The following is a 72089-nucleotide window of genomic DNA, read 5'->3' as shown; positions in this document are numbered from 1 at the left end:
GCCATTCCTATGCCTCCCTTGGGAGGCTTAGGATTCTGACTCATTCCCAGTTTTACAAAATGTCATAAGTCTGGGAATGGATCACACTTCATGGATGTTGTGTGGGAACACCCAAAACAACACCCATGGAACGCCCCTTTCACGCAGAATAATGCATGAAAGGGGCCCATATTTACAAGGCTATGAAAAGTCACATAGGGTGACTTTACATGGTCTTGAAAACATGGGCAAACAGCTTGCGCCACCAGTGCATCAAAAAAAGTGATGCACCAGTGGCACAATGGGCTTTTAAATAAGACTCCTACTTTCCAGTTTTTCCAGGTAGTGCACGTCTCTGTCTCCCTTACCACGCGGACCAGACATCACGTCGATCTCAGCTTTGGTCCGTTTCTGGAGATCTCTCCCCTTGTCTCCAAGTGTCGGCCCCATGGCCGCCTTCCACAACATTTCTATGCGCCGTTCAGCAAGCACCGATGCCAGATCAATAAATCCTGGCATGTTCATGTTTTTCCAAACAGGCCATTAATCCCAACAGGCACAGCGAGGCATCTCTAGGTATCAGCCCTCCCATGAGGCCTGTTATATATTGCAGGACTGCGGCCCATAATCCCACTATCAATAATCAGACCAATCAGTGGTCAAAGTGCATTAATAAAAGTAAGGGAACTGTGATGCTGCGTGGGGGTGGGGTGAGGGAGTGTGGGGGCGAAGTCCAAGGAATGGCTAAAAAAGCTAAATATTCTGTAATATTTTTTCGGTCTTTCACGACATACAAAAAAAACACCTCAAATGAAAAATAACTTAAGTGCAAATCAAGTTAATTAGTGGGAAATGCACAATTGGACATTATGAAACATTTATTAGTTAATGCACTGCAGAGGTCAGTGATGTAACATGAGCCCCCGCTGTGCTGGGGAGCCTGAGATCCAGCGGGCCCCCGCCGGCACTGTACTGAGAGCTCCTGACTGGGCCCAGAGTGTGGGGGGCCCTCTCCATGAACTTTGTAGGGGGGCCTCAAGTTTCATCACACCACTGGCAGAGGTCTGTGTCTGTAACCAGAGGGCCACAGAATTGAACATTGGCTGATAATAGTGACTTTTGTATTATTAGTGCTACGAGGTCCTCTCTGTGACAGAAAGCATTGTGAATATGAAAGTCATTATTTTTAACTTGCATTACAGTAAGTATAAGATAGGCCGCTACGAAATGCGCAAAAAAGTTTAAGATAAAGTGCTTCCAAAATATAGATTTTAATAATACCCAGACTGTACGTAGTGCCATTTATTTTATAAATGTCCTTTAAAAGCACGCACATTACACCTCAGCTGGTAACTCTCTTTTAATTTATCATTTTTTTTTATTTATCAAAAAGACTTTTGCACCTTTGTTAGTGACTTTTTGCACCTTGATACATGGGTGACTTTTGCACCCTTGTTGGTGACTGTTTGCACCTTGAACTATGGGTGACTTTTGCACCCTGATCTAGGAACTTTGTCCTCTTTTTGATAAATAGATTTATATTTGGAGCATGGACACTGGACCTTTATAGCTCCTTGGTCCCCCTTCTTTGTTTAACATATTTTGCATGGCTGATTGTCTGTGGGACCTAATTCCATTACTTGTAATTCTTTTACTTTCTGGCAGGCACACAAGGCTGGTCCTTGGGGTTTGTAGGAGTTGACTTCACAGTATGCCCAGCTTTATTAATTATTGTAATGTCCCTTTCTGACTATTTCCCTGTAGTGACAGAGTTAAGGACATACACCTTAGTCCCCCTATTTAGGGGATCCAACTCCCTATCCTGGTAGCGTAATCGTCTGACCCGGGATATGGAGGGTTTAGGACTTAGGTACATTGACTCTGAGTTATGGTACTGTTACACTAGGTGTGACACAGGAATGAATTTGGGACATTGGCCATAACTGTGATACTCGAGACGGTGAAGGGTGTCAGACCGGTGAATGTCTTTTAGTGTTGCTGGCTACTGCACATCATTACTGGCAACGACATCCTTCTACCTTCATCAAGCGAGTGCGCATGAGCGACGGAATAGCATGCCCCAGTGATACACATGCGCGGTGGCGCCGCCATGCTGCACATGCGCATTGAGTTACAACGCTGTGAGGTTTCACCGGTTATTTAAACCGCCCTTCACCTGACCCGAACTTTTAATTGCTGCGGTTTGCCGCCTGTATTTTCTTTCGGCAAGCGTCTGGTCGAGTCAGGGGTAGGTGCACAAGCGGTAGCACCCGAATACAATTGTAATTACATTTTAGATACTTGTTTAAAGCCAACAGCCTATACCTATTGACCATATGGGGCCCTTGTGTTTTATATCCTGTTATATGTCCTGGCTTATTTCCATAGCCCGACCATACGTGGGTGTCCTTTTGACTTAACGATCGGAGGAGCACTTGTAACGAGTCCTTGGTAAGGCTACCAATTCTACATGTAGATAGTGCTGCCGACTTGAGTACGTTACATTATGTTACACTGTTGCCATCCGCTATATAAAACCCTAAGCTCAGTCTAGGTTCCGTACTTTACCACTAAAAATGTTAATCCAGCTTAGGGCCTTTATGAACAGCGGCCCCCGCCCCTCGGTGGACTGGTCCCGTGTGTCTGCTTAAATTTTCTGTTTGGAAGGATGTGTGCATAAAAATGGCACTCTGTGAAGCTTAAGATGTCATTGCTGCGCACTTGTGGTTTACTATGTTTTTCCTTTTCCTAGGTGTTACCCAGGAGCGGCTTGTTTATGAATATTTTCATTTTCACCTTGTGGAAGATCTGGCAATGAACCACAGTTGAAGATTTAATGATTTTCTCACTCATCTAAATGTCAAGAATCAGAAAAGTACACCTCTCTGGCCACAGGAAAATGGTGTGGTCGAGAGATTATGAGCACCCTCAAGAAGACTGCTCAGCACACTGGAAAAGCTTGAACTCAAAGCAGCTTTTTAGTCTATGCTTTATGCATACAGGTCAACTGCGCATTCTACCACAGGTGAAAGCCCTGACACCTTAATGTTTTGGAGAGCCATAGGCGCCACGTTTCCACAATGGACCAATTAGAGATCTATTGCCATTTATATACTTCGCACTACTGACTCATCACACAAATACCAAATGAAGACTTATAAGGACAGACGCCGCAGTGCTCGGAGCACTGTGTTCAAAAGAGGATGCCAAGTTATTGTCAGGCAGAAACGGAAACATAAGTCTGATGCTCCTTTTGATGGTGACTCACTGAGGGCTATGACTTGTAAGATAAGGGACACATGGTGACTGCTCACCATCCTGGAAAGTCCATTACACAAGATTCTTTGCATTTTAAGCACCTGCCTTGACCTTCTCCAGCTCCCAATGTCAGAAGTGAGATATGTCCACCTGAAAGTCTGGACAGCCCAGTGACTGTACCAGGGTTTCTGTCACAAGTGCCAGTCATGGACACTTTTCCTATAACTCTGCAACCTCACATGACCAAATCCGGATGATTGATTCGAACACCAAAACAACGTATTAAAAGTTTTGATATATATAGGTATTACTGGTACTAACAAAGGGGGAGATGTGGTGTCTTGTGAGTTAGAGATGACAGGACCCTTTTGGTTCCTGATTGACTCTGTAGAATAGTGACATAAGTGTGTGGGTTATAGAATTCTTAACATAGAATATTCAGTTAATGGTTCCACACTGATGAATAAAGCTGTGTAATACCAAGCTCCGTGTGTGGAGTGATCATTTGCATGTACCCGGGCTGGGGTAGGATGCTAGAGGCCTTAGGTATCTCATTGGGCTGGGTGCACCCTAAGTAAAAGGTAGGATATGTTTTGCACATCCTGGCAGTGAAAAGCACCTAGATTTGTTTTCACTACTGTGAGGCCAACTACTCTCATAGGTTAACATTGGGAATTCCTTAATACACTTTAATCTGTAATTCCTGATTAGAAAGGAGCATGTTTTATATGTTTGAAATGGTAATGACAAATCCTCTTTACTGGTATAGTTGGACTAACATCGCTATTTTAGAAATGCCACATTTAGAAATTGGACCTTTCTCTGCTCGTACAGCTCTGTATGCCTGTAGCCTGTCACCAATGTACGTCTGGGGTGGGTGACAGCTTCACTTTGTACATCCCTTCGCACACACACGAATGTTAGGTGGGTCTGAATACTCATCTGCATTCTGATGGCTCTTCCTGAGTAGGAAGGGAGGGAGGAACTGCCACTTACACCTGTGTAGGCAGTGTCCTGACCTCACACAAAGGGCTGATTACCCCTATAACTAGTCTGGAGACAGGGCTGAGAAATAAGGGCTTGTGTGCACTTTAAAGACACTTCTTTGAAGTCACACCCACTTCAAAGACACAACTGGGTAAAAGTACTGAGTATCTGATCCCACCCAATCAGGCACTTCTGGACCTGTAACCAAGGTGTTTCAGAAGAACTGCTGTGCTGAATCAAGTACTGACACTCTGCTGGACTGCTGCTCTGGATGAACTGCTTTTCTGCTATGCTGCCCTGTTGTGTTGCCTGCTGTTTTCTGACCCCACTGACAGAGAGATGGACTCTGCTGGCAACCAAATATTCTCCAACGGTTTGTTAGCTTGCCTCCTGTTGCGTAAGACTCAGGGCTATAAAGGTCTCTACTTATCCACCTGTGCCTTGTTCACTGGAAGTGGACCCAGATACTTGCACCAGAGAAATCGGCACATCTCTAGTCTGCCTGTAGCAGACCTGTTGCATCAACCCTGTTGCAGCAGTAAAATTGTTGCTTCACTCTGTAAACCAATGCATCGCCTTGAGAGCCTGACGCATCGGAACAGTGCATCACCAATGCAGCAGTGTGGAGAGATAGACACATCCCTTCGACTACATGGAGAAACCTGGTGTACCACACTTCTGAACTAACACATCTAAGCGATGCGCTTCATCTTCAGAATTGATTCCTCTCCACCACTGCGTGGAGAAAATTGGCGCATTGTGGAGAAAGTTGATGCATCACCTCGACTTTGGGATCAACATCAACACATTGCTTGTCTGCACTTGCATCTCACTGTTACAACCAGGATCAAGGTATTCTATTTACCATGCCTGCATGGCTTCTGACCCCAGGCTGTGCTCCATTGCAGACAGTCTCAACTGTTGACTTTGCCCTGGTCCAACATCACCAGATAACACCCATTGGTGCATATTGCTTCTGTGAATTATAACTTTTTTTTTCTTTAAAAAATCATGACTCATCTTCTACTTACTAGATTTTTGTCATTCTAGTCTTGATTTATTTAAAAACATATTGTCTGTTTTTCAAAACCACATTGGAGTCTTTTGTGGTGTTTTTATTGTGTTACTATGTGTGTGTGTGTGTGTGTGTGTGTTGGTAACTAATACTTTACACATTGCCTCTTTAGTTTAGCCTGTCAGCTCTGTGCCAAGCTACCAGAGAGTGAGTACAGGTAAATGTTTAATGTGTATCTTACTTACCCTGACCAGGATTGTGGTACCTATTTGGACAGGGTGCATACCTCTGCCAACCAGAAACCCAATTCCTAACACTTATGCACTGCGGTATTTATTTCATGTAATGTATTCCTCCAAGGCATACAAAAATTCAGTACATGCGCAAATCATGTTTGTGCTGCACAGCACTGTCCTATCCCTGTACTGTATGGTTCACAGGTCCACATATATCCTGTGCCAAATCACCACTCCTGCGTTGTACTGCGCAGCACTCTAGATCCACCCTGATGTAGGCCAAAGCTAAGTTAAACACACAGCATCTGAACTTTAAAAAAGGTTAGTGAGCCTTTATTAGGTCTCACTTTGTTGACACAGGGTAAAACAGGCCTGTTCACTCCTACCGATCAGTCACCAGTATGCTGCCACCACTATTTTCATGCTGCTAAACTCTTGGTGAAGGAAGTAGCTTTCCACCACTATGAGGTTAGTGCTTTTGGCACCCTACCTGGTCCAATCAGCCCGCAATCCATGAGACTGGCCTATGTCATGATGCACACAAGTGATCTGTTTGCCTGTGTCACCCAAAGTTTGCATTATGGATTCAGACTGCAGTACAGTCTGCACTCAGGACAGCGGTCTATATGTTACCACAGAGGACTTTTCAGTCACCACAGATGTGCTCCCAATCAGTTGGTGCAAATCATGTGAATACTCAAGTTAAAATATTACATTAATCTCACTTACTACAGCTGGGCAATGAATGTGATTGAATTAAAAAATCAGTATTAGTAGGGCTCGGATATTTATATAAAATCAGGGGTTAAGGTTTTAGGCCTAAGGGTAGTGGAAAGAGTTGGGGTAGTTTTTGGGACAGCACTGGGGTGGTAAGTGTATGTTGAGGGATAGGGACAGAGTGGGCATGGGAAAGAGTTGGGGTAGTCTATGCTAAGGTGCAGGGTTTTAAGTCTAAGGGCAGGTTGAGGAGAATGAGTAGTTTTCAGGTTTTGGGCCTCAGGGCGGGGAGGCTGGTAGGGGGTTTGTAGCTTAGGACAAGAGAAGGGGGTCAGAGTAGTGGCGACCTTAGCTATGCATACCGCTTTACCATTCATGCCTTAACAACAAAATCGCATGGTAAAGGCAAGCATGGTAAAGGAATGCATGGTTAAGACGCATTTGTGGTTCGGGCTGCGTGGTAGAGGCACGCCTACTTTAGCCATTCATGCCTCTTCATACAACCGGTCTGTGTTTGCCTGTTTTACCAAAAATAAGCATTAGGGATCCAGACTACAGTACAGTTCTGCACTAAGGACAGGGGTTTATATATAGAGGACTTTTCCATCTCAACAGATGTGCTCCCAATCAGTTGGTGCAAATCGTGTGAATGCTCAAGTTAAAATAGTGAATTAATCTCACTTACTACAGCTGGGCAATGAATGTGATTGAATTAAAAAAAAATTATACCAGACAATATTTTGATATGGTATTTTGGCAGTATGTGTTTTTCTCTTCCTATCTTTCGGGTCTATGATCACCTTAATCCTCTATATTTAAAGCCTAAGTAAAACTGTCAGTTATTTTAGGAGTTAGGTTTTTAGTTGTCCTCAGAGCTCTTCTATGATCTTACCTGAAAACAAAGTGAGTTGCATCTAAAGGGAATGACATTCTCGCATGATTTTAATTTGGCAAAATAGTTCCCATACCTTTTATTCAAACTTGAAAAAAGCCTATGAATGGTTAATGTTGACCTTCAGTAGCCAAGGGTCCAACAGGAAGGGCAGAGGTCTGCTCTACTGTGAAGCTGAGAGAGGGACAGAGAACTAAAGAAGACAACAAGTCCTCAGTCTGGAGTACCTACTATCTCAAAAAAATGTAAAAGTGTTATTGTTATGCCTAAATCTGCAACTAAGAGTAGATTGATCCCCCAGGCCGATCCCTGAAGATGAAAGTGACATCGGGCACAAATCTACTCACAGACTGTGGTGGCATGGATGAGGAACTTTGTGACTCGTTGAACTGCTATATTACTAGAATGCATATGCATGTATTCAGGTCTCAGGCATTCAATATTTCATTTTCCGGTTGTCTCAATAATTTTTTCTGGCTTGGTAAACTAAATTTCCCAGCGGCAACAGACCTCCATTTGAATCAAGCAAGGAAGTGACCATGATACAACATGAGGAATGCCAAGCCTGAAATAAGGATGGGGGTAACCGGAAAATGAAATATTGTACGCCTGAGATGGCCCTGATATGGACGCCGTAAAAGTCGATCTTCAGAGGAGTAGAAATGTACCTGCCCACATGAAACATGAAGGGTTATCCAGAAATGCAGTAATTGATCCTGTACATTCATAAGATGCAGAGGTGACTAAGCACAATTACACCATGCAGAGTATTTTATAGTCCCAAAAAATAAATATGGCGTTCCCAGGTATCACAAAATATATGGGGCCTTATTTATGAAAAGTGACGCATCGCTGCGTGAAAACAGCGATGCGTCACTTTTCACTGCGCACTCCTTGCGACACCAATGATGCGTCATATTTAATGTATGACGCATCATGTCGCAAGGAGTTACAGATACATCAGTATTTCTGACTTATCTGTAAACGCAAAAGTGACGCATTGCTGGAGTGTGTCACAAAAGTGACGCAACTCCAGCAATGCGTCCTTTCACATTGGGAAACCCCGATGTGAAAGGGCTTGCTTCAGTCTTACGCCTGCTGTGAAGCCGGCGCAAGATTTTGACGCAACAGCGCCCTAAAAGTGACGCAGTGAAATCTCAAAGATTTCATTGGGTCACTATTACGAGGCTTTTTGTGGGGGAACGCCCCCTCTGCATACATTATACCTGACGCAGGTATAATGTGGCGCAGGGGTTTAAAAAGTGACGCATCTACCTAGATGCGTCACTTTTTAAATATGGCGCAACAAGGGGCATGTTTTACGCCGCAGATGCGTCACAAAAAGTGACGCATCAGCAGCGCAAAACTGACGCAAGGCCTCATAAATGAGGCCCATGTGTTCCATACATGTACATACCTAGCCCTGAGGAAGACTTTCCCAAAAAAACTCTAGGCCCAAACAGAAAGTATGAAACCGTTGGTATACAAAAGGTGTCCAGGAGATAGTATTCCCAAAGAAAAGGAGAAGAGAGAAGCACTGGAAGGTCAAGGAGGACATTGATACCTCCACGACCAACAAATTAACTCTGACCCAAAGGGCCATATGGTACTCTATGACCAAATCTCTGAGTGAAACAAAATATCCTGGGCTTATTGAACTATTTAGCCTTTAGTAGGTATGTTGGACACTATTTCACAAATATTATAATATGTAATTATATATGTTGGATGCATATACGTTTGAGTAAATAACAAGTAATTTGTCATAGTATGTAGAAATGTTGATTTGAATGTATGTCTCACATTTTTAAATGTAAGACATACACTTAAATGTGCGCCACACCGCGCCCTAGCCGCGGTGGCGCCGCGGCTAAAGGGGGACTGACTCCGGAATCCGGGGATCATGGTTCGATCCCCGGCACCGGCGGCAGGTTAGCCCTGCACCATGTGACTCTGGGCAATAGCTTGCTTAATCTTCCCGACGGCCCCCAGCGCCTAGAGACCCTTGTGGGTGATTGTGAGCCTTTCAAATGTGGATTTATTATTATTATTATTATGTATATTTGTCATTAATGTGCTTTGTATGTTTGTCTCAAATCGCATGATGATCATGTGGTGGCTTCTGAAGTAAAGAGGCCTAGTAAAAAGTCAAGAGGTTTTGATGTTGTTTAATCTATATAATGTATGACTGTTTGCGTCTATATACATGCCATTTCACAATATGGAAGTTGATAAATCATTGGGTCCCACAAAGGCTCAATGATATAGGTGTGTAAGGAGGATTGTATTTATACTTGATTTGGCCCAGCCATCACACTAGTCTTATGTGTGCACCGAAGCCTACACCAGTTTCTGACAATGGAAGATCCAGGGCTTATCATGTGACCTGGATGGGCACACCAAGCCACCATCATTGTGTGGAAGACTATTTTTCCTGTCCTCGGTGTAGCATACAACGAAGTGGTGAGAATGGGCTGCTTTTTGTGAATCCTTGGGATGATCAGACTATCTATGTCAATGAGTGTGACCTACAGACCCCTCGTGTAAGTGTTGTGTACCAGAGGAGCTTGTACTGGCAGTTCGTGTGTCTGTCAGGTAAGTGTATCGAGTGAATGTAGTACATATGCAATATTGAGAGAGAGAGAGAGAGAGAGAGAGAGAGAGAGAGAGTGTGTGTGTGTGCAGGTGTGTGTGTGTGTGTGTGAGGGTCGGTAGGTGTGTGTTGGGGGGCGGGGGGGGGGGGGTTATAATCTGACTACTGAAACCAGTGGGATCCATTATTGATGCCCCTGGTTTTGATGGCAGAAGATGAAGAGGAAGGTCAACTTACCTAGACATTGGAGGTTTAATGCCTACATTCATGTGGTTGGATGGTGGAGATCCAGGGTTAAAAGTGAGGAGCATGGACACAGAACTACATGTAGAAATTCATTAAGACTTTAATTTAAAAAAAGGGCTGCAAATAATTCTTCCTGAGCACTGTCATTTGCCACATTGTAGAAGTGCAGGGTGGCACAGCAGGTTCTCTTGTTCAAGGTGAAACATTTATATGCCAGGTCTGACCCTTTGTCTCCGGTTACTGCTGTAGAAAGGCTGATGACCGCTGGGTGCATAGAGATCTCTCTTCATTGTGCCCATATGGCGAGTGCTTCAGTTTGGACACAATCCCTCGGCTACCTGATTTGAGATGCATCATTTTATAAAAAGGCTTTTCCCAGAGAATGGCTTAAAAAGGACACTTAAAAGTCGAATTAACCTTAATTGGTACTGATGTGTGACAGTGGCTCATCCTGTTTGGACAAATGTGTCTAAGTGTGGAATTCAAACCACCCCACTTTGTTCCAGGCCCAAGCTTTTACTGGACAAGGAAGGTGGTGCTCTGTAAATTACTTTAAGAGCTATAGTGCAACCAGTGCAATGCATAATGTGTGTCTGACAACCAGTCTCCCAGAGGCATGGTGACTAAACCTGAAGTCTGCATTTTCTGCTAGAGGAGCTGCCTGGTACCTAGAGGCCTGTATACTTGCTAAGAAAGGAAAGGAGTGTGCCCAGCCATCTGTAGGAGAAGGTATCATAGAGAAAAAAAACAGAGGGTTCCTGGTGTGTGAAGCACTTTGAGAAAGCAACCGAGAGCAAAGCCCATATTGTGAGTGGGTCCTCTGCTCCCTTCTTCATGGTTCCTACATTCAAGCTGCCCCAAAGGCCTCTCCGAATCAAGCATAGCCATCGTCACTACAGGCTGTGAACATGGTCAGCCACCCATGATAGCAGAAAAACAATAAGACCCCTCACCACTTTGAGCCTGATCAGCCTGGGAGGCCACAACTGCTGGGGCATCTGTGCTGTGGTCCCAGCCCAGCTGTGCTTCGGTTCCAGACCAGCTGTGCTGCCTTCATTCTGAAACGTCCACACAAAAGAGGCTATTGTGAAGACAGAGCCTGCATGTTGGCACACAATGTGACAGTGATGATCTGTACTTTTAACAAATTCGTGTCTCTGATTCCAGATACTGGGTACTGTAATTCCTCGGGTTACCTGGGTGGAGAAAAGATACTAAAGTAGAAGTGTAGTGCCTTCTGTAGGACGGAATTAAGGATACAGCCCTGTATTCCCTTAGAAAAAACTGCATTCTGTAGTATTTAGTTCTGTTGGTCGATTACATTTAATAAAGTACTACTTTTTCTAAAAGACCCAGTCCTATTGTGTCTGTTAGTTGATGGAGTTTAGAGTGCCTGCTCCCAACACAATCTCCTTGAGTAGCCTATGATTGCATACCCCACTGCCTGTAGAGTCAAAGGTGGGAAGGCTTGTATTTAGCCCAGTTTGCAGAGCCATAGTTGGGAAGGCCCCTGGACACCAGTGGAGAAGCTCTCAACGACCTGAGTTGGGGCTCACAGGTCCCTGTTTGCCTTGTACCCTCCTCTCCCTTGAAGGGGGTCCACCAGCACAGGCTTATCATTTGGGAATCATTACAATGCGGCTGTTACCACGCATGCGTTACAGCGCATAAACCTTCACCACACATATCCTTAACCACACATTTTTTTACAATGCATATGCCTTTACCACGCCTGTCTTTACAACGACTTAATGCTGTGAAGGTATGCATATTAAGGACATATGCATGACACTGGTGGCAAGGGCCTATGGCCCACATGCATCATTGTTTCATTTTGCACTTCCTAATTTGCGATTTTTAGGGAATCGCAAATTAGGAAATGCAAAATGGGATGCATGTACATTTTCGCAAAATATTTGAGAATCTGTAAAAATCGCAATTTTTACCGATTCTCAAATAATATGCAATTAGCAAAGTGCGAATTCGCAATTCCCATTCATTCCTATGGGCTAAAATGCCCATAGGAATGAATGAGAATTGCGAATTCGCACTAAGAAAATCGCAAATCCTGATTGCATTTCAAGGGTGGAGAGGGGGGTTCAAATGACCCCCCCCTGCACCCATGAAATGTTGTTTTCGCATCATGTTGCACACACACATGTCCTAGGGACATGTGTGTCCGTAACATGAATGTGTAAAAAAATGCGTTTGCAGCGTTTTTAACACTTTTTGCAAATTTACCGAGTGGTTCAACCACTCGGTAAATTTGACACCCTAATTGCGAATTTGCAATTATAAAAGTAATCATGCATTGCTTTTAAGAAATCGCAAATTTGCGATTTCTTAAAAGCAATCGCATTTTTAGAAATCGCAAAAATGTTGCGATTTCTAAAAATGCTTGATGCATTCCAAAAAGCATTTTTGGAATCGCAAACGGCCGATTTTAAGGAATCGCACCATTTGCGACTCCAAAAATGCTTGATGCATGTGGGCCTATGTGTGTAAAAGTGCTGGCGTGTGGTAAGGCCATACGTGTGGTAAAGCTGCCGGCATGCTTAAAGCTATCGGCGTCGTTAGAGAAAACGGAGAGACCCTTCTCCTTCCTCTTCACAACCTGTGCAGTGCCTGAAGAGATGCCTCATTGTAAGTGAGGTAAAGGGTACTGGGCCTGGGGCGGAGGTGGGGTTGGTTTTAGGGATTTTCGGGCCAGGAACATGGCTAAAAAGAACATTCTGCAACTACGCTGATGGCATTACACCTTCAGGTAAATACATATACGTTATATAGCCTTATAGCCCGCCGTAGCGGGCTATACCGGCTATTAAAGGCCCGAGCCGAAGGCGAGGGACTTTAACGAGACAGCGGGACTTTAATTGCCGGTATAGCCCTGCTACGAAGGGCTATAAGGCTATTAGAACATTCTGCCACTAGAGGGCAGAATGTTCAAACAAATTAAACAAAGGGTTCTCGAAGCTCGAGGGGATATAAAGCCCCTGGAGCTTCGAGAAGCTTTTGTAGAACATTGGAATGTTGCTCTGCGGACCTTTACCGGCCTGTAGAAGCAGGGAGCACTCCATCGTCTGCAATGGAGCTCCCAACATTCCAATGTTCTAATAATGCACACACCATCAATGAAAAATAAATGTCGATTAAAGTAACTGGTGGGAAAGGCATTCCAGTTCAATTTCAGTTGGTTAATGTGGAGACTGCAGAGATCTGTATGTTTAGCCAGATATCCACAGAACTAAATCCTGGTAGGTACACTTGAGAACAGCACATGTATGAGTTCCCAGCCTGTGACAGAAAGCACTGAAAATGCAAGTCATTGTTTTTAAATTTTAGTTCACATTAGAAAATAGGCTGCAGCGAAATTTCCAGAGAGTAAGGGCCATTATTTATACTTTGGTGGATGGGACACCCTGTCAAAACATGACTGATCCCATCTGCTGTATTGCTATAATGCACCTGTATTATGACGTAAAGGGCATCTGTCACATTTGTGACAAAGTACCCTGTGCACCAAGATCTAAGTACGGCCCTTAGGGGCATATTTAGAATGCACCTGCGCCACTGGCGCATCACTTTTTACGACACTCCGGTGGCGCGGTGCCCTGCTCCATATTTACTAGGCAGCGCTAAGTCACTTTGCGTGGCTTAACGCGGCCTTGTAAATATCTCCCTTATGACGCTGTTTTCTGCATTAAAAGAGCAGGCAATGGGTGTTGCTGTGGGCATTACCAGCAACACCCATGGCTTTTCGACACTGCCCCAGATTTCCAACTGATCGTGAGCCTCCCCAGAGGAGGCGTAAGGGTGGCGCGACCAGCACAAATACTTTGATTTCTCCTCATTTTTTGCTCTTTCTTTGTGTTCTACATTCTGTAATACAAATAGAAGTAGCAAAACAACATTACTTATTGTTTTTATGTGGGAAGGTGTCCCTTCTGCACAACAACAATCCTCCCTGCAACGCAAGGGTGTCTGCGTTGGTGCATGGCTACTGTTTCGGTGCCGGTGTACTGGTGAATACAAGAGTGCGCCATATTCTTGTAAATACAGCGCATTCCTGCACTTGGAAAATGATGGAGCTTGGCGCAGCAAAATTGCTGGTGGCACTGCGCTGCGCCATTGTCTCGCAAATGATGCCCTCAGTGTTAAGATAAAACAAGTATTTTAAAAATAAGCATTATTAGTAATATGGAATCACACTGTACCTAAAGTAGACCTTTATCTGTATGTTTTCATATGAAGGACGCACTCCAGAATATCCAGCAGATAACACATTTACATTACCTCTCACATAGAATCAAACTAATGGACAGCCTAAGGTGATCCACTGCAGTTACCAATTAGTTCCCCTAATGTCACACTGCTATGTTGCCCATCTCCTTGGATTCGCTGTCCCAAACCCATACTGCTAAAAGATTACAATATGGAGAGGCAACAAAGAATGAAAGTCTCTTCAATCCAAAAACACAAGAAATCCCGAAATCTTTAGAATTATTATTTATTGTTCTTCTGATAAATGGCATAAAACACAGAAAAGCAGCCAACACGTTTCACCCTTAAATCGCAAGCTTCATCAGGGCTTAAGTCCTTTAGGCAAAATTCAAAGCTCATACATTTTCTTTTTCGGTATGTTGTTACACTCGATATTTTGCAATGAACACCAGATATCGTTACATATTTGTACCATGTTCAGTGTTAAGGTACTGACAACCCAGGTTCCATCGGCCAAAACCATCCATTACAGCCATATACTGGTTCTGAACAGCTTTTCCTGATTAATCAGTTGCACACATTTACAGTTCTCTCAAGTAGCAGGCACCCTGGCAAGAAAGCATATGTTTTATTTTTCTGCCTCCCGAGGCAGGTGAAGGCCAGCATTATTCTTTTAGGATTTTTTTTTTCAAAATGTATGAAAACTGTAAAAGATTGGGAACATGGTACCCAATAGAACTTACTCACTGAGGTCACTGAAAAAGCCATTTAGCGGTAGGAGGCACTATGTTTTTTGTCATTGTTTCTAGTGCCTTATGGTGTCGTGATCCCCCTGCCTTTCCATCCCACTTGTAAAGTGTAAATAAAAGACTTGGGCCTCAATTAGGAAATGTGCAGACTGGAATTCAGTTCTGAATAATAGGAACTCCGGTGAACCTACATGCAAATTTACTAGGTTTTGGCAACAACAAATTCAGTTTTACTAGCTGGAATCCAGCAGGTAAAATCAGTGTGGGAAAGGCTACAATTTAGCTCGGACCCCTTCCATAACCCCTGTCTGAACATTAGCTTCCCCTCATACCTTCAACCTCCTCAACCCCTCCCTTCACCTCTGGCTTAAAACAGCCTACTTTCACTAGTGTAACTTGTACACTTTTACCACCAGATCAGAGAAGGTGGTAAATGTGTATGATAAACCCATGGAAAAGGGAATACCATGCAGAATACCACCTCGTACGTCTGGGTCCTATTTAGTGGGGATTCATTTCAAAAGATAAAGGTTGCTAGATTCCATCAGAATGTAATAGAGAGACAGTGATACTGTGTTGTATTATCATCTGCAAAACACTTTCTTAACCCTCGAGAAGCATAACCACAAAAAATGTCTTTTGATTTTGCTTTATGTTTTGAACCCATTCATATCAGGCACTAATTAAACAGAAACTGAAGAAAATAATGATATATTCTATCAGCAGCATTTTTTATAGCACCACCCTGTTTAATACATTATAACAAACATCAGAAGGAACAAACAGGGAGAGAGTAGCCAACTACACATTTTTTTATCAATGCAAATGGGACATTAGGTCCATCAAAGATAAACACATTTGACTGGCCCTGTGTTCTCTCTAAGCTGTGTAGCCTGTACCTTCTCTTTGAGCAGTAAGTAATTAGATGCACACATTTCGCAGGACACTCCTCCACAGCACTAGCTGATATTTTTTTTATTAATTATTTGTATTTAAATATAAATGGCACAGTTAAGTCATGTGGTTACATCGCAAATATTGTACATCTACATTCTCATATAATATTCATCGTTCGTTTATGCTATTATGACATTGCTCGTATCCTGCTTCGCATTTGCACATCCGCTCATGTGCTGGTTTCTATCACCTTAATGCATTTCTAGGACATTAGTAATGCACATATTCCTTCCCTGTAGGTGTTCCAGCCTCCCCACAGTCTTATCCACTTTTTTGGACATCCTCTACGTACATATACTTTCTGTTCCGCCACCATGGCCATATCCATATCTTTGCACCATTTCGTGTGTGTGGGGGTGGTGGCTACCCCCCAGTGTTTGGCTGTGTTTCTTTTTGCCAGCATCATTCCCAGTGTCGCCCATGTCTGTGCCGTCTATCAGCAGGTTTGATCAAAGACCAATGCCTTCGTCCTCCAAAGCCTGTACACTTTCCTGATCCCAGGAAATTGTTGAATAAAGTGCATTATGGGTGATGTAGTCCCTGTTGTACTGCATTGTAATTTTCTTCTGACAGATTTCAGCAGAAAAAGCCTCTCTGGCGCATAACCTAAGGGCACACTGAGGTATATCTCAGGTACATGAAGTCTGACCATAGAATTTATGTCTAACTAGAGACATGCTTCTGCTGCCTAAAGCAAACCCCTCTACGGTCAGTTTCTCAGGGTGCATTGTAAGAACGCTGTAGAATATGTTTTGATGCTTCCTTGTGCATTTTTCTCCTGGATGGTATCTATATCTAGAAAGGAAACCGGCACTACACTTGTGCAGTAAATGCATGCCTGTGTCCTGCCTCGTTAAAGTATAGTTTTGCAGCAAAATACTTGTGAAAAACCTTATGCTGCTTTTGACGAATATGCATCCTTATTCCGCTGTCTTTTACCCCACAGGGAATCGCAAAGCGGTTGTTACAACGACCAGGGGAGTAACACAGGCCCCTGTAGCCCCCGCGGTGCGGGGGCCCTCACCCTCCAGGGGGCCCCGTCAGCACCGCACTTCGGCTGAGGAACTCCAGATTGAGTCCAGAGGGGGCCCCTTCACGTACCCTGCAGGGGGGCCCCCTCAAGGTTCATTACACCACTGACAACGACCGCGTTGTGATTCCGCATACCATTACTCCGCAAGTCGGAACAACGACTTGCGGAGGGGGGTTGCTGGATGTTGGAATAGTATAATTTACTACTCCAACTCCAGTCTGTGCGGACACTAGGGAAGGTGTTGATTCCCTGCGTACTAAAAGTTTCGTCATAAACGTTCTTTACCACTTGTGGCGGCTCCAGGTTTAGATTGACACAGAATAAGGGCCTGGTTACAATCTTGGCAGATGAAATACTCGATCATTAAATTGACGAATTTTCCGACCGCCGTATTACAACTTCCATAGGATATAATGATATTGTAATACGCGGACGGGAAATCCGATATATTTGTGACGGAGTAGCGCTGTCGCCAAGACCTAATCATGCCCGAAGTCTGATATCGGGTGTGATAGGTGGCTGATGCAAAAGCTGCATTGATTGAAGTGTTAGTTGTACCTCATCGCTCTCTACTTCACCAATCACTAATTTCTCACCTCTCTAGCTCCCCCCTCCCACCGTTCCCCCCACAGACTACGTTTCTCACTTCAACCACCCTTAAACCCACTTATTTTACCTCAGTTATCTCTGGCAGGTCTCTCACTATACTTCACTTCAGAACCTTTTCACTCTCTCTACACCTCCATGTGTCTACCACCATTTCTTTTTTTTCCCTCACTTGTCCGAATACACCTCTTTCCCACTGGTCTCACAGTCTCCCCCTTACTAGCATGTGCCCAGCTCTACATTTTGTCCCCTGTCCTGCTCGCTCTTCCTCAACTCTCCAATTTGCCCCACAATTAGACTTTAACATGCAGAAAAGGAGTTATACGTTTAAAACTGTTCTGAACACGGTGCCCTTAAGTTTCTCTTGCTCATGACCCTTTAAAATGACACTGGGGCCAGCACCTAACCGCAGGCACTTGTGAATGGCGTGGTTCACTACGACAAAGACCCTTACATTTATGAAAAACTGCAGGGGGTCCGCTGTGATAGCATCCATTTCCAGCTTCGGTTCCTAGCGCTTCGAAGCAGCACAATACTCGCCCTAATTACTGAGGATTACAACAATAAACGATAGTCGATAAATCACTCACCTTACTGTCTCCACCCTCCCCTGCACACGCGCCCAAACCCGTCGATCTACTTACAGCTCCTGGAAGGAAATCATGGCCAAAGTGATCGAGAAGGCGCTTTTCACCCTGGCCCTGGGACCCCACCAGGGTGATGGAGATGGAGTCCAGGGTCCTGGCATGGAGGGCCATGCCTGTCACCACTTGTATTTTGTAGGCAGCCATGTCCTCGGGAGCAGCTCTTCGGTACTGGGTGAGAGGGGCTGAATTCCTTGCCTGTGTGAAGAATGCAGCTGCGCTGTCGTCTTTATACACACCCGGCCCCTATCCACCCAAGGAGGCCGGATAAAGATCTCTCAGGTAGATGTGGGCGCGGCTGTAAATGAACAGGCAGAGCCGAGCCGAAGGCCGGGTGTGGCTCCAAGAGCCCGACGGAGGGGCTGAGCCTGAAAAACGTTTGCATGTAAATCATGCAACAAACGTGAAAATATCATAGACTTTTCAAAGTTCAATAAAGTGTTTTTCTAAAAGACATGGAAGAGTTTACCCTTAGTACGTACAATGATATCAGTGCAGTGAAAAGTATTTATTAAAACGAATGGTTTTTTAACATGGACATTGTTTTGCATATCTTTTTTATTGAAGTTTGTGTAACATCAACAAACAAAGCGGTAGGGTCACTCGGCGACAAGTGCATGCACATCCGGGTCGGTCCGGTTCGGTCTACAGCGAAAATCTGTAAGTATCACTAGCAGAGCTTGTATTATGTATGTCTGCATACTAACCGCGGGAGTGACCAGCTGTAACACTAACCAATGACACTTCGAGTCACTGCGGAGTAGGAGGGATTGAATGAGTGTGAGAAGACCAGTGACACTTAAGCATGGAGCCAATAACCCCCGCACTGTGCCCACTCCAAAGTACATGCTATATTTCCCCACTGTATTCCTTAGAATGAACGAGCCAACATGCATTTGTGTTTGTTGTGGTCATTTGTTGGCCGCAGTTTTATTAGGAATACCTGGATACACTTTGGCATTATTTGCATGCCCTGGACATAAATCATCGTCATAGAACTGCCATATTTGCGTCATAAATCATATGCATTTGTCATCCGTAATATCTGTCATAAATCATATGTACATCACCAATTAGCAAATTGGACTGACAGTTCGTTGGTTAGCTCATTTGGATGATTGTCTTGTTTTTTGTCCCTTCTTGGTCATCTCTTTGTACGGTTGGATTTGCACACTCTTTGCGCGGGGGTAGCTTCTGTCCCTGGAGTTAGGCAACGCCTCGCTACCATGTTGGACTCTTTTGTGCCCTGCCATCCGGCAGGGGCTGGGCTGCGAGCGCCGTCTCCGTTTGCTACCCCCTTTTTGTAGGCCAACTCGCCCAGCCGTGAGGCATCCCAAAGTGAGCGGTCCTACACACCGCCCTGAGGCCAACTCACCCAGCCGTGAGGCATCTGAAGGTGAGTGGTCCTATTCCGGCACACCGCCCTTCGGTGTGCCTCCATACCAACCAGTATCCCTGTAGCTCTCCGCCAATTGCCTTGCCTGCTTCTCAGCACTGCGACATCGCTGATTCTTAGGCGTGGGTGGGTGGGACAAAATTCTTGTTGCGCCGCCGCTGCTTCCCCGCTCCACAAAGATAGGAGCTACCTGGGGGGAGCGGTGCTTATATCCCCCTGTGTCTTTCCCGCCTAGCTGGCAGACTCGCCCCATTTGGGGGTTTGTACCCCGCTCGTCTCCTCATTGGCCATGGGGGTGGCGCCTTCCTTGCGGCTGTTGCGGGGGCACGGGAGCTTCTCCCACCTCTGAGCACCCCCGCCGCCAAGAACCAGTTTTTTCTGGGGCTCAGCTTCGGTTATGGCGCCAGCCCTCTAGCCCGCGTTGGGGGCGGCCTCTGCGAACACCATGTCATGGTGCTGCATAGTGCCAGCCTCCCTCGTGCTAAGGACCCCATCTGGGGACCCACCATCCTCTCCTGCACATTTGCATGTCTGATCTGCCACTACTTTACAGCTACTGCTCAGGGAGGGTGTGTGTCCTATCAAGGGCCTCATCTACAAGAAAATGACGCAGTGTTGCACTGCAAGCCGTTTAGCTGTGCTGTGCTGCGTCTTTTTTTAAAGGACAGGGATGCATTGTCTTAACAACAATATGATACATCTCTGTGCAGGCGCATAATTGGCTGCACCGTTGTGCGTCATTTTGCAAAGGAGCGCATTAGGGTCGAAACGTCGCTCACCACTGGTCCAGACACTTCAGGAGCTTGTACATTTACCCCCTGTCTCCTTGGAGTACAAATTCAACACTCTGGCCATCCTATTCCCTTATGTATAATTTGTATATACGTGTCACTGAATTTATTGCACTGATCACTTTGTTCACCAACAGTCACCTTCTTTACATGTTTTCCTAACGGTTTTATCATTTATTGAAACCTGTGGCATCACAGAATGAAGTAATTCTGATGTATTGTGATTGCTTTTTTACCAATCTAAAAATTTTATTTTTAGGTTCTTGTTTTCTAGTATTCCCACTCCAGTGAGTGCAACAGTAGGGAACGTGTTGGATGGCGGAGGGATAAAAAATACTATTACCACTCTGAGTGCAAGAGTAGGGAAAGTGTTAGATAGCGGAGAGGTAAAAATTACCATACCCACTCCAGTCAGTGCAACAGTAGGGAAAGTGTTGGATAGCGGAGGGACACAATGTATCATTTGCACTCCAGTTAGTGCAGCTGTAGGGAAAGTATTGGATAGCCGAGACGTAAAAATTATTATTCCCACTCAAGTCAGTGCAGCAGTAGGTTAAGTGTTCGATAGCGGAGGGCTAACATTTACTATTCCTACTCCAGTCAGTGCAACAGGAGGGAAAGTGAAGGATTACAAAGGGGTAAATATTTCTATTCCCACTCTAGTGAGTGGAACAGTAGGGATAGAGTTGCATAGCGGAAGGGTAAAAAATACTATTCCCACTCCAATGAGTGCAGCAGCATAGAAAGTGTTGGATAGCTGAGGGGTAAAAATTACTATTCCCACTCCAGTCTTTGCAGCAGTAGGTTAAGCGTTGGATAGCGGAGAGATCAAAATTACTTTACCCACTCCAGTCAGTGCAACAGTAGTAAAAGTGTTGGATACCGAAGGGGTAAATATTTCTACTCCCACTCTAGTGAGTGCAACAGTAGGAAAAGTGTTGGATAGCGGAAGGGTAAAAATTACTATTTCCACTCCAGTCAGTGCAACAGTTGGGAAAGTTTTTGAGAGAGGAGGAATAAAATGTATTATTCCCACTCCAGTTAGTGAAACAGAAGGGAAAGTGTTAGATAGCAGAATGTTAAACATTGCTATTCCCACTCCAATGAGTGCAACAGTAGGAAAATGTATTTGCATAATTAATATAATTAATTCTCAATTAAACAAATATGAATAATTAAAAAACAAATTACAACACATAAAATTCCATTAACTTCCCACCCTTTACACCAATAAGCCCCACAACCCACACCTAAAATTAAACTGTAAAAAATGAATTACACAATTAAACGTTTTCAATTAAATAACTAATAGTATTTAACAACTAATAATAAAGTAAGTATATTACGTTACTCCCCACCTTTCACCCCTATAAACCCAAACCCTACACAAAAAATATTTACACTAATTAATTATCAATTAATTCATTAATATTAATTATCAACTAATCAATAATTAATTAAAAATATATTACTTTCCACCCTTCACCCTGAGAAAAAGCCCCACAACCTGCACCTAAAATTAATTACACAATTATCATAATTAATTGTCAATTAATTAATTCATATTTTTAACAGCTAATTAATAATTAATTGAAAATAAATAAATCACCCTTTACCCCGATAAACTCCACAACCCACACCTAAAATTATTTACACAATTGCCATAACTAATTGTCAAATAATTAATTAATATTCATTAACTAATAATTAATTAAAAATACATTACTTCCCTCTCTGTACCACTATAATCCATACAACCCAAACCTACATTAAAAACAAAATTAACAGTATAAAATCTCAATTAGAAAAATATTAATAAATAAATATATTCATTCTTGTGTAAAAAATAAATTACTTCTCACTCTATTCCCCTATAAACCCGCAACCCGCTACAGATATAAAAAACACAAAATTTAATTAAAATAAAATTAATAATTCCTGCAAATGTAACACGTATATTAAAAAAACATTAACAATACTTATACAGAAAATACATCACATACATTTAAATATATACTAATATACATGACACTAATTAAAAAATCGATATTTTAAACAACTCCATTTTTGTAAATGATATTAATGACTTCATTAGTTTTTTAAATCAATATTTCTTACCTTAAAGTTGATATTCTTGACCACAATATTCTTACTGTCTATATTTCTGTGTCATTATATTTAAAACTAGATATTAGTGTTAATCGGCATTTCAAACTCCCGGCTTCTCCATGCAGAGCGCCCGTTTTTGCACATCGCTCCCTGCAGGGAGGCGGAGGTTATCCCGGGTCACAACAACACCCACTCCAGAGCCTCCGGTGCTCTTCTGAAACCCCTAATGCCAGAGAGGAACCAGTCCTTGCAGATTTCGCACTCGAAGCTGCTGACATCGTAGGGCTGCTGGTGCATGGTGCTCGCACGCCTGCAACAAATCCTAGAGAGACCTAACTTTATGGACACACTACGGAAATATGGCAAAATGTTGTGGGCATAGAAAAGGGACATTCATTACAGGACTACCACACAGGCAGCTGCATAACGAAAATTACTGCATCGCGTTTAGGAGACAGGGGAAGCACCAGAAAACAGACGGCGGTCACATGGTAGTAATACTACACCAGCATTGATTAGCAGCACTCGTACCCGAGGAGGCGCGATGCCGGTTATGCATGATTTTGTATTTCAGTGCGGTGATGCACATCAGTACACTGAAATGCGTTAGTCTAACACCAGATGCGTGGTACTTAGCAGGGCTGAATTACGTGGCGTGGATTTGGAAAAGCTGTGCATGCAAAGGCTTTTATGTTATAGGGTATAAAGTGGATGTTTGTCTATTTTTCTTTGTAAAAATAATATGGTCTGTTTCTTTACTTTCCAGTACATTACAATTTGTTAAGCTAAATTGTATTGTTGCAAAGTGTGCGCCTGCAGGGTAGAACGAGTGTCTGTCAGACATGCAAAAAATCATCCTAAATCTCAGTATTAACTTCCACACTTCTAAGCTGTAATTCCAATCCTAGGATGAGTTACCTGTTTGCTTTAAAATGACAGTTAGTAAAACAAGTAAGTGCTTGTTTAAGTAGCAGAGTTTTTAAAGGGACTTGTTTTCTGGCAAGGTATTGCTTTTCCCAGTTCACGGAAGGGATAAAAAACATCTCCATATAAGAATAGGGTTGACTGGATGGTACAATAGCAGAATATTGATACGTGTGGCTCTGGTGAAGACTGTGGGCAGCAAGTGCTTGATACTTTATTTGCATAAGGAAATATATTTTTTTTTTTCCTCCATTACTTATTAGTAAAGAAGGGGGAAGAGAAGCGCTCACCGACAGCATTCAGTTAGTCTAAGGGAGACAAAGAATGCTGTGGTCTGTAGTAGATGCCGCCCAGAAGGCATAGGTAGATGTATCAAGAGCTGCCATTGAAAGGAAGTGGAAATGCGCTTTAGATGTTGCTGGTATTGATGGCTACTGTGCGGATGCAGACTTCGGTGAGCTGATAATGGGTGGGGAAATGCTACGTTGTCACTGTAGGTTTAATTACATGAATCGCACATTATCTCTGGTGTTTGTCCTTGGGGTACTTGTTGACTTGTGCTACATATGGGATCAGGTTTGCCTTTGACAGGAGGTATGGTTTAGTGGAGTACATAGTGTAAATTAATGTTGGCTTGAGGAAACAAAAATCGGACCCTTTCTACATTTAATATTATTGTAGAATCATGCAGAGGATGAAAAGTAGCAGGAACGGCTTTGATGCCGTAGAGGCTAGCAGGAAGAACTGTTTTGGTGTGGTCGGTTGTAGGCAGTGGTTAGATGGGGACTGGCCATCAGTCTTTCTGTGGTGGTGGACAGGGGAGCAGTAGGCGGCGGTCACAGGTTCACAGTGACATCCGAGGGGTAGTTTTAAAGGCGGGCGGAAAAGCATAACTGCGGGTTTCGTAGGGGTGAGAGTAGAGTTAATGGATGCGTTAGTAGCAGGCATGAATGCAGTGGTCTGTGTTTGGAGGTGGTCAACTGAGCGGGCTTCACTTGAAGGCGGGTCATCAAGTAGGAGGATGTGTTTGTTGGGCCGGCTGGAGGCAAAGTTATGTAACTTTGCTGGAGGGCGCAGCAGCAGTATTTACTGATGTATGTAAGTCACCCAATGAAAAGGCGGATGTGACCAATGTAGGAACCAGAATCCTCTTTTTATGGCTGGGGTGAACCCCTGCAGTATGGCGGCTCTCTGGCCTGACAGCTCTTGACTGACGCAAAGAATGGGGGCCCCCTCCATGTACTTTGCAGGGGGGCCCCCTCAAATTTCGTTATGCCACTGAGTCAGCAGCTGATTCTGCACGTGCCGCGGGTGGAGAGAGAGTAATAGAGTTTCTGATAATGGCTGCGCTACAATCTGCCTCAGCGTCTGGATCCAGCTGAGTAGAAGCGCGGATAATAAGGCATGCACAATTATTGGAGTGAGATTCTAGATAGGCGGTCACGTGGAAAGGAAAGTAACCTAGCTAGCTAAATAGGCACAAAAAACGCGGTCAGGATTTCAACCCCGCAGGCGAGCTGGAAACAATGTTACAATTCCTTCCTTTGAACAGTCTGCAGTCCACTGTTGACGAGAAACGGGGCGTGGTTATGAGATAGGAACAGTAAGCCAAGCCAATGCTTGTTCTAGAAACGTCACTTTAAACAGAGGAGGGGACGTGTACAAATACACCATTATTCATACACACTTGAATGCAGTAAGGGATCCTCTAAAAAGAAAAAAACATCCTTAAATGATACAGGCATTAACACAAGGCCTGCCTCCGGTCCCAATATATGGAACAAGAGGCCATACCCCTAACAAGTACCCCACACCAGTGCCGAAGTGTCATGTCCATTCAGTAGACAGTGGGGCTTTAAGTAGGTATGCGCTCAATTATGTGTCACACAACAGGCAGCTTCTCCTAGAGCATGCATCATCCCATCCCCCTCACTTTACGCCCCACCCCTGTTTGGTAGGGATGATGGCCATTGATTACCCTCATGCCATGGGTAACATGTTAAGCCAAAAAAGGAGATGAGGGTGTCCATCAGTTATCCAATCAAGTCTGCCATCATGGGCATTCGTGTGGGGACATGTCTTAAGGATAGCACAGCCTCCTCTCATTCAGCCCGGTCTATATTGGTGTAGTGCACCTGATTATCACCAAAGTTCTATGATTTGGGGCTAGTGTGCTTTTCAATCTCCTGCACTATCATGGCCCACTCTTTGGCTGCTTGTTCTCGAGATGGCTATCCTTTAAATAGTCTGCATGGTCCTTTCTTGTGAACCAAGAGCTGCTTGGCAGCCACAGAATTACTCCGGTCCCTGGCTTCAGGGGCCCTCTGTGGGGTTCAACCAAGAGTGTGCCTCCTCTGGGGGTTTCAAAAAGTGCATTTTTCCTTCATATGTGACTCGGAGTTTGGTCTGGAACATGAGCGCGTCTCTCATGTTAAGGTCTCTAAAGTGCTGCTTGACCCCTCCAAATGATTCTCAGCTGCATTGCGTTTCCGTAGTATTGTCTGGAAATATGCTTACTTGACTGTTTTCAATCAACCATTGCCTTCGTGCTCTGGATAATTGTAGGGTGTGATCTCTATCCCGGTAGTAAATGTAAATGTAAATGTAAATGTGTAGGCATTTATATAGCGCACTGCTACCCGTAGGCGTCCTGGCGCTTCGACCGCCGCGAAACCCTTCCTGGCTTCCCTGAGAGATGGTCCCTTAATGGGTATCTCCAGGGTGAGACCAGGCATCCCCGGCGGTCTGGGGGGCCGTTAGTGAAGATGAGGCAAGCTAATGCCCAGAGTTGCCGAGTGTGATCGCTGATCAGAGTGGGCACCGAGGCGAGAGAATTATCGAGTCCGCTGACCCTGGTCCAGAAACCTGCCGCGCCGGGAATCGAACCCTGGTCCCGGGCCGTCCTCTGCTCTCGGGTCTGCCGCCTCTAACCAGTGAGCCACACTACTTTAAAGACACTAGTTAAAGAGTTTCACCACAACTGCCCGGAGGGTTGCTGCCAGGCGTTGGTGCTCAGCTTGGCACACTGTGTGCTCATTCTACTGAAAAGAGTGTAATTGTTTACCATTCAGTAAAATCTCAGTAAGCAATGTATCAGGAGAAAGTTGGATGCTGGCAAACTCAGGCCACTCCAGGAGGCCTACAATATGCACATTGTTCCAGCGAGACCGTCCTTTGACATCTTCAGTTTTCAATTTCATATATTTTACTTCCTCCTGGATTGCTTTGATGTGCATTCACCAAGGAGTGAAGCGCCGCCAATGCAGACTCAGTCTCCACCTATTCCACCAGCTTCCTGTGGTCTGTCCTCAGCAGCCCCACATCAATACAATCATCACTGCATCCATTTTGGGCTTCAAAGTGAATTTCACAACCTGGATAGCCCTCAATATGACATCCAACTGGGCATCAGGGGTGTCACGCATTCCCGGGGTAAAGCCTAGAGTTGCAGTCTCGCCATCAATGAGGCCACTGTGGTTTCTAAGTTTTGCAATTTTTGGTTTTACCATTGTGACAGGGATGAGTGGCGCCAACACTGGACTTCCAGCAAATTTGAGTTGTAAGCCAAGCAAAGGGAGTAGCACTGGGGCTTTCCCACCAGCTTTCCCACCAGTTAGCAGGTGGCTCGTTGAAGGGTCTCTACAGTCCCGCGGCACCTCATCCCAGTGACGGCACCCTGAATAGATCACGCCTCACAAGAACATGCTTGGTCATCAATGTCTCAACATGCTGCAATGGACAGCCACACAGTAAGGGGACCCCCCCACCCTCCTGGTACCAATCTGTACATACCCACCAGTGGGCGGGAAGGGGGAAGTGTTGGGAAGCGTCCTCATCCACCATGCAGAATATCTATGTATGAAGCCTTGCACTCCAAATAGGGGTTTCTCATTGCTTCAAAGGTTCTCAATGGGGGTAAGAAGGCCACTATGTGTTCATTTTGGGGGGTGGGGTTAGGGGGCAAGACCACTCAGTCTCCTGATCTCCTGCCAATTTTGGCCAATCCACCAGGCCTGCATAACCAGAGCCCAGCCTCTCCCCAGGGCCTGCCCAGCAGCATGACATGGGCAAAACAGTTCAGAGCCTTCTCTGAGCTGAGGGTGTAGGGTTGACCTCTGCTGGAAAGCAGGCAGAGAGATCTGGGGTAAGTATGGGCGGAAAATCCATTACGCTCGCGGATTTTGCGGATTTTCGGTAAATTCGCAATCCGCGAGATTTGCGAATTTCCCGCAAAATCCGCAAATTCGCACGCAGCAGATTTTTTTTTTCTTGGTGATACAATTTTGCGGTGCGCGGCGTTTATCATCGTTTGCCGAGTTGTTTTTCTCGATATTTTGCGAGTGCTGCGCCATTTTGGATCTTGCTGCGGGATCCCGCGGGGATTTGGCGAGCGCGATTACGTCATCGCGGCTTGCCAACTTCCACAGCGAGAGTTTGTCAACGCGAGTACGGCGAGATCACGTCTCGCGGTACTTCGCAATTGCGAGATTTGAGATGCGGCGAGCAGCAACAATCTCGCACAAGCGAAAATATAAAATTTGCAATTCTGCACAAGAAATCCACCAGCAAGCAGCATAAACCTTCTTGAAATGATGATTTTTATCTGAATAACTCCTTAGGTTGACATTTGCCTGCACTTTTTTAGCGAGGAGTCCATTTTGGGGAGGGGGGTGGGAGGAAGGAAGTGCCCCACAGTCTTCAACTTCCTGTTCCTGTCCAGCAGGCTCCTCCCAGTGCTTTGTCCATCTCCTGGTCACTTTTCATTTGGATCTGGAGCTGGAAGGATTACTTTTTGTGGATGCTGCTGGATATTTGGATTTGAGGCCTTTTTGACTTTCTTTGGATCACTGTTGGATTAGAAATTTTACAAGTAAGTTTGTTTGGGGCATTACAGTTGCTGCAACTACAATTTTGGAATTTTCGATTTTTGGGCTGTTTTGGGGCCTTTTGCCCAGGGGTACTCAGTGGTGGGTGGGCTGAGTCTTTCTGTGGGGTGTCTTGAACTTAAACATCATGGAGGGCATGGATGGATTGGGATTGTGCTGATTTTTCAGTGATTTTCGTTTTTTGGGGCTGTACATGTGGCCTTTTCACCAGGGGTATTTGAGTCTAGCATGGGCCTAGTCTTTCTGTGGGGTGTCTTGAACTTAAACATCATGGAGGGCATGGATGGAATGGGATTGTGCTGATTTTTCAGTTATTTTCGTTTTTTGGGGCTGTACTTGTGGCCTTTTCACCAGGGGTATTGAGTCTAGCATGGGCCTAGTCTTTTTGTGGGGTGTCTTGAACTTAAACATCATGGAGGGCATGGATGGAATGGGATTGTGCTGATTTTTCAGTGTTTTTCGATTTTTGGGGGTGTTCATGGGGAGGGACAGGCCATGTGGCTGGGGGCCATTTTGAGTGCTGCTACAGGGCCTGGCCATGTGCTGGGAGGCAAGTGGCCATTTTGAATGCAGGCATTGTTGTTAGGCCTGCAACCATTTTGCCTACTTTTCAACCTTTATGCCCAGGGGTAGTGAGTCTTGCATGGGCCTAGTCTTTCTGTGGGGTGTCTTGAATTTAAACATCATGGAGGGCATGGATGGAATGGGATTGTGCAGATTTTTCAGTGATTTTCGTTTTTGGGGGCTGTACTTGTGGCCTTTTCACTAGGGGTATTTGAGTCTAGCATGGGCCTAGTCTTTCTGTGGGGTGTCTTGAACTTAAACATCATGGAGGGCATGGATGGAATGGGATTGTGCTGATTTTTCAGTGATTTTCGTTTTTTGGGGCTGTACTTGTGGCCTTTTCACCAGGGGTATTGAGTCTTGCATGGGCCTAGTCTTTCTGTGGGGTGTCTTGAACTTAAACATCATGGAGGGCATGGATGGAATGGGATTGTGCTGATTTTTCAGTGTTTTTCGATTTTTGGGGGTGTTCATGGGGAGGGACAGGCCATGTGGCTGGGGGCCATTTTGAGTGCTGCTACAGGGCCTGGCCATGTGCTGGGAGGCAAGTGGCCATTTTGAATGCAGGCATTGTTGTTAGGCCTGCAACCATTTTGCCTACTTTTCAACCTTTATGCCCAGGGGTAGTGAGTCTTGCATGGGCCTAGTCTTTCTGTGGGGTGTCTTGAATTTAAACATCATGGAGGGCATGGATGGAATGGGATTGTGCAGATTTTTCAGTGATTTTCGTTTCTGGGGGCTGTACTTGTGGCCTTTTCACTAGGGGTATTTGAGTCTAGCATGGGCCGAGTCTTTCTGTGGGGTGTCTTGAACTTAAACATCATGGAGGGCATGGATGGAATGGGATTGTGCTGATTTTTCAGTGATTTTCGTTTTTTGGGGCTGTACTTGGTGCCTTTTCACCAGGGGTATTGAGTCTTGCATGGGCCTAGTCTTTCTGTGGGGTGTCTTGAACTTAAACATCATGGAGGGCATGGATGGAATGGGATTGTGCTGATTTTTCAGTGTTTTTCGATTTTTGGGGGTGTTCATGGGGAGGGACAGGCCATGTGGCTGGAGGCCATTTTGAGTGCTGCTACAGGGCCTGGCCATGTGCTGGGAGGCAAGTGGCCATTTTGAATGCAGGCATTGTTGTTAGGCCTGCAACCATTTTGCCTACTTTTCAACCTTTATGCCCAGGGGTAGTGAGTCTTGCATGGGCCTAGTCTTTCTGTGGGGTGTCTTGAATTTAAACATCATGGAGGGCATGGATGGAATGGGATTGTGCAGATTTTTCAGTGATTTTCGTTTTTGGGGGCTGTACTTGTGGCCTTTTCACTAGGGGTATTTGAGTCTAGCATGGGCCTAGTCTTTCTGTGGGGTGTCTTGAACTTAAACATCATGGAGGGCATGGATGGAATGGGATTGTGCTGATTTTTCAGTGATTTTCGTTTTTTGGGGCTGTACTTGTGGCCTTTTCACCAGGGGTATTGAGTCTTGCATGGGCCTAGTCTTTCTGTGGGGTGTCTTGAACTTAAACATCATGGAGGGCATGGATGGAATGGGATTGTGATGATTTTTCAGTGATTTTCGTTTTTTTGGGCTGTACTTGTGGCCTTTTCACCAGGGGTATTGAGTCTTTCATGGGCCTAGTCTTTCTGTGGGGTGTCTTGAACTTAACACCTTGGCTGCTAGGCGTTTTCCCCTCCTGTGCTGACTTTTTTGATTATCATTGTTTTATGACAAAGCCAGCTCGTCATAAGCACAGCACAGGTAACACCCATGACGAGCTGGCTTTGTCATCAGCACTGAAGGGGTTAAACATCATGGAGGGCATGGATGGAATGGGATTGTGCTGATTTTTCAGTGATTTTCATTTTTTGGGGCTGTACTTGTGGCCTTTTCACCAGGGGTATTGAGTCTTGCATGGGCCTAGTCTTTCTGTGGGTTGTCTTGAATTCAAACATCATGGAGGGCATGAATGGAATGGGATTGTGCTGATTTTTCAGTGATTTTCGTTTTTGGGGGCTGTACTTGTGGCCTTTTCACCAGGGGTATTTGAGTCTAGCATGGGCCTAGTCTTTCTGTGGGGTGTCTTGAACTTAAACATCATGGAGGGCATGGATGGAATGGGATTGTGCTGATTTTTCTGTTTTTATTTTTATTTTTTTGGGGTGTATAACTGAACTGATGTTCCTCTGTCTTCCATTGTTTTTAGGTGCACAAGACTCAAGAGAACCACCAGTGCCAGGAAGAAGTCCTGCAGCGGTGTGTGTGTGCAGCATAACGTCACGCGACGTCACGTCTGGCCTCAGACAACTCTACAATTCGTGCAACTGTGGCCTGCTGTCTGAGCTGCTCTGAAGAAGATGGCCCCCAAAAAAGGTCTCCGTAGCTCCTCTAGCAAGAAAGTTGCTAGTAAGGAGCAGAAGAAGCAAGTTACCAAGGAGGCTGGTGTGCCAACCCCCACGTTTTTTGGGAGCAAAAAAAAAAGTACGCCTGCAGCAGCAGGATCTGCTGGGGACCAAGCTGGGAGCAGCACCCCCGCTCCATTGGGTTCAGTGCCTCCACCACCACCCCAAATTAAGTCAAAGCCCTTGAGTGCTTCAGAGGCAGTCAGTGTACTTCTCCAATCACCATCGACCAGTGATGTTGGCTCATCGCAAGAAAGTAGCAGCAATGTCCCTGAATCAACACAGGTTGTTGTAACTCATCTGACAAGTGTTGAACAACCACAGCCGCAACAACAACATGTGCAAGTAGTACAAGCCCAAGTACATGTGGAAGGAGAGGCAGCGCAAGGAGATGCGCAAGCAGAGGTGCATGGAGGGTCACAAGTGCCCACAATAGTTGTTCCTCCCGAAGTAGGGGCACATCAGGAAATTGACAATCAGACCGAGGTATCATTTGAGGAAGCCACTCCTCCTGATGATCATTCATTGTCTTCCACATCCCTAGCAAGGAAAAGATCAAGGGGGGTGTCTACATCTTCTTCAAGCTCAACTCCTACTGATGATCTGGATGACAAATGTGTACCACCACGGCAGCCTGAGAGTGAGGCACACCATGATCTGACAAAGATACCTAAGCGTAAAAGGAAGGTCGTCGAAAAACTCATACCTATGGAGTGTGATGAGGCTCAACAAGAAGTGACGCATACTGCTGCTGATGAAGCCCTTCACGACGACGATCCAGTTATCATAATGGTCACTGCAGCCCCAGCGGGCATGCAGCAAAGAGACATTTTGACCCTATCCCGAGAAGCTGCTGAGCGTGATGATGATGTAGACGAGGAGTCAATGGAAACACAACAATCATTATATTTGGAGTTAACTAGTACACCAACACCTACCGCTTCCATATTTCTTCCTCGCAAGAAGGGACTTCCATCCACCTCGACCTCAATTAGTGGTGGTGAAAGTGCAAAACGTACTGAAGTTCGGCAATCCACATCCTCCACTTCATCTGGCATTAGCAGCAGGACCACCACCACCAGTATCGCCGCCTCCTCCGGCCCCCAAAGACATTTCAAGTCTCCAGTTTGGGACTTCTTTAGTGTTTGCCCAAGAATGGAAAACGTAGCCATTTGTAGCATGTGTAAGTTTCGAGTTAGTCGTGGTAAGTTTGGTACCAACTATGGTACCGGAGGCCAGAGAGGTCATCTTAGGAGAGCGCACCCTGTCCAATGGTTTGCGCACCTAGAGGCGGTCAAGGAAGCCCGAATTGCACGTAATGAAAAAGTAGATTTTTCATCTGATGATGACGAGGAGGAAGAAGACGATTCAAACACTTCACTTACACCCAGTACCCCTGTCAGCAGCACACCCCATGTGAGCCACACTAAGAGTGTGGGAGAGAGTGAGACATCAAGGCGGAAAAGTTCATCAGCGAGCATAACTGGGTCGAAGATATCATCATCATCCCGTAAATCCTTGGTCCAGGGCAACATTAAAAAGATGTTGTTTACAGAAGCGCAATATGAACGCAACCACCCACTGACGCGTCTGTATAACACTAAGCTGGCTAAAATGCTAGCTCTGGACCTTCTCCCTTTTTCTTTTGTAGAAGGGGTTGGTTTTCTAGAATTAGTGGCAGCGCTCTGCCCTAAATGGAAGGTTCCTAGCCGGTTCTATTTTGCCCGAGTTGCGGTTCCAGCACTACATGAAGATGCTCTGAAGGTGATTGGGGCAGCTTTGCAGAAGAGTGCTGTTCACACTATACATCTGACAACAGACATGTGGACCAGTGGCGCAGGCGCTGATTACATGTGCATCACTGCACACTGGGTCTCTTTTTCAGGGGCTAAAGCAAAGCTAAACGCAGGTGTTGACACGGACATTGTTTTTAAAGCTGCTCGGAAACATACAACACTAGCCATGTTTGGTTTGGAGAAACGTCACACAGCAGAAAACATTTTGAATGTCTTTAACACAAAGGTCCTTAACTGGCTGTCCCCACTAAAACGCCAGGTTGGTTATGTTTCCACGGACAATGGCGCCAATATAGTTAAGGCCATGAGGGAGGGTGACTATTTCAGAGTACCGTGTTTGGCGCACTGTATAAACCTGGTTGTCCAAAAATTCTTGGGTAATAAAGGCAGTGCAGCGTACAGAGTATTGGACACCTGCCGAAAAATGTGCAACCATTTCAGCCATTCTTTTAAGGCCCGGAAGCAGCTGAGGAGCCTGCTATATCAACGTCAAATGCCAGTGAAAGCACTCATCCAGGAGGTGGTAATACGTTGGAACTCAACCTTCTACATGCTTGAGCGTCTGTATGAGCAGTATACGGTACTCGATCAATATTAACAGAGGGTACAGCTCAGGAGGACCTGAGGATGGGTGCGGCGCAATGGAACATAGTTCAAAGCCTGACACGCATGCTTCGTCCTTTTGAGTTCTTCACGCGTGCAGTCAGCAAGGAGGACTGTAATTTGGGAAAAGCTATCCCATTGTTGTACATGCTGGAGGACCAACTGAAGGAGGTGTGTTCTGTGTTTGAAAAAGATGTAAAAAACCAAGACTCTTTTGTTCTGGCTGAGAAATTATTAGAGTTCCTACAAGGTGATGAACGTCTTAAAAAGATCCACTCAGAAGAGCATTACATTTATGCTACTATTCTGGATCCACGCTACAAAAAGGCGCTGGCAGGCCAAGCATTCTTTCCTTTTGATGATGAACATGTTCCAAAGTACAAACATTGGCTAGCCTTGTCAGCCAAGAGGTTTGAAAGAGAACGGCTGAAAATTGAAGGAAATGGCAGTACATCAGCAGGCCATCCCCAGTCAAAACAATCCACTTCTGCACCTGTGGCTGTGGCACAAGTGACCTCTCAGCCGTTAAAGACACCGGCAACCGGATCATCTGCACCAGACACAACAGAAACATTGGAGGCTGAAGAGGATTGGCTAGCTCTGCGTGGGTTTGGTTCTCAAAAGGTCAGAGGCACAGCAAGAGCTAAGCAAAGTGGAGGAACCTTGGATGAGGACCTTGAGTCAATGGTGAAGGACTATCTGAATGACTCAACAGAGGTCTATGTTAATTCTGACCCATTGGCGTATTGGCATTGGAAAAAAGAATTGTGGCCACAGCTCACCAACCTGGCTTTAAACTACTTGTCTTGCCCACTCGCAAGCGTGTCTTCTGAACGTGTTTTCAGTGCTGCTGGTGGCATTGTAACTCCCAAACGGAGCCGCCTCTCGCCCAAAAATGTGGAGAGGTTAACAATGATCAAGATGAATCAGCACCTCATACCACCAGATTACAGAGTACGAGAAAGCGCGCCGGATGAAGACGAGGTGGCCAGCAACATAGATGAGGGAATTTCTACTCTGTCAGGTGACACTGAGCTCACCCTGCCTGAATTCGCAGAGTATGATGACGAAGCCTTATTCTCATTCCTGGACCGTGATACCGAGCCCCGAAAATGAGACAACGAATCAATAACTTTCTTTTTCGTCCTTATTCACTTTTATTCCTGTGTGTCTGTCTTTCTTTGTTGTGCACAGTTAATATATTTCAAACTTTAATCAGATAATCACAAAAACAAGCCCATCAGCAGAACTGTCTTCACTGGTTTGCTAATTGATTTGAAGTTGCCGCAGTCTGCATTCCTCAGGTTCACAAGTTCAGAAGAACATGCTCCTCTATCCTCCTCCTCCAGACTCCTATTTCCATCAAACCAGAGGGCTGGTTTACGCCCAATGAAGAAAGACTCAGCACTTGTGGGGGTGTTGTTCTACCTCTTTGCAGGTGAGTTGACGACTCTGGGACCATTGTTGGGAAGCTCTAATACCAGATAAAAGTGGTTTGGACCAAATCCGAGGCGCACATTTTTTAGTGTTTTTGCTGACTTGCTTGCCTTTGAGGTGCTCTTAGGGGGGCTTCCTGGTGTTTGTGGGTGAGTTTCGGGGTCTGGGAGCACTGCTGGGACACTCTAATCTTGATTGCATTTGCTTTTCAGGAAATCCTTGGTGGCAACCCCGACTTATGGCCTAGCTACGCAGCGCGTTTGGACCGAAGGCCGAGAAATATTGCAAGTATGAGATTTTGCTTTTGGCCTGTTTGGGGGTGTTATGCTTCTTGGCGGGTGGGTTGGCGGGTCTTGGGGCATTCCTGGGAAGGTCTAATACCGGGTAGAAGTGGTTGGGACAAAATCCAGGGCGATTTTTTTTTGGCTATATCTGACATTTTGCTCAATGTAGCGTTTTCGGGGGCCTGTTTGGGGGGCTTCCTGGTGTTTGTGGGTGAGTTTCGGTGTCTGGGAGCACTGCTGGGACACTCTAATCTTGATTGCATTTGCTTTTCAGGAAATCCGTGGTGGCAACCCCGACTTATGGCCTAGCTACGCAGCGCGTTTGGACCGAAGGCCGAGAAATATTGCAAGTATGAGATTTTGCTTTTGGCCTGTTTGGGGGTGTTATGCTTTTTGGCGGGTGGGTTGGCGGGTCTTGGGGCATTCCTGGGAAGGTCTAATACCGGGTAGAAGTGGTTGGGACAAAATCCAGGCCGATTTTTTTTGGCTATTTCTGACATTTTGCTCAATGTAGCGTTTTCGGGGGCCTGTTTGGGGGGCTTCCTGGTGTTTGTGGGTGGGTTTCGGGGTCTGGGCGCACTGCTGGCTATATATACTTTACTTTGCAAGAGGTTTGAAGCAAATCCATGGTGGCAGAGGGGAGTTAGGGCCTAGCTGCAGAGCGCGCGCGGAGTGATTTGGGAAATTTGGGAAAAACTGACAAAGTCCCCATTTTTGTACTTTTGCTCTTTGGCTGTTTGGGGGTGTTCTACTCGTTTTCTCCTGGGTTGACGGTGCAGGGCCATTGCTGGGAAGCTCTAATACCGGATAAAAGTGGTTTGGACCAAATCCGAGGCGCAAATTTTTTAGTGTTTTTGCTGACTTGCTTGCCTTTGAGGTGCTCTTAGGGGGTGTTTGTGGGTGAGTTTCGGGGTCTGGGAGCACTGCTGGGACACTCTAATCTTGATTGCATTTGCTTTTCAGGAAATCCGTGGTGGCAACCCCGACTTATGGCCTAGCTACGCAGCGCGTTTGGACCGAAGGCCGAGAAATATTGCAAGTATGAGATTTTGCTTTTGGCCTGTTTGGGGGTGTTATGCTTCTTGGCGGGTGGGTTGGCGGGTCTTGGGGCATTCCTGGGAAGGTCTAATACCCGGTAGAAGTGGTTGGGACAAAATCCAGGCCGATTTTTTTTGGGCTATTTCTGACATTTTGCTCAATGTAGCGTTTTCGGGGGCCTGTTTGGGGGGCTTCCTGGTGTTTGTGGGTGGGTTTCGGGGTCTGGGCGCACTGCTGGCTATATATACTTTACTTTGCAAGAGGTTTGAAGCAAATCCATGGTGGCAGAGGGGAGTTAGGGCCTAGCTGCAGAGCGCGCGCGGAGTGATTTGGGAAATTTGGGAAAAACTGACAAAGTCCCCATTTTTGTACTTTTGCTCTTTGCCTGTTTGGGGGTCTTCTACTCGTTTTCTCCTGGGTTGACGGCTCTGGGGCCATTGCTGGGAAGCTCTAATACCGGATAAAAGTGGTTTGGACCAAATCCCAGGCGGAATTTTTTTTGTGTTCTTGATGACTTGCTTGCCTTTGAGGTGCTTGTAGGGGGGGTTCCGTCTGTTTGTGGGTGAGTTTCGTGGTCTGGGAGCACTGCTGGGACACTCTAATCTTGATTGCATTTGCTTTTCAGGAAATCCGTGGTGGCAACCCCGACTTATGGCCTAGCTACGCAGCGCGTTTGGACCGAAGGCCGAGAAATATTGCAAGTATGAGATTTTGCTTTTGGCCTGTTTGGGGGTGTTATGCTTTTTGGCGGGTGGGTTGGCGGGTCTTGGGGCATTCCTGGGAAGGTCTAATACCGGGTAGAAGTGGTTGGGACAAAATCCAGGCCGATTTTTTTTGGCTATTTCTGACATTTTGCTCAATGTAGCGTTTTTGGGGGCCTGTTTGGGGGGCTTCCTGGTGTTTGTGGGTGGGTTTCGGGGTCTGGGCGCACTGCTGGCTATATATACTTTACTTTGCAAGAGGTTTGAAGCAAATCCATGGTGGCAGAGGGGAGTTAGGGCCTAGCTGCAGAGCGCGCGCGGAGTGATTTGGGAAATTTGGGAAAAACTGACAAAGTCCCCATTTTTGTACTTTTGCTCTTTGGCTGTTTGGGGGTGTTCTACTCATTTTCTCCTGGGTTGACGGTGCAGGGCCATTGCTGGGAAGCTCTAATACCGGATAAAAGTGGGTTGGACCAAATCCGAGGCGCAATTTTTTAGTGTTTTTGCTGACTTGCTTGCCTTTGAGGTGCTCTTAGGGGGTGTTTGTGGGTGAGTTTCGGGGTCTGGGAGCACTGCTGGGACACTCTAATCTTGATTGCATTTGCTTTTCAGGAAATCCGTGGTGGCAACCCCGACTTATGGCCTAGCTACGCAGCGCGTTTGGACCGAAGGCAGAGAAATATTGCAAGTATGAGATTTTGCTTTTGGCCTGTTTGGGGGTGTTATGCTTCTTGGCGGGTGGGTTGGCGGGTCTTGGGGCATTCCTGGGAAGGTCTAATACCCGGTAGAAGTGGTTGGGACAAAATCCAGGCCGATTTTTTTGGGGGCTATTTCTGACATTTTGCTCAATGTAGCGTTTTCGGGGGCCTGTTTGGGGGGCTTCCTGGTGTTTGTGGGTGGGTTTCGGGGTCTGGGCGCACTGCTGGCTATATATACTTTACTTTGCAAGAGGTTTGAAGCAAATCCATGGTGGCAGAGGGGAGTTAGGGCCTAGCTGCAGAGCGCGCGCGGAGTGATTTGGGAAATTTGGGAAAAACTGACAAAGTCCCCATTTTTGTACTTTTGCTCTTTGCCTGTTTGGGGGTCTTCTACTCGTTTTCTCCTGGGTTGACGGCTCTGGGGCCATTGCTGGGAAGCTCTAATACCGGATAAAAGTGGTTTGGACCAAATCCCAGGCGGAATTTTTTTTGTGTTCTTGATGACTTGCTTGCCTTTGAGGTGCTTGTAGGGGGGGTTCCGTCTGTTTGTGGGTGAGTTTCGTGGTCTGGGAGCACTGCTGGGACACTCTAATCTTGATTGCATTTGCTTTTCAGGAAATCCGTGGTGGCAACCCCGACTTATGGCCTAGCTACGCAGCGCGTTTGGACCGAAGGCCGAGAAATATTGCAAGTATGAGATTTTGCTTTTGGCCTGTTTGGGGGTGTTATGCTTTTTGGCGGGTGGGTTGGCGGGTCTTGGGGCATTCCTGGGAAGGTCTAATACCGGGTAGAAGTGGTTGGGACAAAATCCAGGCCGATTTTTTTTTGGCTATTTCTGACATTTTGCTCAATGTAGCGTTTTCGGGGGCCTGTTTGGGGGGCTTCCTGGTGTTTGTGGGTGGGTTTCGGGGTCTGGGCGCACTGCTGGCTATATATACTTTACTTTGCAAGAGGTTTGAAGCAAATCCATGGTGGCAGAGGGGAGTTAGGGCCTAGCTGCAGAGCGCGCGCGGAGTGATTTGGGAAATTTGGGAAAAACTGACAAAGTCCCCATTTTTGTACTTTTGCTCTTTGGCTGTTTGGGGGTGTTCTACTCGTTTTCTCCTGGGTTGACGGTGCAGGGCCATTGCTGGGAAGCTCTAATACCGGATAAAAGTGGTTTGGACCAAATCCGAGGCGCAAATTTTTTAGTGTTTTTGCTGACTTGCTTGCCTTTGAGGTGCTCTTAGGGGGTGTTTGTGGGTGAGTTTCGGGGTCTGGGAGCACTGCTGGGACACTCTAATCTTGATTGCATTTGCTTTTCAGGAAATCCGTGGTGGCAACCCCGACTTATGGCCTAGCTACGCAGCGCGTTTGGACCGAAGGCCGAGAAATATTGCAAGTATGAGATTTTGCTTTTGGCCTGTTTGGGGTGTTATGCTTCTTGGCGGGTGGGTTGGCGGGTCTTGGGGCATTCCTGGGAAGGTCTAATACCCGGTAGAAGTGGTTGGGACAAAATCCAGGCCGATTTTTTTTGGGCTATTTCTGACATTTTGCTCAATGTAGCGTTTTCGGGGGCCTGTTTGGGGGGCTTCCTGGTGTTTGTGGGTGGGTTTCGGGGTCTGGGCGCACTGCTGGCTATATATACTTTACTTTGCAAGAGGTTTGAAGCAAATCCATGGTGGCAGAGGGGAGTTAGGGCCTAGCTGCAGAGCGCGCGCGGAGTGATTTGGGAAATTTGGGAAAAACTGACAAAGTCCCCATTTTTGTACTTTTGCTCTTTGCCTGTTTGGGGGTCTTCTACTCGTTTTCTCCTGGGTTGACGGCTCTGGGGCCATTGCTGGGAAGCTCTAATACCGGATAAAAGTGGTTGGGACAAAATCCACGTCGATTTTTTTTGTTGCTATTTCTGACATTTTGCTCAATGTAGCGTTTTCGGGGGCCTGTTTGTGGGGCTTCCTGGTGTTTGTGGGTGAGTTTCGGGGTCTGGGAGCACTGCTGGGACACTCTAATCTTGATTTCATTTGCTTTTCAGGAAATCCGTGTTGGCAACCCCGACTTATGGCCTAGCTACGCAGCGCGTTTGGACCGAAGGCCGCGAAATATTGCAAGTATGAGATTTTGCTTTTGGCCTGTTTGGGGGTGTTATGCTTCTTGGCGGGTGGGTTGGCGGGTCTTGGGGCATTCCTGGGAAGGTCTAATACCGGGTAGAAGTGGTTGGGACAAAATCCAGGCGATTTTTTTTGGCTATTTCTGACATTTTGCTCAATGTAGCGTTTTCGGGGGCCTGTTTGGGGGGCTTCCTGGTGTTTGTGGGTGGGTTTCAGGGTCTGGGCGCACTGCTGGCTATATATACTTTACTTTGCAAGAGGTTTGAAGCAAATCCATGGTGGCAGAGGGGAGTTAGGGCCTAGCTGCAGAGCGCGCGCGGAGTGATTTGGGAAATTTGGGGAAAACTGACAAAGTCCCCATTTTTGTACTTTTGCTCTTTGGCTGTTTGGGGGTGTTCTACTCGTTTTCTCCTGGGTTGACGGCGCAGGGCCATTGCTGGGAAGCTCTAATACCGGATAAAAGTGGTTTGGACCAAATCCGAGGCGCAAATTTTTTAGTGTTTTTGCTGACTTGCTTGCCTTTGAGGTGCTCTTAGGGGGGCTTCCTGGTGTTTGTGGGTGAGTTTCGGGGTCTGGGAGCACTGCTGGGACACTCTAATCTTGATTGCATTTGCTTTTCAGGAAATCCGTGGTGGCAACCCCGACTTATGGCCTAGCTACGCAGCGCGTTTGGACCGAAGGCCGAGAAATATTGCAAGTATGAGATTTTGCTTTTGGCCTGTTTGGGGGTGTTATGCTTCTTGGCGGGTGGGTTGGCGGGTCTTGGGGCATTCCTGGGAAGGTCTAATACCCGGTAGAAGTGGTTGGGACAAAATCCAGGCCGATTTTTTTTGGGCTATTTCTGACATTTTGCTCAATGTAGCATTTTCGGGGGCCTGTTTGGGGGGCTTCCTGGTGTTTGTGGGTGGGTTTCGGGGTCTGGGCGCACTGCTGGCTATATATACTTTACTTTGCAAGAGGTTTGAAGCAAATCCATGGTGGCAGAGGGGAGTTAGGGCCTAGCTGCAGAGCGCGCGCGGAGTGATTTGGGAAATTTGGGAAAAACTGACAGTCCCCATTTTTGTACTTTTGCTCTTTGCCTGTTTGGGGGTCTTCTACTCGTTTTCTCCTGGGTTGACGGCTCTGGGGCCATTGCTGGGAAGCTCTAATACCGGATAAAAGTGGTTGGGACAAAATCCAAGTCAATTTTTTTTGTTGCTATTTCTGACATTTTGCTCAATGTAGCGTTTTCGGGGGCCTGTTTGTGGGGCTTCCTGGTGTTTGTGGGTGAGTTTCGGGGTCTGGGAGCACTGCTGGGACACTCTAATCTTGATTTCATTTGCTTTTCAGGAAATCCGTGGTGGCAACCCCGACTTATGGCCTAGCTACGCAGCGCGTTTGGACCGAAGGCCGCGAAATATTGCAAGTATGAGATTTTGCTTTTGGCCTGTTTGGGGGTGTTATGCTTCTTGGCGAGTGGGTTGGCGGGTCTTGGGGCATTCCTGGGAAGGTCTAATACCGGGTAGAAGTGGTTGGGACAAAATCCAGGCCGATTTTTTTTTGGCTATTTCTGACATTTTGCTCAATGTAGCGTTTTCGGGGGCCTGTTTGGGGGGCTTCCTGGTGTTTGTGGGTGGGTTTTGGGGTCTGGGCACACTGCTGGCTATATATACTTTACTTTGCAAGAGGTTTGAACCAAATCCATGGTGGCAGAGGGGAGTTAGGGCCTCGCTGCAGAGCGCGCGCGGAGTGATTTGGGAAATTTGGAAAAAAATGACAAAGTCCCCATTTTTGTACTTTTGCTCTTTGGCTGTTTGGGGGTCTTCTACTCGTTTTCTCCTGGGTTGACGGCGCTGGGGCCATTGCTGGGAAGCTCTAATACCGGATAAAAGTGGTTTGGACCAAATCCCAGGCGGAAATTTTTTTGTGTTCTTGATGACTTGCTTGCCTTTGAGGTGCTTGTAGGGGGGGTTCCGTCTGTTTGTGGGTGAGTTTGTGGTCTGGGAGCACTGCTGGGACACTCTAATCTTGATTGCATTTGCTTTTCAGGAAATCCGTGGTGGCAACCCCGACTTATGGCCTAGCTACGCAGCGCGTTTGGACCGAAGGCCGAGAAATATTGCAAGTATGAGATTTTGCTTTTGGCCTGTTTGGGGGTGTTATGCTTTTTGGCGGGTGGGTTGGCGGGTCTTGGGGCATTCCTGGGAAGGTCTAATACCGGGTAGAAGTGGTTGGGACAAAATCCTCGCGGAAAAGCCTTTTGGCACTTTTTGTAACTTAGGGTTCGTTAGGGTTAGCCCTAGCAGCAGGATTGCATGTGTTTCGGGGTGTTCTAGATTTTTGCAACTGAGTTCTGGGGTCTTAGAGCACTCGTGAGAATGTGTAATTTTGGTTGCAAGTCATTTGAAGAAAATCCATGGTGGGAAAGGGGGGATTTGGCATAGTTAAAGAAAGCCTTTGCCACTATTCTTAACTTAGGGTTCGTTAGGGTTAGCAGTATTTCTATTGCATGTGTTTGGGTGGGGGGGTTTTCGAGTCTTGGAGCGATGCTGGCTATGGATACTTTTGCTTGGTTGCTTGCAAGTGGTTTGAATGCAATCCACGGTGGGTAAGGGGGTACTTGGGCCTACTTTTACTTTCAAAGTACGTTTTGTCACCAGTTTTCTGCTAGTCCTCGTTTTTTGAGATTTGATTGGGGGTCTTCTACATTTTTGCGACTGGCTTTAGTAAGGGTCTGGGACCGTGGGAGCACTGCTGGGAAGATCTAATTTTGTTCTAAAACACAGTTTACAGTACACCTAGCTTGAGGGGAAAGATCCGCTACATTAATTTGCCCCTACTTATTTATCCTTGAAAAGGTGACTCAGACAGAGTACGCATTTTCAAAAATATTGTACTGTCTACTAGGAAAATCAAAGTGTGACTTTTTGCACTCCACAGCCTACATACCTTATATTTATTTATCAGTGGTGTTGTAATATTATATCACTTCCTGTTTTTCGTTGAATAATTACAGGCCGGGTTTCAGTCTCTGCAATGGGGAAAAAAGGATGGAGTCAGGCTTCACATTAGCGAGCCACAATTCAGCATCAGGCAGGCAGTGGACAGGGTGTCTTCTGGTCACCAACATTGATGGACGAAGCGTCAGCTGCAATGGAGGAGTGCCGCTAATGAGAGGAATTTTTTTCTTAATGCAACTTACTTACCAAATTCAACAGGACAACTACAACAACATACAGATACAGTATCCTTAGTTTTTTTCTCTGACTGTGACTGCATTTCTTGGATCTCTCTCTGCTTCTAAATTGATCCCTTAACACATCACTTAGTCCACTCCACTATCACATCTGCACCACACATAGTCATTTGTAAGTGCTCCTACGTAATTCCCAAGTCGCAGCACGCCCCAGCCCGTAGAGGACTGGGATGGCCCCAATGATGAAGCATGTCACCAAGGGGCAACCCTGGTGAGTGAGGGGACACCTAGAAAAAGAGCAATTTCTCCTTTTCTATCTACTATACCTTCCAGACCAACCCCATTGAGTGTTGTGAATGGATTTATAGTGACCAGCAAGGCTCTCAGGTATCTGGCAACAGAGACCTTATGTTGAATATAGTTATCAATAATTCCACACACGCCCTGTACTGTCGCAGTCTTTCTTCCACAGTTGTCGAAAGTACTACTTACTTTTCACTGACATGCATGCAGTAGTGCATGCACTTTCAAAGATTGATGGATAGGTTTGTACCCAAAGATTTGTTTATGTTCACAATTGTTTGTCCATTCTGTGCTATTTTTTCTTGTCTCCCAAAACCTTTCCCAAAAACCCCCGTACCCATCCATTTTTCAAACCCTAACCCTCTTCCCCCGGGCTGTGTGGTTTTGATTGATGTGTGACTAAATTACAGCAATAAATCCACACACTTGCTGGGGAGGATAAGGTGATAGCAACAGGCTGGTGAAGAAATCCGAGGATATATTCTTACTCTGCTTGACAAAGACCCATGGCTAATGTCAAAGAACTTCAACCGAATTAGTAGTTATACTTTACCATTTGTTAGGCTACAATGTGGCACTGTTCTAGTGTACTTTTGTCACCTGCTATATTCTCTATTGTACCGTTGAATTGCTCAGGAGGACAAACCAGATTTATTTTTCTTTTTTTTCATAGGCATGCAACTGCCACTGTGTCACACCACTAGTACCACCGCTATGAGGAAATTTTATCCGACCAAGATTGCCAACCTTATTCGCTGTTTCCCGTGGAGCCAGCCCTGGGTCTAGCCCTACTTTCAAACACAAATTACAGGTAAGATAAGCGTTTGGTGGTTTGGGGGTATAATGGAGTATTAGGAGGAGAGACGAGAGACTGACAGTAGTACTGCTAAAGTCCTAGGACTCTTGAATTCACTTCACTTACTCTGTGAGAGGCACTTAGTGTTGAAAACATTTGGGCATTTACACTTAAAGGAAGAAAATGGAACTAAACTTTCAGGAAAACAAAGTCACTGTTAAACCCCCACCCACCAGGCAAGCAGTAAAAAACAGGTATGCTCAGATAAAGTTTGAAAAAGTATATTTATATCCCTAACAAAATAATCTCCCGCAAGACCCTCCCTAACCCCAACGATTGTCCTTCAAAAGTCCCCAAAAACCCAACTCCCAATTCCCACCCCCCAAAAGTCTCTAAAAAAGGGGCAAGGGACACTATGGGTGGATGCTGTCTACTTTTTGGGCCAGGGCATCATACTCCTGGCGGAGCAAGGCGTGCTCTACGCGGAGCCCCTCCAACACGTTTGAAAAGTGGTGGAGCTCCTGCTGAAGGCGGGACACCATCATGGTACTGCGGCGCAGGCGTGCCTTCACTGCCTTGCAGGTGCAACGGCTGTGAGAGGAAGCTGTTGTCCTTGCTACTCGGCAGTGGCGTTTGGCTTTGGCAGCCCGGCTCAGTCTGGGTGGACCACTGTGCTGGGTGGCAGCCCGTGGGGGCACGGAGGCCGATGCAGCCGACGTTGTTGTTGTGGTCGACTGCACACTTTCTTCGTCCTCCAGGGCCACCAGCCGCCGATATTCGGCCACAGTGGCATCGATCCTCCGTTGCCGGGCCGCTCTAGCCAGCTCCTTCCTCCTTGTTCGTTTGGAAGGAGCATCTATATGAAGAAAGAAAGACATAGTCTGTAACCAATGCTCTTTAAGATTAACTCAATCATTCAGCAGAAATTTGTGTTGCAGTACAACTAGCAACTTGCAAGCGCATTACATAACTATTGAGGCCAGTATCTATCTAACCCCACACTTCTTCATCCTTGCTCTAACATTAGTGGGAGTTTAAGGAACAAATTCTACGAGCACTATGGACTTCCATTGGAGTCGACTATGAAAGTACACCAGTCTTATTCTTCTTCTTGTCTCTTGTTTAGGAAAATTGGTACGTTATCTTCTGCAAGCCGGCATAATGCCAGCGCAGTAAACTTGCACCCGAGAAAAAGAGACGCACGCCATGATGAGTGACCTAGACTTGCGTTGCGTTACTGTACCCGTCCAGTACATGCAGGTGGTGAAGCTCTTACTTTTCTATTACGGGTGGCACTGAGAATACTCTGTTACAACTCAAGGGCTACTGCTTAATTAATTAACCTTTCACCCTACAGTGCAAATGAGTACTAGAAATGGAAAATTGAAGAAGATAAATAATCTGATTATCTATCACTTCACATGGGATGTTTTTGCTTATATATGGGATGACTTTAGGTGCTTTGCTTTTTATTGAGTGACCAATGATACATCCACACATGAATGACTGAGTACTACTAAACTTATTAATAGAGGTAGGGAGTGGCCACCGTAATAACCGGATCTATGCTGTGCTTGCAATACAAACTACTGCTACTATTGATGGTAGTATTTGGACAAAATTAAAACTTCTTTTCCTTGCCTTTCCTACACTGGAACGGACGTGCGGGTGCAGTGTTACATGCTCTTCAAAGTTACACTTAGTTCATCCACTGACCGTCTACTCTCTCTAGATCATGGGTACTCACAAACTTTCTCTCAGGGGCTAAATTTACAGTGTCGTTTGTGGCCGAGGGCCGCACTGGTGGGGGCGGAGTCAGAGGGGGCGGGGCTAAAGCAAAACAAAAACTTGTGACCATGAGGTTGCACACAGGTCCCTGCAGCAGATGCCTTCATCCACTGAGCCACCAGACCCAGCATTTACATACATCTCTCTCACTCATGCTCTCCCTCCTGCCCTCCCTCTCCATCTCTCTCTCCCTCCTGCCCTCCCTCTCCCTCCCCCTCTGTCATCTCACTGTGTGTGTGTCTGTCTGTGTCAGCCTTCAGCCCGGGCTGAGACAGCTTCCTCAACGCGCACACACAGACAGCCACACCAAAGTACTTAACAGGTCTTTAAAAGACCATTAACATATTATTGAGGCTTTGTTTGTTGTAGCGCCCCTGCATCTCCACCCTGACAATCACTGCTTGCCCGGCCCCACAGAGCAGAGGCTTTGTTCTATTTCACCTCTTTGTGGCCCTGCATCTCCACTCTGCTCTGTGGGGGCCGGGGGAGCAGTGATTGTCTGCAAGGTCTGCACACCGCCAAGGAAGGCTTGCCGGGCCACCACCGGCCCGCGGGCCGTACTATGAGTACCCCTGCTCTAGATACACATATGCTATCTAAGAGTCAGATAGTAGCATGATCCAGGTATATGGACACATACAGTTTTTGTGTCACCCACCCAGGCTGTTGTCCTTCCACCAATCATTGCTTCATCATTCACCCAGCCATGCATCTCATATTCTTTCCTTCCCAGCCACGTCTTCAATCTCAATAAGTAAGGAATATATAAGAGCTTACCTCTGCCCGCCACCACCACCGTCTGAACTCTCACAGCCGGCACTGGAACCGCCGCATCCTCCCCTGAGGAATTGCCCTCCGCCTCCGTGTCGAGCACCATCACCTCCGCGTTGGCCCCGCCACCAGATGTTCCACCTACAAAGTACATTTAAGAATGTTAGAATAAACCACTCACTAGTATTTGGTCTAGGAATGAAGACATGTGAAAACAATGTAATGCAGCACTTTTTGGCACAACTGATGAAGGCTGGCTTTTTAACACGCACCATTTTTTTCCACACAGACAGAAGATGGACTTCTAACAACAAGATCAAGTTGAAACAAGGTGAGAGCTCGGCTCGACCACAAGAAATGTCTTCAATTAATCGTCAGCACTAACCACTTTTACATTCTCAGTTAAACGTGTCGTTTTTTTATTATGACTTCATTTTAATAAATGTGTTTACTTTTAATAAAGCTTTTAAACTTAGAGAGACTCTGTGTTTTTTGGTCCAGAGTGACTAGAGTGACTGAGCGAAAGGTTTTGCAATTTTTGCAAGCATGAGTCCGTGCCTCTGACACTTCTTGACTCTGACTCCGTACTCTTCAGCTACGTTGGATAATAATCATCATTGGGGATCAATGATCGATGAATTCGGGAGGTAAATGACTGTGCCACACTATGTAGTCAGTCAGTAAGGACATTGGGGGTTCAAAGTCTGTTATCACAGAGGTATGTGGAAACTCTAACAGCGCCTATTATAATTGATAAGCAATGCACTATTTATTGTCCATAGTTCTGTTTCTGCAGAAGAATTGTCCGCGCCACTGTAGTGGTATGGATTGTCCTCCTATCCAAACCAAAAGGTAGTATCTTATTCTTTCTTGGTGGTCATTCACATTTTATAGTTGGGAATTTTCAAAGCAGATAGAACACTTCAAAAGACATTATGGACAATCCCAGAGGACTGCACTAAGTTGATAGAGCTATTGCTGACTAGAATGGGAGTTTCGCCAACCGTGCAATCTTAGTTAGCTACACAGACAGACTAATAAGAATAATCTAGTAATACCACAGGGAGTCATAGTAGAGGCAGGATAAGAATTTAGATACAGTCTACAAGAAGATCAAAGACGATTTTGAAAAAATCAAATGAGGAACGCTAGGAAAAATAGGTACTAGTCTAAAATGAAAACTTACTGGGGCCAGCAAAGGAGCCCTCGCCTGCCCGATCCTGGCCCTGTTCAACAGCATCCGCCGCCTGCTGCTCCTGTGTCCTCCCCTCGCCCCTGGGGGGAGCTGACGTACAACATGAAAGAAAGAACAGAAAACATGGATGATTGTTGCTTGTCAATGTCAACCAAATCAAACATTTCAAAAGAACAATAACAAAATATTTCCGCGAAATTATATTGATTAGGGTTAGTTTTCATTTATTTGCGGACCTGTGACTTCGAAAGTCACGTAACTCACTAAACAAAGTACTGAAAGGTTCACCTAGGACTGGCAGGCAGCAGTCCGCAGGCAAGACGCAAAGTGACAGACACACTCCATTGTGATTTCAGTCAGATCAGTGACAACACTAACAGTTGCCTGCTACATTACCAGTCATTTAAATAGTAAAACTATCAATCCACCGCCACTATTTTTCTTATTGTCAGGGGTACAAAGGAAGGGGCAGATTTAAGCCCCTTGCGGCTCTTTTGCTCCGTTCTTGCGTGACTTTTGTGACGCAGCAGCTAAACAAAAAAGGGCGCCATGGTGCGGCGTATAATATTATAACAACGTGACGCATTTGGGAGATGCATCCCGTTATAAAGCCCTGCGCCATCAGGGGGCGTTCCGGCGCAAGGGAGGGAATTCCTGCGCTGGAACACATCCTAAAAGTGGCTGAGGGAAATCTACAAAATTTCAATCAGTCACCTTTAGGACAATGATGCGTCACACAAACCCTGCACCTGCTTGAAGCAGACGTACGGCTTGACCCAGCATTGGGGAGATAGGGTACCCCAGAGCATTGCTGGAGCTGCGCCATCGTTGCGACGCAAATCCAGCAGTAAAGCTTTGGTGACGTTTTGGGCCCATGGTGCGCCGCATTGCAAATACGGCGCACCATGTTTGGTGGTGGTAGCGGGCCGCACAATTAATGGCGCATCCCTGCTACTTTGCAGGGATGCGACGGTAATTGCAATTCTGCCCCTTAGGGGCATACTTACTTACGCGTTCTGGCGCATCTCCAGAGATGCGCCAGATCAAATGCGTCACGCAAAACTACCCTTGCGACACGGCAGATGCGCCTCATTTACAATGCGGCGCGCCCTGGCGCAAGGGTAGGCACTTGCGTGACGCATCTCGTCACGTAAGAGCGGCGCATCGCTGGAGTCACGTCGCCAACGCAATGCAACTCCAGTAATGCTCAGGGCCACCCAATACTTAACATGCTGTGTCAGTCCTTACGCCTGCTTCAAGCAGGCATAAGGAATTGAATTGACGTAGCAGTGTCGCAGAAGTGCCTGCGTTAAATCTTGTAGATTTCACGCAGGCAATTTTGCGAGGCGCACAGCCGCCGGACCGCCCAACCTGCGTACTAGGAACGCACCCATTGTGGTGCAGGCCCATGGCTTTATAACGTGACGCATCTCCCTAGATGCGTCATGCTGTAAATGACTCGCAGGGATGCGCCACGTTTACGCCGCTGTTGCGTCACGCAAGGCAACGTAAACGTGGCGCAAGGGGCTTGTAAATGTAATCTGCCCCCTAGTGTCTAGCATTACGCAGTTCTGTAAAGTACACTCATACATAATAGTTACTCAGGCCAATGAGACCACAAAATAGAAAACAAATAAGCATAGTAGCAACGCCACTGAGAAGGAGAGCAGTGCACCTGAAATGCACAGAAGATTTTGAAATATCATTTAACTACAATGTAATCGTCATCAGCGGCATTATTGGCTTGCTCCATGTAAAAAACAAATATTTGCAATACAACAACACAGAGCAGGAGAAAACATCATAGTAGTGAGTGATGAAATGGCTACTACTACTCACCAAGCCCGGGGATCTCCAAGCCGAGCTGGTCCAGCAGGTCGCGCTCCCGGTCCAGGAGGTCCGTCCAGCGATGGGTGACCTGGCTGTAGGTGCGCTGGACCCCGTAGAGGTGGGATATGGCCCAGCACACCTTCTCCCACCGCTTCCGGCGCTCCCGGATGTTGTAGCCGCCGGCCGCGATCCTGCCGCCTCCCGCGATGGTCCTGGGCAGGCGGCGCTGGACGAAGTAGACCAGCGCGCCCACTTCCTCCGGGCTGAAGATCTCCCGTCGCATCACCTGCTCCCCCCTCAATCGACCGCATGGTGTCCTGGCACGGGGTCCAGGACTCCTCCTCCCCGCCGCCGCTGCCGCCCTCAAGTGCCTGGGCAGCTTCACGGCGCCTGGCTTCACCATGGTCTGGGCAGGTAAGGTAGGAAGTAGAAAATTAAGAAGGAATAGGATAGGGAAGAAGAAAAGAAAAGAGTTTAAGAAAGTAGTTTAAAAGTAAAGAAAAATAGCAGAAAAGACAAAAATATACAGCTAGGAAAAGAGAGGGATAGATAAGAAGCAAAATCGTTAAAAAAAAAACTGAAAACAAGCAAAGGATGGCAAAGATAGCAAGAGGATTAAACACCATGCCCAGACACAGGAAATGAATGAAAAACAAGATGGCCGGCGCCCGTTCACGAGCGCGAAAGTAAGTTCGCACGAGATTTTCCTCGCGATCTCGTGCGAACTTGTACTCGCAATGCGCTTACTGCGCGAGATTATACATAGCGGGCGGAAACGGAAATACGTCACACAAACAAAATGGCCGCGCCCGTACTCGACCTTGGGGTAAATTCGCGTGTTGCGCTGCAAGCGGCTCGCGAATACTGCAAAAAAACTCGCGAAACAACAAGCCGCAAAAAAATATAAAGCTCATTCGCACGAATTGGCGGCTTCCGCGGTCGGTTTCGCACGACGCCGCGCCCCGCGAATAGCGCGAAAAAAACGAAAAACGATTTTTGCAAAAGCAAAAGCAATGAGCAGGTGCAAAAGGTCAACCTCATGATTTGTAACGATTCCCTGTAGTGATTCCTGAGGGGGCCCTCCAGAATTCGGTTGCCTGCTTGCAACTATTGTGTGACCCTGCTCTGACCTTAACTGTATGCCACAAAGGTCCTGATTTACAGCTAAGGGAGCAGACAAGCAGGTGCCAGGCTGGAACTTCAAATTCAGTGACACATTAATTAGCCCCTAATTCATTATTGTCAGTTGGGGCAGGGCAGGTGTTGTTAATAAACTAACCCCAAATTAATTCATGTCAGTTCAAGCAGGGCAGGTGGGCTTGCTTTTCCCCCCCATCTTCTACAGTGATGATGGACCAGAGGGTGGCATTGATGTAACAGAGGGTGGCATGGGTCAAAGAGAGGGTGGCAGTGGTGAAACAGAGGGTGCTGGGAGGCTGTGATGATGAACCAGACGTAGAAACAACATAGTCGCGACCGTTGCGAGCCGACAAGTAAGTTCGCAATTGCGAACTAGTACCAAATCCTTGCAAACTGGCAGAAACACTTGCGAACACAAAAAAAAAATCCGCAAATTCGCGAGAATTCGCGGATTTTGCGGATTGCGAGTTCGCAAATCCGCTAAATTCGCGAACGCGAGATTCGCAAAATTCGCCCATACTTAATCTGGGGCTTCACTCGAACTGCCCGTTTACTCGTTTCCTCCAGTAGGGTTTCCTGTGACACACAGAGTGTCTAGGCTGCAGCATACGCCAGCGCCGGGGTCCCCAAACAAAGGAAGATTTAGGCAGTGGGGATCACAAACAGTGCAGTTTAGGATGCTAGCGGGGGAAGACTGTCAGAAAGTGGAGCTGAGCTACTTACTTGGTTGCCATCTTGGCAACACCGCCCTTAAACATGAACTTAAGCACATTTCTGCCACCACGCCTGTTGGAAAGTGCCCCTTTTTGGCATGGTAACCCCCACCTTTTGCCTGGTTTTTCATGTGATTTTGACTGGAAATGCATTGGGTTACTGCTAACCAGGTCCCCAGAGCCAGATCTCTTTTCCAAAACAGTACAATTATTTCCCCAATTGGCAATACCTTTAGCATTCTCGGTAAGTCCCTATTAAATGGTACCCCTGGCACCTAGGGCCTGAGGTGGTAATGAGGGTCCCTAAGTGCTGGAGCACAAATTGTGCCACCGTAAGGGACCCCTCACCAAACCCATACAAGACTGCCAGTGCAGGCTGTGTGTTTTGGTGCAGACAAAAGTGAAAATACAACATGACACACATTCTAGTGTGCCATGTCCCCTAACACTGCATGCCATATTTGTAAGTCATCCCTACAGTAGGCCTTACAGCCCTAATAAAGGGTGCATTATATTACATATGAGGACATATCTGCATGAGCTGATAAGCCCCTGCGCTGGTTAGCTCCATTACTGCCAGTGCAATTGAACAGGGAAGCCATTTTAAAACATGTGCTTTCACTTATACGCAAATGCGCTGTTGAGCTCTGGGACCTGCTCGACACATCATCCCCGGACGTCGCCTTCCTGAGAGAGACGTGGATGAACGACTCCTCCACACCCGACATTGCCATAACCATCCCAGACGGCTACAAGGTCACCCGCAGAGTCCGCACCAACGGAGTGGGAGGAGGAATCGCTATTGTCCACAAGAACAGCATCAGGGTCTCGACCAGCACCAAGGACACTCTCAGCACCGCCGAACACATGCATTTCCAGATCCACACAGACCCCAACTCCACCCTCAGAGGCACCCTCGTCTACAGACCCCCTGGACACCGACCCCAGGTCAGCGACTCCATCGCCGACTTCGTCAGCTCCCATGCCCTGACCTCCACCGACTACATTCTCCTTGGATACCTGAACTTTCACCTTGAGAACAACAATGCTAGGAACTCGACAACCCTGATCGATAACTTCGCCAACCTCGGACTGAGGCAACTTGTCACAACACCTACCCACTCCGCTGGCCACATGCTTGACCACATCTTCTCCGCTAGCCCCCACGTCTCCTTGAGCCACACCACCAAACTCCTCTGGACCGACCACTGCTGCATCCACTTCTCCTTCCAGAAACCAACCACACACCACCGCACCCAACATATCCCTCACCGCTACTAGATAAAAATCACTGAAGACCAACTACACGCAAACCTCGCTCTCAGTCCACCCACCAAACCCTCCAACACCGTTGATGCTGCCCACAGCCTCACACGCTGCATTGACGAATGCGCTAACACCCTCGCCCCGTTGAAGAAACCTCCCCCACAGAGACACCAGCAAGAGGGCCAGCTGGTTCACCCCAGAAGTCCTAGCCTCCAAGCAAGCCTGCCGGAAACTAGAGAAGAAATGGCACAGCGAACAGACTCCGGACAGCCACGCAGCCCACAAGGACTCCATCCGCAACCACCATCATCTCATCAGGACTGCCAAGAGGACCTCCTTCAAAGACCGCCTCGACATCAACGCACACAACAGCAAGGAGCTCTTCAACATCGTGAAAGAACTCTCCAACCCCAGCTCCAACATCAACGACATCCAGCCGTCGCAAGCCCTGTGCGACTCCCTCGCCACTTTTTTCCACCGCAAGACAGCAGACATCCAGGACAGCTTCATCACCCAAACAGCCTCAACAGACAGCAACACAACAGACTCTCCGCACACCACCGACCACGACCCCCTGCTAGCCTGGGCCAGCGTGAGCATCAATGACACCATCAATTCCATGAGCACAGTCCACTCCGGCTCCCCGTCAGACCCATTCCCGCACCACATCTTCAACAAAGCCAGCAGCTCCATCGCACCCCACCTGCGCAACGTCATCAATCTCTCCCTCAAGACTGCGACCTTCCCAGAGAGCTGGAAACACGCTGAGATCAACGCCCGACTCAAAAAACCCAAGGCAGACCCTGAAGACCTCAAGAACCTCCGGTCCATCTCTCTGCTCCCGTTCCCGGCCAAGGTCATCGAGAAGATCGTCAACAGACAGCTAACCCGATACCTCAAAGAAAATAGAATCCTGGACCCTTCTCAGTCAGGGTTCCACAGCAACCACAGCACCAAAACCGCCCTCATCGCCGCCACTGACGACATCAGGACCATGCTGGACAATGGTGAGACGATACAAAAGGGGATGATGGACGGAGCGTTTGAGCAAATCAAACACTCACCCCCAGTCAACTGTTATGGGTTTAATCCATCACCATTCTTTAGCTCACTCAGTTCAGACATGGCCATATGCAAATCAGTCTGACCCTGTGCCTCATGGAAACAGTCCAGCCCGAACTTCCAAGCCATGTCTTCCCTGGACCGGAAACAAGCATCCTGGGAACAGTTTCGGATTCATAATCCTCATCAGCCAGGCTATCTTGAATCCAGTGGCCAAGTGAGCAAGGGACTCACGTCTGAGCATACCCTGCCAACTTAGGGCGAACAAAGCAATACAAAAGGGGATGGACTGGTCCCATGAGGCACAGGGTCAGACTGATTTGCATATGGCCATGTCTGAACTGGGGTGGCAGAGTGAGCTCAAGAATGGTGATGGATTAAACCCAGATCAGTTGACTGGGGGTGAGTGTTTGATTTTCTCAAATTTTCCGTCCATCATCCCCTTCTGTATCGGACAATGGTGAGACAGCAGCCCTCATCCTCCTGGACTTCTCCGCCGCCTTCGACACTGTCTGCCATCGCACATTACGCGCACACCTCCACGCCGTAGGGATCCAAGACAAAGCCTTGGCCCTCATCAGCAGCAGACTCGACTACGGAAACGCCCTCTACGCAGGAGTCCTGACCAAGCTCATCAAACGATTGCAACGCATCCAAAACGCCTTTTGCACGACTGATCCTCGATGTCCCACGCCATGGCCACATCACCCCCCACCTAAGAAACCTGCACTGGCTACCCGTCAACACGAGGATATCCTTCAAGCTCCTCATCCACGCATACAAAGCACTCCACGAGACTGGCCCAGTCTATCTCAACAGACGACTTTCCTTCTACATCCCTAACCGACAGCTCCACTCTGCCGACCTCGCAGTCGCCACTGTCCCGCACATCCGAAGAACAACCACTGGCAGGAGATCCTTCTCCCACCTCGCCACCAAGACCTGGAATACCCTCCCACCTACGACAGATCCAAGACCTGCTGACCTTCAGGAGACTTCTCAAGACCTGGCTGTTCGATCAGTAGAGGCCCCCCTCCCCTCCCCAGCGCCTTTAGACCCTCACGGGTATGTAGCGCGTTCTACAAATGGTTGATTGATAGATTGAATGATACAAACGAGTTCTCTAGCTACATGATGACTTCACTGAAACCAGGGATGTTTGATATCAAACATGTCGAGTTAATTAACCCACACTGATTCCAGTGTTGGATTTATTAATAGTTGCCCCTGAAAACCTACCAGCTACTGGTGTGCTGACTGACTGGTGTTTGCCAGCCTGCCACCAGAGACGGGTTTCTGACCCCCTAGGAAGAGGGCCTTTGCTCTCAGGAGTCCAGAAACAAAACTTGCTCAGGCAGAGAGTGTTTATACCACGTCCCACAAGATCACCTGCAGAATAGCATTCCAAGGCAGGAGACCTTCAAAGAGCCCACCGTCTTTAGAATGTGCATCTAGCTTCCCTCACAGCAGGGGATGTTGGCCACATTCGTCCAGAGCCATTTGGCACCTGGACAGGTGGGAAATAGATAGTCAGATTGGTATGTCCACCTTCAGGCTAGTGACACCCCTAAGGTGGGCTACCTGAAGTAGATATGATTTTTGAGAGTTGGCCATCTTGGTGATGGTAAATATAGGTTCTCTGGGACAGGGTTAGGCCCACTTCCCACAGGAAGTAGTCATAATGGGGGTATAATGACCTCAGCGGTCAGTAGCCCATTGTCGACTTCCATACACTCCCCTAAAACTCCTAAATGCAGTATTTAAGGCAGCCTTTAGCACCAGAGAGGAAGATCCTGAAGACCTATGAAGAAGAAGACACTGAAGAGACATGAAAGCAAAGACTGGAGAAGAGCACATCAATTGGCACCAGCCCTGTGGGCCTGTCTGCTGTTCCCTATCAAATTGTGCCAAAGTTGCCTCCTCCTTCAATCTGTCATGCCACCAAAATCGACAACCTTAAAAAATACTCAAGGACTCATGTGGAGCTGTAAAGTTGCTCTCCTGTATTCTGCAGGCACCCCAAGAACAACTGTGAGTCCTTCAGAATTGCCAAAACCTGATGCCACCAGGCACCACTACACCGAGTCCCCCAGCCTGAGTTGAAGTGGGCCAATGGTGTCAGTGTGGTCCCTAAGCCCTCAAGAGACAGAGTCTACTTTGGTTTCATCCCTCGTGAGCTCCCCGATGCCACCTGGAGCCTTTTTGTGCAGGCGCCGTCAACTGTGAGTATTCCCGGACAAAGAAACCAAACACCTCAAAGACCTTCTGCACCCGCCTGCCCCGGCCAAAGAGAAGAGGAACGTCGGTGTTCCCACTTCCCCTAACATTGCAAGACTTGAGCTCACTGGTTGGTTCCTGACATCTTAGTCCCCCCTGATCGGACCGATCCCCATTGGATAACATTAGGTGCCCTACACTGGTTTAAGCCCCTCAACAGGCTGCCCTAGTGCTGCTGGAAGGGACCTGGAGCTGCCTTGGACTTTGCCTCATACTCACCTCAAACCCAGCAGATTAGTCTCGTAAGTAGCTGCAAAGAACTTGTATGCCTATTTGTTCTTCCTCCCGTACGATAACATAGCAGCCTCTGAAAATTGCACTTTTTAAATGCAAAAATATTTCTATTTAAAAATGTACTTTACTGATCATATTGATTCTTATGCCTCAACATATATAAAGATATGTGTTATTTTTATAAAATTATGTGGAACTCATTATTGAGTCGTGTGCTTTATTTATTGACTATTGTGAGTATTTGCAGATGTCTAACACTCCTCTCTGATAAGTCTAAGGCTGTTCAACCACACTACATCCTAAAAGATCACCTTGGGATTGTTAGAGCAAGTACCTATCCACACATAAGGGAATATGAGGATTCTTTGCACACTGTTCCTCTTTTTGGTATACTATATAAAGAGCCAGCTTCCTACACCGCTCTGATGACAATTTGTGGAATAAAATATAGTAAACTAGAGGTTTTTAAAGTGCACATCCGGTGCTCACCTATTTGAAGGGGCTCTCATTTGACAAGAAAAAGAAGGCCTGGTGAAAAATGTGCCTAGGTTAACACAGTTGGATGAAATGGCGAATCCAGGATTGATCCATTGATCCCTGGATTTCTGATTTCAGATTATGAAACTCAGACACTAGAAAGATATTTTACTCATCAACGTTTTATGCTTGGTTTTCAAATCTTAGCAAAACGAAAGGGGATGATGGGCGGAGTGTTAAACATTGCAAGTACTCACCCCCAGTCAACTGATCTGAGTTTAATCCATCATCATTCTTTAGCTCACTCCGCCATCCCAGTTCAGACATGGCCATATGCAAATCAGTCGGACCCTGTGGCTCATGGGAACAGTCCAGCTGGAACTGCTAAGCCATGTATTCCCTGGACCGGAAACAAGCATCCTGGGACTGGTTTCTGGCTAATCAGCAGTCATCAACCAGGCTAGCTTGTATCCAGTGGCAAAGTGAGCAAGGGACCCACGTCTGGGCATACCCTGCCAATTCAGGACGAACACAACAAAACCAAAGGGGATGATGAACGGAATGTTGAACATTGCAAGCACTCATCCCCAGTCAACTGATCTGCGTTTAATCCATCATCATTCTTTAGCTCACTCCGCCACCCCAGTTCAGACATGGCCATATGCAAATCAGTCTGACCCTGTCCCTCATGGGAACAGTCCAGCCCGAACTGCCAAGCCATCTCTCCCCTGGATTTACCTTGGCACAGGACGGTAGAGCTTGGGTTGCATGCAGAAGGCACATGACAGTTTGTCTCAGTTTGGGGTCCTCTTGGTCCCTCAAGCCCAAAACGAGCCAGAGGCAGGCCATTGATGTGAGTATCCAGTGCTCACCCACGTCAACATGTTTTGAACTTTCAGAGTACGAGGCCATGATATAATTGTAATCTTTATCCGTAGACATAGTTTCAGATGCCTTTCATGAGAGACAACTTTAAACAGCCTTTTAATATGATTCCTAAACTCATGGTTGCATTGCCAGGTTAGACATCAGCCAATCCCTTTCTCCTAAATAGGATCCATCAGCAGCTTAGTCCAGGCGGTCATTGAAGCATCCTTGTGACCTTCAATGACTTTCCAGGTCATACTTGCTAATGAGCCTTCCTCAACATTCCTCCTCACTGTCAGAACCTCAGGATGGCGACTTTCACAGCCAATGTCAAATTCAAGCCTTATTTATAGATGGACTTGAATACCCTGATCATCCTCTTAAAGGTGTTACATTAAATAAAGTAAACTGTTGGGATGGATTTCTCTGGATTGACATCCTGACCATAAGACAGAAGGTGGTAACTTTAATGTGACGACTCACAAGACCAACTCAGTGGTGGAACTATACAATTTGTCACTGGTCACCCCAAAAGCATAAAAGATTGATGACCTATTAGGCTTCGGCACAAGGCACATCGTGATCGGTTCTGTGCACCAGGAATACCTTTGGCCCACACTATCAGGTTACCTCTTACTAGGGAGTCCAAGGCATGTAAGCAAATGCAGCATCTCAATGAGTACTCGTGAGGACCTATATGATCTGGGACACACCATACCCCATAAGATTCCAACATGTTGGGTCTCTACTGACGTTCACCACGCTGGTGACACAATTGGCTCTGCTTCCTCCAGGAAATTGGTTGTCCAGTTACAAATGTCTGTGTAGAAAGAAGCATCAATATGCCTCCCTCAGGCTAAGGTAAAAACATCTAGTTGACTTAGGTGAGTCTTACTTATTAACAGAGGATGTTTTGTTGCTCTGACAGAGAAACTAACCTTACCCCTCACAACTACAGGCTTAGCCCGATTCATGTAAAGTTCAGACACAGGATAAACCATTGTATAGACTGGGCCTTAAACATAACGCTAGCTGAACTAAATACAGGGACCAAAAGCCTCCGTTTTCGCATTTGTCATGGCACTACCCGGCAGTTAGTGGGTAACTAGCTTCATCCCTTTAGGCACACATTTACTCGTCTTTTTACTTGAAAAAGGCTTCCACGCTGTTCTTCAATTAGTTCATGATATTTGTTTGGTTCGTTAAATTTCTTTCTATTAGTTTTCAATCATAGTTTTAGGTTTTCAACATATCTTTAACTTCAGACAATGTCTTATGACCAAATCCAATGCATTTCGGGCATTTAATGTATGCCCTTCGTCAGGGAACAGACACTACAAGAATGTATATAAACATAATATTAGAATACTGCTTCATTGTTGTACTTAAAACAGTAAGTATTCAACATAAATAAAAGCCCCCATAATGCACGCTCCTATTTTCAGGATTCGTTCTTTTTAACACAACACAATGGTCAATCACACATTTAATTAATAAAGATTTCATACACTCTATTTTTAGCAGAATGTACTTCAATGAGAACGTACAAGCAAATTATTGAGATAGGCATTAGCGCACACAAAGCAACCTTCCTCGATAATGAGTCTGTTGCCCATATCTATGAGCACGTGATCGCCACTTGTTTGAATCCCGAATACGCGGCTACATTCGTTCTATGCTGGCGTTAGGAAAGAAGCCGAAGCAGCGCTAAAACGCTATTAACTTCGTACCAAGGTTAGTTAACCGGTCTCGCCCCTCAACCCCCACCAGCACTTGCACAATCTCAATCATGCAATACACTCACACTGAACCACCGCTCGTTTTTCCACAGATGTATTTCTACATCAAGACGAAAGACTTGTAAGTGAAACGACGTTTCTTTATATAACCACATGTTTATTTACGAACAGCACGGATTTAGATACCAATGTAAATGATGAAATAACAACGAATACATAGGTGGTTTTTGAGATGTATACAACAATTGGTTTGGACATTGCTTTTATTTATGTTGAATGCTTACTGTTTTAAGTACAACAATGAAGCAGTATTCTAATATTATGTTTATATACATTCTTGTAGTGTCTGTTCCCTGACGAAGGGCATACATTAAATGCCCGAAATGCATTGGATTTGGTCATAAGACATTGTCTGAAGTTAAAGATATGTTGAAAACCTAAAACTATGAGTGAAAACTAATAGAAAGAAATTTAACAAACCAAATAAATATCATGAACTAATTGAAGAACAGTGTGGAAGCCTTTTTCAAGTAAAAAGACGAGTAAATGTGTGCCTAAAGAGATGAAGCTATTGACCCACTAGCTTCACTTCTTAATTCATGTAATTCTGACGTCGTGGGACTCTCGACGCCACCTTTGGAGCACCATAAACATAACCTAATTATCCAACCAACACGGATATAAAAAAAAAAGCTGTGCATTTGCCCTATCTATCAATAATTACTACCCGGCAGTTGCCAGCTTATGGGCAAAGATACCACAGACCCTCATTGTAGTGGTTTGGTTCATTGTCCTGACAACTGCATTTATAACCTTTCTGGGTGACGTCAGAGTGAGCAAATTACAGCCCATGCGCTAAAGCTTGAGAAATGGATAGTGGCTATACACTGGGGCCGTAACCCACCTCCAAAATGTAAAACTATTGAAGGGATATCACATGCTGCAACTAAAAAAAGTGACATAGTTACTGGGAATTGTTGCCTCTCCAATCCATGCTGATGGGTATAGGGGACCCCCAAAGAACTTGTCTCCTGCAACACAATGAGTAAGTCTGAGACCACAGGCGATTCAACAGCAACTCCAACTTTATAAATTAAAGCGATCTTGAATATAGAATGGTTGACTCGCATAAGCACCTTTCAATTTCCTGTGAACAAGCCAGTGACAATTTATGGTAATCTCTAATGCTTTAGGTCTACATGTACTGAATATGGTAGGGCTACAGTTATGAAAATCATAGTGTGGTGGGCTTGTATGCTTCTTTGTGTTCAGATGACTGTAGCTGAGTTGTGGACTTTCGAAACTCTGTTCAGGGGAAAATATGTAGGACATTTGACAATAAAAACTATATTATGTGCTTCATCTGGCCATACGTGTTTCGAGCTCCCTTGAGCTCTTGATCACTGGCGGCATGAAGAGGGAAACAGGTGAGTAAGAACAAACTGCTTTTATTCAAAATTCAAGTCCCGCCCATGTGGGTGTGCCAGGCATGCTGGTCACGGTAGTTCCAAACATTGCCTAAAGTACTTCAGCGTTCTCTAACCAAGTGGATCCTGCTCCCTCTGCACATTAAATTGTGGCCAGATGAAGCAGGCGTTATAGTTAGGAATTAACATTTAAAAAACTTCAGAAATCACTAAAAAATACATAGGTTTCCGAAATGTTATAGTTAACGGCACGTTTCACTCATACAAAACCATTGAAATTCCCTCGTTATAGTTAGTTCAGCTAACTATAACTCACGCGCCCGCAATGCATTGCTGATGACGTCACAAACTACATCTTTAATGACGTGGTCAGTGACATCACTCATGACATCACTCATGACATCTCAAATGACATCACTGATGAAATCACGGATCACCTCATCCTTGTGAAAGAGTGGCAGACTTCCTCTCAGCGTAATATCACCTTTGATACACACGTTCAAAAAAAGAAACTAAAATTTTCAAAACAATGGCGATACCAATACCAGTTTCAACAACCTATTCAGTAATTCCACCATCTACATCCACTCATTCACTAACAGTGCTATATAGTCACTCATACATGTACTCACTCATCATATGTACTCGTACACCTATACATCCTGTTACACACCGACACTCATCCAGAGTTACTCACACACATACTCACACATTCAAATAAACTATCACACATTCATTTACTTGCATATACAGCTATACACACACCATTACACTTACTTCTACAGAAACATACACATACTTACTCTCTTAAACAATCATTTATAGAAACATATACTTATACAGGAACTCTTCCAATCTCTCACTCTCACATATACTCAATTATATACAACAATACTCACATATACTAATTTTAAACATATGTAGTTACTCATAAAGACACTACTAAGACAGTCATTCACTCACTAACACACTCATCCACCCATAGCGTCCTGCACACATGCTGTCTTCAAAACACATACAGTGAGTCACTCATTCATACATCTGTGCACTAAGTAATACCCCCAATGAACCATACAGATACTCAGACACTCATACTGATACTAAAAAAAACAACTAATAAGCAATATAGACACTCATGTAGCTACTCACCAACCCATGCAGCCACTTATACACAAAGTGAGGCACTGATACAGATATTTACATATTTAAACATTAGTCGCTAATACATGTATTCACTAAGATACAATTAAGTCAGTTTTACAATCAATTTTACAAAAAAATCCATCCATTTAGACACTTGCTTACCCATTTATTCTTCCATCGACCTTTAGATATACACATATAAAACATATTTATTTTTCAGAAAGACACATTCACTGGATGATGTCATCCATGATGTCATCAGTTATGTCATTTGCGATGTCATCAGTGATGTCATGAGTGATGTCACTGACCATGTAATGAGTGATGAAATTTTTTGAAAATTTTAGTTTCTATTTTTGAATGTGTGTATCAAAGGTTATATTACGCTGAGAGGAGGTCTGCCACTCTTTCACAGAGATAATGTCATCAGTGATGTCATGAGAAATGTCACTGACCATGTCAAGAGTGATGTAATATGTGACATCATCAGCAGTGCATTGCGGGCGTGCGAGTTATAGTTTGCTGAACTAACTATAACGGGGGAATTTCAATGGTTTTGTGTGAGTGAAATGTCCAGCTAACTATAACATGTGTGAAACCTGTTTTCTTCAGTGAATTTCTAAGGTTTTTTAAAATGCTAATTCCTAACTAAAACGTGGCTGAAACCTATGGTTTTTTCAGTGAATTTCTAAGGTTTTTTAAATGCTAACTCCTAACTATAATGTGGCTGAAACCTAATGTTGTTTTCAGTGAATTTCAAAGGTTTTGTAAATGATAATTTTTAAATGTATTAATTGTTATTTTTTTTATACTGATTTACTACATTGTTTTAAAGTATTTATTTTTAGATATTTTATTTTTTAAATTACATTACATATTTTTTATATAAATTGAAAACAAATGTTTTTTAATAATATTGAAATTATAATTTTTTTTATTTTATATTTTTTTTAATTTACATATATTTTATATAGCATATTTTATATATATCCTATCGAAGGAAATTCAAGTTACTGGTAAGTTCGGTTAAAATTACTTTTCAGGGATCAGTAGTGAGGTCTCTCCTGATAACAGGTGAGTAAATCGGAATTCGTAGTTCTGCTGATTTTAGAGGAATTTTTTAAAGTTCCAAAACTCCACACTTAGAAGAATTTCCAAGTGAAACCAGTCAATGTTAGCCTATGGAAGGAAATTCAAGTTAATGTAAGTATTTTTAGAATTACTTTTCAGGATCAGTAGTGAGCTGAAAGATGCAGCACTGAGGTCTCTCCTGATAACAGGCGAGTAAATTGGAATTCGTAGGTCAGCTGATTTTAGAGGTACATTTGTATGTTTCAAAAATAGACACTTCGAAACTTTTCTGGTGAAAACCGCACAATAGATTCCTATGGAAGGAAATACAAGTTACTGGTAAGTACACTTAGATTTACTGCACTTGGCTCAAAGATGCAGCACTGACTTCTCTCGTGATAACAGGTGAATAAATCGGAATTCGTAGTTCCGCTGATTTTAGAGGAAGATTGTGCTCAATAGTGAAGGAAGGGGGCGGGACCTGAGGTGACATGTGTGCAAACACGCCCTGCGGTGCGTTTTAGGTTGGGGAATTAATTCCTCTTCAATCCTGAGCAAACTAGCCCACCAGGGACCTCCAGTATGCACCAGGGTGCTGCATTGCAGAGAGGTGTTCAGAGGGCACGCCCCCTTTTTACAACACTTTGCAATGCAGCTCCGTGGTGCTTACTGGATGTACCTGTTGGACTAGTTGGCCCCTAGGGGACCTTTGGATTGAAGAGGAAATAATTCCCCAACTTAAAACGCGCCACAGGGTATGTTTGCACACATATCACCTCAAACCCCGCCCCCTACCTTCACCACTGTGCAAACATGCCCCGTAGCTCGTTCTAACTTGGGAGATTAAGTCCCCTTGCAAACTGGGGGTCCCTGGGGGCCAACTAGCCCACCAGGAACCTCCAGTATGTGCCAGGGGACTGCGTTGCAGAGAGGTGTAAAAAGGGGCATGACCTCATTACACCTTTCTGCAATGCAGCCCCCTGGCGTGGTTGCAGAGGGGGAACTAATTCCCCTTGCATACTGGGTGTCCCTGGGTAGCAACTAGCCCTCCAGGAACCTCCAGTATGCACCAGGTTGCTGCATTGCAGAGAGGTGTAATGAGGCCACGCCCCTTTTTACACCTCTCTGCAACGGAGCCCCCTGGCACGTTTGCAGAGGGGAACTAATTCCCCTTGCATACTGGGTGTCCCTGGGGGCCAACTAGCCCACCAGGAACCTCCAGTATGCGCCAGGGGCTGTGTTGCAGAGAGGTGTAATGAGGCCCTGCCCCTTTTTACACCTCTCTGCAACACAGCCCCCTTGTGCGTTTGCAGAGGGGGAACTAATTCCCCTTGCATACTGGTGGTTCCTGGGGGCCAACTAGCCCACCAGGAACCTCCAGTATGCGCCAGGGGGCTGCATTGCAGAGAGGTGTAATGAGGCCATGCCCCTTTTTACAACACTCTGCAGCGCAGCTCGGTGGCCCTTACTGGAGGTACCTGGTGGGCTAGTTGGCCCTCAGGGACCCTCAGTATTCAAGGGGACTTACTTCCCCCTCTGCAAATGCGCCAGGGTCTCCCTTCCATTTTTTCTGTTGCCTCATGTGTTTTTTGCTGGTGTTAGATGCTTTGGGCACTGTGCCACTGCTGTCCAGTGCCTCAGTACGAGTGCTCCCTACTGTAAATTGATGTAAGGATTAGTGGTTCCATGATTGGATGTTTGGTTTACTTGTCAGACCCTAGCATAGTGCACTGAGTGTGCCCAGGGCATGTAAATCCAAATGCTTCTAGTGGGCTTGCAGTACTGGTTGTGCCACCCACAGAAGCGGCCTGGTAAAACTTGTCTAAGGTCTGCCATTGCAGAGCCTGCGTCCAGTCTGGTACTGTCATGCTGACTGGGCAAGTGCACCCACTTGCCAGTCCCTAAACCTTCCCTTGTCTTCATATTAGTCTGGGCTATGGTAGGCCCAAGGGCAGGGTGCATTGTAAGTATAAGGTAGGACAAGCCCTGATGTGTGTGGCATGTCCTAATAGTGAATTACAGCCATTTTCGTTTTTCACTATTGCAAGGCTCTCTGTTCTCCATAGGCCAGAATGGGCTGTTAGAATTAGTGCATTTTATAATCCTAACTGACTTAGAGAACATAGTAGAAATTCGAGTTTAGTATGCCTGGAATCAGAATAATAAAATACCTCTTTTAGTGAAGTTTATTTTATATTCTGTGTTTGCAAATAACCCTATTTAGAAAGTAGGTATTTGCTTGTCTAACTATCCAAAGCCTGCCTCTGCTAGATTGTGTATTCCTTTGTCTGGGTTTGTGAGTGACAGGGCTGGAGGATTCCAGGAGACAGGCTGGGGGAGCCCGGTGGTGAATAGAGAGATCTGCATCTAGATTGGAGGGAGGAGTTGCGCTTGGGGCCTGAATAGGGCTGGGCCTTCCCTCTACAATGCCAGCTCCACCCCCTGTAATGCGTCTGATGTCTCTGCCCTGCACACTGAAAGAGGAGAAGGAAGACAGTCAACAAAGTGCTCCAGGACTGTACTTGCCTTCCACAATGCTGGCTCCACCTCCTGTGGGGCGTTTGATGTGCCTGCTCTGTGCAGTGAAAAGAAAGGAGAAGTCTGGCAAACAGAGTGCTTCAAAACTGGTTTGGACTAGGCACAGGCCCCTCTCCCCTCAGAGAACAAAGGATTTTGGGGTATAAGTATTGGGACCCTGATCCCAAGAAATTAGATCACCTCTGGACTTACAAGACGAAACCTCTGCTGAGGAGAGGAACCTGAAGAAACTGAGGAGAGACTATTTCCAAGCTGAAGTGCTGCTTGGAGGGATTGGCCTGCAGTGGTTGCCTTACTGCCAAAGAGAGGAGAAAGAACTTTGTGGACTTTACTTTCAACTTGTGCAAAAGATCTCCAAGGGTTTGGAAGAGAGCTTGCCCCTGACCGAAGTCCCAGGACCAGTGGACTTCACCAGCCTTTGTGAATTGCTGCTGGAAACGCTGTTTCAGTGGCTACAGAGGCAGAGAGCTGTGACCAACTCTCACGACCGGCCCGGTGTCCTCTAGGCACCGCATCAAGCAACGTCTGCCTCGAACAACGCAAGCTCTGAGCTCACCGACTCCATCCTGACGCCGTCACCGAGCCGTGGCCTGCACCTCGACTGGAAGGACAACGCGACGTGCAACGCCTCGCTACACCGACTCTTACTGGTCTGACCGACGCGGTCACTACTGCTGACTTCAAGTCCTGTGAACGCACCGGGGTTGGGCACCGCCTCGCACGCTTTGCGACGCATCGCCCGACTTGCACCACTGTCCGGACTGATCGACGCCAGCTCCCGAACAACGGCTCTGTCGCCGCACCCCAAGCTGCAAGCACTGCATCGAAGCACCGTCTCACCCTGCAACACAAGCCTTGGATCCACCGACTCTGTCAACGGGCCGCTGCCTGCACCGCATCGAGGGACAACGCGTCCTGCAACGCTTCCTTTCTGCACCGCGGCGAACACCGGAGCCGGCTGGCACATCCGTGCCGGCCGCCTCAAGTAAAAGGTACTGTGACTGAGTCTGTCGACATTTGAGTGGGCCCGCAGCAATGCGGTTCGCTGGATTTGCTAGACTCTGTGTTATTTTCAACAGCGCTGTAGCCGGACCAGGCTACCGACTCGCCCAGAACCTTGATTTAAGCCTTTTTAACCAGAACTCTTGATCTTTAATAGTATTGTGGATTCTTTTTGTCGTTTATTGGTCTTATGGTAAGTCTATTTAAAATATACTTATTTTTTATATACAACCATGTGTGGTGTCCATTTGTAGTGTTGTCACTGGGTTACTGTATGTGGTCACAAATGCTTAACTTACAAGGCCTCTGAGATAAAGCCTTGCTGCTCATGCCAAGCTACCAAGGCGGTGAGCAGGGGTTATTTTAGGAGTGTAATCCCATTATCCTGACTAGAGGAGAGGGTCCCTATTTGTCAGAAGGACCTACCTGTGTCAACTAGAGACCCCCTATTCTAACAGTGAGTGACCGAGTACATGAATGGTGAGTGTCATGGCCTGTATTGTGTGAACTTTTTACACTTTGGCAACTGTCACTTTCTGGGCGTTTGTGGTATTACTTCCGTACTACGCCAAGTATAGCCAATTTTGTTGGCTTAAATTGTATGGGGGTCTGCGTGTGAATGACAGATCACAGGTCCAAATAGATACAAGTAATTAATCCCCCCGAAGTTGAGCAGTAAAGTTATGTATAGGTAACCAGCAAACGTTATATAAAAGCGCTATGAAACTGGAAAATCTCCAGTAGCTGCTAGGAATAGAAGTTGCCATTATTATTTTGATGGACAATAGAAGATTCTGCAATAAAATACACTGCTGCTACCGGGGGAAGGAGTCACTGCATGTGAGGTGTGCAAACAACAAGCGTTTGTGCAGGCAAGTGTGAGTGAAAGCCAATACTCTCAGTGGTACCCCAACACCACCTCGCTTTATACATCTCTATACTCAGCTGAGCTCTGGGAGGGACGGAAATGTCCCAGGTGTGCAGCGGGCGGCTTTCCTGCCGTACTCTGCCAAGCTGCATGAAAGATGATAATTAATATTGATACATTATAGTGTATGGACTTTCAGTTCATGCATTGCACCCATGGCACTCGACTTGGCGGACTGCTACCCCAAAGCCACGAGTGATATGGCCGGCGAGAAAGAAATAACCCTCTGGGCCTCAGTTATGAGGACTTGCGTCAGTTTTGCGCTTTCGATGTGTCACTTTTTGTGACGCATCGGCGGCATAAAACATGCCTCCTGTTGCGCACTATTTACAAAGTGACGCATCTAAGCAGATGAATCACTTTGTAAACCCCTGCGCTACTTTATACCTGCGCCAGGTATAATGTATGCAGGGGGGTGTTCCTCCGCAAAAAACCTTGTAGAAGTGAGATTTCACTGCGTCGCTTCTCGGACGCCATTGCGTCAACATCTTGCGCCTGCCTCACAACAGGCGTAAGACTGACGCAGGCCCATTCACATGGGGCTTGCCTCGTGTGAAAGGACTCATTGCTGGAGTTGCGTCCCTTTTGTGACACACTCCAGCAATGTGTTACTTTTGCGCCTACAGATACATCAGAAATACTGACTTATCTGTAACTCCTTGCGACATGATGCGTCATACATTAAATATGACACATCAGGTATGTCGTAAGGTCTGCACACTGAGAAGTGACGCATCGCTGCTTTCACACAGCGATGCGTCATTTCTCATAAATTAGGCCCTCTGTGCTTATCCAGATGCAACTGGCAGTTTATTCAAGCATTGGCCCAGCGGCACCAATGGCCGAATGGGGTGGACCCAAAGATACCTTTCTGTATATTTTTTCTTTGTTTGTGTTCATGGCAAAATAAATTGGATATCTCCGGGCCTACAAACATGCTTGAAGGCCCTGCAGATACTACTCTATCTGCAAACTTAAACATTAACATTACGGGTGGGCTACCTCTGAATCACTCTGAAAATTCAAGTGGTTAGGAGTAATTCATTCGGGGCATATTTACAAGCCCCTTGCGCCGCTTTTGCACCGTCGTTGCATCACTTTTGTGACGCAGCAGCGGTGCAAAAGATGCGCCATGGTGCGGGGTATTTACAACGTGACTCATCTGGGAGATGTATCACGTTATAAAGCTCTGCGCCAGAAGGAGGCGTTCCTGCGCAGGGGGAGGGGGGGGGGGCGTTCTGGTGCAGGAACGCCTCCTGAAAGGGGCTGAGTGAAATCTACATGATTTCACTCAGTCATTTTGGGGCCCATGCTGCGTCAAAACCCTGCGCCTGCTTGAAGCAGGCGTAAGGATTGACGCAGCATTGGAAGAATAGGGCCTCCCGAGCATTGCTGGAGCTGCATCGTGCTTGCGACGCAACACCAGCAATGCGACACTTTTACGGCACAGATGCGTGACGCATCTGTGCCGTTTTTGCCCCATGGTGCGCCGCATTGTAAATGCAGCGCAACCATGTTAGCGTAGGCATGGCGCACAATAAGTGGTGCATCCCTGCTGATATGCAGGGATGCACCACTTATTGTAAATATGCCCCATTCGAGTCTATCAGAGTCGTAAGCCTCTCACGCACGGCACATGGGGGAGGGAGTGAGCCTGCAGCAGGAGGCAATGTCACAAGTTCATGTTTGAGTCGCTGGTGTCCTTGAGAGTGCAGACACGAACCGAAAAGATTTCAAAAGACAGAAAAACTTTCAGCCTTAAGAGCCCGGAGCAGGGATTTAAATATATCTAGGGTGGGTGCAAAGGCAGCAGTGAGGCAGAAACATTCCAAAGCAGCTAAAGCTGTAGCTCCAGCACTGGGAGCGTTTTAGAAGTGGGAAGGATAATATTGAACATAGACTTAATAGGGGTCTCCAGAGTAATGCAATAGTTTTATCCTGAGAAAAGAGGTAAATGCATGGGAGAGGCTGCTGCCAGGTATGGCGGGAGCAAAACATTTGTGCCCACATGCATCAAACTCCTGTTTTGCGATTCCTAATTTGCGATTTTTACCGAATCGCAAATAAGGAATCGCAAAACGGGATGCATGATTGATAGTGCATAATATTTGCGATTCGGTAAAAATCGCAATTTTTACCGAATCGCAAATATTATGCGAATTCCAATTTGCGATTTCGCAATTCCCATTGATTGCTATGGGCCATGGGCCAAAAGGCCCATAGGAATCAATGGGAATTGCGAATTCGCAAATTAGAATTCGCAAAATGTTGATGTATTCCATGGGTGCAGGAGGGGGTCCAAATGACCCCCCCTGCACCCCTGAAATGTATTTTGAAGTGCATGTTTCAAACACACATGTCCTAAGGACATGCGTGTCTGTAACATGACAGTGTATTTAAATGCAAATTTGAGCATTTTAACACATTTTCGCAAATTACCACGAGGTTCAACCTCGTTGTAATTTGCACCCCAGATTTGCAAATTCGCAATTTTAAAATTAATCATGCATTGCTTTTAAGGAATCGCAAATTTGCGATTCCTTAAAAGCAATCGCATTTTTGGAATTCGCAAAAAATAACGATTTCAACAAAAATGCTTGATGCATCCCAGACACCTATTTAGGAATCGCAAACGGCCGAATTTTGCGATTCGCACCGTTTGCACTTCCTAAATAGGTTGATGCATGTGGGCCTTGGTGAACTAGTTGCAAAGAAAAATGTACGGAGCAAGAAAAATATACATTGCTGAAAAGAAGGGACATGCCCAGATAGGGGTGTTTGACACCAGCATTCAATTATCCATGATTTATGAGCGCTTGTTTGCCGGAAAGCATTCATCACATGGTTTATTGTGGCTAGTCTTAAGAGAGCATTTTAAGTAGCACTTGCGTTTCAGCCCCACCAAACCTGTTTTTCCTGCTGTGGCGTGACACCGTGATGGGTAGCCCACGGGGGCCTTTCTGGTGGAGGTGTTCAGGCATCTATGAGATTTTCATCATGAGCAAAAGTTAAACATGTAGTATGGCCCGTACAAGGGATTCTTCAGATTAGCGTGCAAAGGCAGGTTTTGTTTGCTTGAAAATATTTTAACTATAGAACGAGAAAGGTTAAATAACTTTAAATTTGAGTCTCCCACATTCCTGCTGGCTGTGGGAAATGTGTTCATTTCTTCTTTGCTCATGGTACTGGAACTTTCCGACTACATGCTGGTGATCTCAGGACTCCTTTTCTTCCTCATCCCAGTCATTACACGATTTGTATCCACGCCCTGCAGAAAAAGAGCGGGCCGGGGAGGCACAGGCGGACCATGAGGAGACCGCGGCTAAAGTGCCAGTGGGCTCCAGGACGTATGGGCAGTTAAGAGAAGCAGGAGGAGCATGGGGTATGGAAACCGAGAGTATACGTACCCACCCTCTCCCCTTTCGGTGTATGCAGGTAGTCGCACCTTGACTAAAAGCCCACATGCAAGAATGGTCAAGGTCTTTTTTGAAGGAACCAATACTGGGAGGAGGGCATAACCCTCCCCGAAGCCTAAAAGGCCAAGACTGGGGTCAGCACCTAGACTGCAAATGTTATGAGGCAGGTCCTGGTGCCTTGGAATCACCCCCGCCACAAATCAAAGGATCGTGGACATGGCTTGGGACGGCGTAGCGGAGAAAGGAATATGAGGTGTACCAGGCCCACCATACTAGCGCCCGCAGTTAGAACAGTGGTGCTCTGGAAGAGGCGATGATGCAGTCAGACGCCGTTATCCCAGGAGCACCCTGGGCCAGCGCGGCAGTGTTCACAGGGAACAGGTCAGGATCCTCATAAAAGAAGAATGAATGGCCCAGGGCAGCTAGCAGTCAAGGTAGCTTTTGTCTCCCACCAAACAATGTTCGGTGGGCGGGGCAAGCGCTAGGCATGGACAGTGTGGCCAGCTGCCCAGGGCCTCTCACTCAGCCCACCAGCATGAGGCCCCACACCAGGTTTACACACCACCAGCCCTCTTGTACTCTTGCCGATTCAATTGAAAGAAAGGCATATCTTTGCAATTTGGCCAATGAGAGGGATGGGAGGGGGCCCTCCCTGGGCTTTTTAGGGATGGTGTCCCAGTTGCAAGGAGATGCATTTTGTAGGTTTGGCCTGAAATTAGACTTTCTGCCCGGCTGCCCATTCAGAGACACTGCAGGACGCCTTTTGCCAGCACTTTAGCGGCCTTACAGTTTTAACTCTCAGCCCCCAAGCAATTCTCCCACCTTCAGCCCGAAATGGGCTGTAAAAGAGGTGCCAGTAGGTGGCTGAGAGAAGGAGGAAGAATCTCCACAAAGCAGCTTCTGGAGTCCTGAAGGTGTCACTTACGTAAATTAGAGGGGCCTTGCACCTCCCTTTCAACCCAGGGCCCCAAAAATCCTAGAACCGGACCTGATGGTGGGGTGTGGGGGCGCTCCCGAAGTCGTTGGTGTTGACAGAGTGGGTGGCATAAGAGGTTTTGGGAAGTTGGGGTGGCTGTGTTGAGAAAGGG

This window comes from Lissotriton vulgaris, chromosome 12 (assembly GCF_964263255.1).
Source record: "Lissotriton vulgaris chromosome 12, aLisVul1.2, whole genome shotgun sequence".
NCBI classification, from domain to species: domain Eukaryota; kingdom Metazoa; phylum Chordata; class Amphibia; order Caudata; family Salamandridae; genus Lissotriton; species Lissotriton vulgaris.
This window is presented reverse-complemented; position numbering follows the sequence as displayed.